We start from the raw sequence: 72089 nt of genomic DNA on the forward strand, positions 1-72089 counted from the left end.
TGAGGCATACATGATAAGGCCAGCTGACCCCATGGCCACGGGCCCACTCCTGCACCTCCTTTGCTGTGAAGTGAGTCTCCTGGTCAGATAGCATGTTGTGTGGACTCCATGCCTGTGGATCAGGCCTTCTCATGAGACCCGACAGTGATGTTGGCTGACTGACTCTACTGGCAGAAAAGAAAAACCGTTACCCTTTGTATTAGATTGCTGGTAAAAATTTTCACAAACTGGGAAGCTTGAACAACAGAAATTTATTCTCGGAGTTCTGGAGCTAAAAATCCACGATCAGGTGTTAGCACGGCCATGTTCTCCAAAGGTTCTGGGCAAGAATCCTTCCTTGACTTTTCCCACAGTCCTTGGTGTTCCTTCGCTTGTAGATACATCACTCATTGTTCCATGGTGTTCTCCCCTCAGATGCTTGTGTCTTCTCCAGTTCTTAAAAGGACACCACTCACACTGGATGAAGGTTCACCCTACTCCAGTATAACCTCACCTTAACTAACCACATCTTCAATGACTGTTTCCAAATACATTCTGAGGTAATGGGAGTTAGGACTTCAACATATCTTGGTAAGCAACACAAGTTAACCCATGACAGATGATAGTAGGGAGGCCGATTTCAGTTTGGAAGAAGTAACTTTCTAGGAATAAGATTTATTCAGAAGTGCAGTAACTTTCTGAGGTTAACTCTCATCAGTGAAAGTGGTCAGGGGTGACTCCTTCAAAGATGTTAAAGAATGACTAATTCAATGGTTAGGTTATTCAACTAGAAAATATTTAATTCCTTTCCAGCTGTTAGTTAATAAGCTCATGAACTAAGTAAAATTACAGCACACTGTTTCATTGGCATTGCCACCTAAAAACTTCAGTTCACATCTCTACTAATTGACTAGATAAGCTACTATACTTGGTGCTATGGGGAATACCAATGTACCTCCTCCCCCAAATTGGTTCCTCCTTTTGTGAAAGTCATCACTCCTCACTCAGTTGTCCAACTAAAAAATACAGCGTCCTGCTAAGTATAAAACTATTGACTTAGAGCATAGATTTTGGAGTAAGTCAGACTCAGACTTAAATTTCAGCTTTTAAGCACGTCCATTTTCTCATTCTCCACTTCAGGTCATCATCATCATCATCTGCTGTTTCTATTGTTGAAAGCCGAATTCTTCTCAATTAGAGCAATTCACGAGTTCTGATATGTATCTGTGAAACCAAAATAATCAAGACGAAGAACATATCCATCAATCATGCCCCTTCCCACCACCCCTATCCTCACACAAACTCTTACTTAATTTTTGTCACTATAAGTTCCCATTTCCTAGAATCTTAATGCAAAGAAAATCATACAGTATGTACTTTTTCACCTGGGTGTTTTCACTCAGAATAATAGAAAGTTATCAATGTTGCATGCTTCAAGTTTGTTCCTTTTTTTGGGGTGGGGTGGGGTTTATTGCTGAGTAGTACTCCATTGTATAGATATACCAGGGTTTGGCAACCCAGTCACCTATTGGTAGACATTTGGGATAAACTTGAGAAAAGGTTTGTGATTCTTTGTGTGGACACATGCTTTTTCTCTTGGGTAATACACAGGGGTGAAATGGTTTATTTGTACAGTAGGTACATGTTTTACTTTTTGAGAAGCTGCCAAACTGTATTCCCAAGTGGTTGTACAATTCTACGTTCCCATCGTAGTGTAGGTAAGTTCCCATTGCTCCACATTCTTGCCAAAACTTGGTCAATGCAGCGGGTGTCTCTCATTATTAATTCATATTCCCCTTATGACTAATGATATTGGGTAGCTTTTCATGTACTTATTTGCCATCCCTGTACTTTCTTAAGTAGCAGTTCAAAATATTAATAAAATTTGCCCATTTTAAACTGGGTTTTCTTCATGTTATTACAGTTTTTTAAATATAGCCTAAATATAAATCCTTTACCCGATATATTTTGCAAATATATTGCCTTGCCTCTTCAGTATGTCTTTTGAAAAGTCTAAGTTTTAAATTTTGATGAGCTCAATTTAGCAATTGTTTTTGTATCACAAAGCATATCCTGGGCTTTGTTTTATGGGCAACCTTCCCTGTTATTGCCCACACAGTGGCTCAGCTTTCTAATTTCCTCCCTATTGATAAATGTCCCGAGGACAACAGGAACTTTGCTAGTGCATCTGTGGAGTGGAAACTGAGAGCCCAAAGTTGGTTTTTACTGAACGTGTGTCACTTTCACACCATTAGGTTGAAAAATTGTAAGTTGGGAACTGTCTGTACCTGTTTAATGTCCATTTTTAACCTTAATGAGTGTGAGGTTTACCTCTATGATCCTCAGGACTCCTCAGATGTACTTAATTTAAAGCAAGTTCCTAACTTACGAATATATTAAAGACAAGCAATTTATCTCAGAGATATAACAAGAATATGAAATACCATTTTTTATTTTTTTAATATATTTTATTGATTTTTTACAGAGAGGAAGGGAGAGAGATAGTTAGGAACATCGATGAGCGAGAAACACTGATCAGCTGCCTCCTGCACACTCCCCACTGGGTATGTGCCCACAACCAAGGTACATGCCCTTGGCTGGAATCGAACCTGGGACCCTTGAGTCCGCAGGCGGACGCTCTATCCACTGAGCCAAACCGGCTAGGGCAAGAAATACCATTTTTAATTTTTTTATTATTATTTTTTTAAAATATATTTTATTGATTTTTTACAGAGAGGAAGGGAGAGAGATAGAGAGTTAGAAACATCGATGAGAGAGAAACATCGATCAGCTGCCTCCTGCACATCTCCTACTGGGGATGTGCCTGCAACCCAGGTACATGCCCTTGACCGGAATCGATCCCGGGACCCTTCAGTCCGCAGGCAGACGCTCTATCCACTGAGCCAAACCGGTTTCGGCAAGAAATACCATTTTTTAAATAAAAAAGCAAACCCAATGAATTTACTTAAGAGTAATAATTTTCTGAAGGGTAATTTTCTAACTCTGGGATGAGAAGGGTAGCATGTTCTGCTCTAACACTTCACAGAGACAGTGATTTAGATGTATGTTTCAAAACTGCTGGTGCTTGCCTAAGTTTCTTTAAAACAGCTATGATAAAAGACCAAGTACAACCAAGTTAATTCAAAAAACATTTATTAAAAGCTTATATGATAGGACTATGTGCTAGGGACACACACACAGTTGGGACATTGTTCCTATAGTTAGAGTTCAGGATAGAAGACTGGTGGGGGTGGAGAGGAAAGGACAGAGGTAACATTTGAACTGGTGCTTTCGGGTAGGAAAGCAGGTGATGGATACTCCAGGGACTGCGGAGACCATCAGCGAAGTACAGGCACGCGTGTTCTGTTACTACTTAAAGAACGAGGTGTGTGGACAGCTGAAGAGCATCTAGGACACCAGGACCAAGTAGTGTAAGGGGACTGAGAAAAGGGGGAAGTTTCAGAGATGTCTTAACAACAGGCTCAACAGGGCTTAATGATGTCAGAGATAACTAGCAAGTAATGTTCAATTCCCCGTTTGGGTAACTAGATTGGACAGAATGCTGACAGGAAAGATGTTTTGGGGTTCGAGGGTAAAAAAAATTTTAATGTCAAGTTGAATACCTTTTCTGCAGGACACAGACATCCATATTAGGTTCTCGCCTGATATGACTCTACCCACATTATGTCCTTGAAGGCAAACACATCTAAAAGGTATTTTCTACTGTAGTTTATTTCAACTTTCCTATTAAAATATTTTCATATTCCACTGGACTGGAAAGGGCACACAAGTATTCCCACTTATATACTCTGCCTTAATATCATACGCAATTTAAAAGATTTGTTGACAGGGATTACAAAAGGACAGAACCACTGTGGCCTTGGGCCATATTCTCCAAGCACACAAAACCCTTAGCTGCGTCACCTGACCCTTCAATTCAGTTCATGTTTGATTTTGCTGGGTGTTATATGAGTGTGACAAGTACTAAATACAGGAAGGGCTTCAATAGAAACACTCATTCACCCTTACACTAGTGGAGAAGTCATACCATCTATGTCAGGTAGAAATTATTCTGAGGATTACAGTAAAGGAAGAGAGTGGCATCAGAGTCCAGAGGAGATGAATCTTGCATTTATCTAAGGAACTGCTCATCGAGCTGCAGAAACTGCCCATTGAGATAAGACATCCTCGGGCCATAGATACCCTGTGGAAAGAACAACACTCAGACCACCGACAGAGCACACAGGGTTTCCTCCTGCTAGGAAGAGCTGAGATGCAGAGACAGCCTTCTTCTGCTTGCTTCCTTCTCTCCTCTCATAGCTTCAGGAGTTCCTCGTTTACTTTAGGTGATGGGTCTGTATACTCAGGAAAATATCCAGAAGTTCTGTAGAGTATGCCCTTATTAATCACTCAACTTGAAGTTCAACAAACAGCACCAGACTTCTGTTTACTCTAAGTGCCCGGGTCTCTATTTCCATCTTTTCTGAAAACACCCAGTCTTTCACCAGGACTTAAAGCACGAAGAAGCACTAAGAGGCGCCAGGCTAAACTGCCAGGTAAAGGTGACCTGTGAGCAATACAAACAAGCCGCTCTAGTGACTGTCTTCTCTGTTGCCCTCATTTGGAAATGGACACGTTACTGTTTCCATAATCTTTTAAAGATCAGTCTTTGTAAAGAAGAACTACTATAGAAATAACTTTTTACATTATCATCTATAAAGAGGTTTAATATCTCTGCAATTTAGTACTCAAGTCTACAGGAAAAAAACAATAACAACTGCTTTATTATTAAAAGTTACTGAATTCCATGAAGCACACAATGTAATTTATATTCAACTAACAAAAGTTTGATACATGTATTTAAAAATATATAATATATAGGCTTTATCTGTCTTTAACATTTATATTCTATTTAAAAAGCAATAGCTTTACATATTTTACAACTTGGATTTATAAAATATACACATTCACCCTCTTCAAATCTTCAAGCGCAAGCTTCCATTCCTATTAATAAAATGTACAATGTGTATTTCTGAATATTGAGAGGAAAATGGTACCAAATAAGAACAAAAAAATCCATTTTGACTTATAAACATGCAGTCAATTCTAGATAATTAATTTAATAATCTATTCAAAGAATTATTTTACCTCAAGCATGACAATCCATTCCATTCATGTGAACAATCTGTGATTAACTATGGAGAGGTTTGTATTTTCATGGTAACTGACACAATCTACCCAATTGCTTAGCAGTCTTGCTTCAGGCCCTATAAGTAGCGAGGCAGGATTATTTACTCTTTCCATACACCAGGAAATGTGACAAGTGATGTCGTGTTGAACAAGCTAAAGCCCATGCTTCTGCCTTTGAGCTTAGAAGGAATGTAGGAACAGTTTCCTCAAAACCTGCCAGTGTATGTGCCAAGAATCAGACCGAGAACTGTCCTTTCCCCACTAACTGCACTGCGCTCACAAAGCTGGAGTTCTTTAGGTGTGTCAGGCCAGCTTCTAGTCTGGCATTCCCTGCACACATTCAAAATGACTGCAGGTGTTACTTTTTTCTTTTTTTTAACCAACCAAGTACCTTTCATAAAAAACATATTCTTGTAAACATTCTGGAGATTCACCCCCAAATATATATTCCAATACTAACATTTTAGAATTAAAATCACAGTCAGTACCATAGAACCAGAACTTCCAACTTCAGGGGACAGATTTAGTTTGAAGGATGTGTTTAAATTCTGTGGGCCTCTAATGGTAATGATAAACGCACAGTTTATGCTGAGAAAGCAAAAGTCTCCTACAAATTATTGTTTAAAAAGAGTCCAAATCTCAAAGTGACTTAGAAACTTAAACAGAAATATACTTTTAGCAAAACAAGTAATTTAACGGAAAGGAAAAGGGAAGTAAAGGAGGAAGGAAGGAGGGAGGGCGAAAAACTTGGAAGTCAGAAACTGCTGAAGAACAAAACACTACACACACATCTGTGAGGACACAGTGAGGAAAAAGAGGAATAAAAAAGAAAACAAAAAACAACCGACTGCAAAGAGGACTAGGGCCAGTTGGTGCAGATGAAAGACACCCTCTTCACAGATCTGACTCATGCCCAACACAGAATACCAGAGCAGCTGATTCTGGTACCAAGGAAACCTTAGAAGAGAAACGTATGGTTAAGACTGAGTTCTTTATAAAAATCAACTCGCACAATTACAAATCTAAAGCATTCAGCTAAAATATGCACAAAAAACTAAATAAAAGTGAGACCGAGAAATACAAGCAGGAATATAAAGCCTTAGAACTAGTGACACTGAATTCTTTATTTAAAAAAAGTTAACACACAGTACCTCCTCTTCTCATCTATTTTTAGGGAGAAGCTTTAACAAGGCTTAAATATCTCAATTCTCAAAAACAATAGGCTTTTTAAAAAATAAGACTTGATTAGCAGAAACAAGTCATATGTGGTTACATACCATTTTCACATCACTACTCATTTCCATTATCTGTCAATTCATCTTTGATGTAATCTGGGGATGATCAAGCAGCCACTAGATACCTGTTTTAGAATCTGAAAAAATTATCCACCACAGGAATCTAATGATACATTATATTGCATATATTTAAAATATCAGAAGGGAAAAAGTAATAAACTATTCTAGTTATTTTATACCAAATATGGGTATACCTAGTCAATAAGGATTAAGATCTTTCTCCAGGTGAACTGTTTAGAAAAGCTGTTTTTAGCATTTGCCCCTGGGGATTAAAAAAAATTTTTATTTCCCTGCTAGCTAAAAGGAAGAATTTACACATTACAAGTAAAGTCCTTTAGAGGTGAATATCAAATTCCTTAAGAGAACATCCACAAAATTTACTTTTAAAAAGTTTATCTTAAAAAAACTGAAAACCATTTCTCTCTTTAAAGTCTACGGCAAATACCTACTTGACATAATAGTATTTTCCTCTTTTTTTGAAAGGGCCAAGTTCCTGATCTAAGCATGCAAAATAAGGAATTGAATGCATCACTGTCTTAACAGAATTTGGCAAACCAGAAGAATGGCCTTAAAATAAATAAATAAATAAACAAACAAACAAGAAGGAAGTGCACACTGTCTGAATGTGAGAGGGTTCTTAGGCCTCCACAGCAGGCAGTGCCCCAGAGCGAAGCAGGGAAGAGGGAAGGAGCAGGTTCCTATGTACATTTTCTTGGCATTGTGGTTGTCTTTCAACAACGTATCACAGAGAAATAGTCATTTAATTATTACAAAGCCATTAACTGCCCTTTCCAGAGCAATGACTCAGGTAAACATCTTATGTCTTCCAATAATGTAACTTACATTTAAAATTAACTCGTTAAATCTAAGTGCAAAGGACTTGTCAATGATTCCTAAGTTCAAGGGAGAAATAAAGTGTTATCTGATTGTAAATTTTGAATGGTCGGTGTTTCTATATTTTAGGATATTTCATCTTCATTTCTTCTCTTTAAACCATAAAATGTACTGAAATTATTTGGTTTTCCTTTACTTTCCTCTGCTTCATTTTAATTGTTATGGTGTCTCCATGTAGAGAGAGAGGTATGTTAAAATACTGTTATTCGTATTTTAAAAACTCAACTGAGGTTATATCTATAATATAGCATTGTTAATCTTTGACCTGGTATATCAATTCTTTCGGAAAATAAATGTCACAGGTCATTTTTTTAAATAAAAGGATTTTAGTAAGAGAACCAGCAGAACGAAGAGAATTTCCCCCACCCTCACCCCCGAAAAAGATCAGGTTAATCAGTTTAGAGCAGTTATGTAAAATATGAAAAATACATAATTTACAGCTGCGATTTTCATATTAAAAAGCCGTTAAAAACTAAGAGTAATTCAAAGCATCTCCAAAAACATTTTCTGTCTTGGTTAAATAGGCCATCTAGTTAAGACAGATAAAGACTACTGTGGGAACTTATTTATGCCTAGTCAAGAGAGAAAAAAATGTTTTTAATTTTAAAAAGTGGTAGTTGCTAACTAGCAGTATAAACAGTGTCCACAATTTGGTGGCTGGCTATAGTTTTAATTTTTTTTTTCAAGTTATTTCTAAAGCAGACGTATTTTTGAAGTCTACCCACCCCTGAGTTCAGCAATTATACTTTAGAGTGTAAAATTATATGCCCATAATTAACAACATGTACAAAGCTACAAAATGTTGTCTATACAGAGATTAAAAACAAATTTTAAAATATTACTTGCCAATTATTGATTGGACAGTTTTGCTGGGGTACATATTTCAAACCTTTCAGCCAATTGGCTTTTATTTTTAAGCCCAAATTGATTCATAAATTCACTGCAGGATATGTCAAAAGAGTGCAACAATATGCATTAGTAAAAATAACATTGTAGTAGAAACAGATTTTGCATATGTGAAAAGGTAATTTATAAAATACATTAATCACTTTTAAAAAAGAGAGCCTAGCTGCAGTATCATTAACTTACACGGTACTGAGAATTGGACCTTTCAACAATTTTTTTCCTATAGAAAAAATGTGACTGTAAAGCAAAGACTGTAAGCAAAGTCTTTTAAATAAGAAAACAAAAAAGAAATCTCTCCAGGAATAACTGTATGGTTGTGTGAGATAAATAAAATAAGTAAACATACCATTCTATAGTGTACTTCTGCCTAAATTTTAAAATAAAAATGTCCACACTCTTTGATAAAACATTAAGCCTCTGTCAAAAATGTATTTCTTATTTTAGGGTACAGGATTGAAGGACAAGATGATAGTTACAAGTAAAGAAAATTTACAAGAAAAAAATTGACAAAAGTTTTTCAATTAAAGTATTGTAACATTCAAACTTGACTTAAAACATAACAAAAGAAACAAAATGGCAAACAAAAAATGTTTTTGGGTTTTCGAAACAAATAAATGAAATAGTGTTTAGGCAGTAGGGCTCATGCTGATGGCTAGCAGGAAGTAACAGAGTGTACTCTACTTGGAAAAATCATTAATGTACAAACAAGCCCAAATTATGGACTGCAGTAATTTAATCATCACTGCCATTTTTCTTCCAAAATAAAGCCTTGATTAAACCATTCATACCCTATTATTACTCATACCTTTACTTCAAAGATTAAAGGAACTATATACAACAAATGAATTTATTTTCACCATAGGGATAACATATTGTACCTCTCTGCCAATGTTACTTGAAAACCTTCCATGTCAAAACAACTTGACAGTAGATATAAACAATTCAATAAATACGCAATGATCTTTCATTACAGTCCTTTGAAGATGCATGTTAATTCATGCTGTTAACCTTAGGATCACAGTGCATAGAATCCAAATAGAAGCAAGTTGGGGTGACTTTCAAAGTAATATTGGATCCCTCACTTTATTTATAATCCCACGAGAACCGTTACGTTAATGTCCCAGGCCCCGTCATGCATTAATCACTGGGTGGCAGGAGTTAATGAAAATTTTTCCTGTTATGACGTCCATTGCCGGCAATGAACGTCCCAAAACCGTCAAGGAAGTCATTGTTATTGCACAATACATGAGGACCTGGAACTTTTCCAAAAGCTTAAAAAAATAAAAATAAAAAATGGAATTATATTTGACATTTCCTGACACCTGCATTAATACTGTATGACTAATAAAAGCATGTCAGCTGCCTGGACTGAACCAGCGATCAACATGCGCCCAGAATGCACACGAGTAAAAATGCAGTAAAAGGAAGTAGTCTTCATTGCCTATAGGTCACTTCCAGTCAAAGGTTAAAGTTCAAAGACTGAATGATCAAAGTGCTCATTTTCTCAGTAGGACTATCTTCTGCTAGGAGGATGATAATAGTGGCATCAACAAGTATCATCTTGAAGAAAAGGAGAAAAAATATAATTAAAAAAGTCAAGCATGTGTCAGTAAAATCTGTAAGTTAGTCTAACAAAAAAATAATTTCAAGTATCAAGAACACTTAGGTTTACATATCTGACTTGCTTCACCCAATCCCTGCAAATAAAAAAGTCCAATTTGTGTTCATTTATATAGTGACAAACAAATCAAGTCCTATTTTTTCAGGGAAATGGTAGTTCATACAAATCTTAAAATGACGTATTAATAGTACATTAGCTCTATTTAAAATAATAAATTAATATATGTTAGCACATATTCAGGATTTACCAGTCTTAAGAGAATTCTTTTATGGGGAACAATTTAAAATGATAACAAGATAAGAAGTACACCCCTGAGGAACAATGACATGCTATTTAACACAGAACAAACAAGTCATGTCTTCAGTCTTTTGAAGGAAGTAACTTCACAAAGGAGGTACAATCTCCACATCAATCAAATAACGTCATTAAAAAAAACCCACGCCCTAACTGGTTTGGCTCAGTGGATAGAGCGTCGGCCTGCAGCCTGCGGCCTGCGGCCAGGTCCCAAGGGCACATGCCCCGGATGTAGGCTTGATCCCCAGAAGGGCGCCTCCAGGAGGCAGCTGATCCATGATTCTCTCTCATCATTGATGTTTCTATCTCTCTCTCTCTCCTTTCCTCTCTGAAATCAATAAAAATATATTTAAAAAAAACAAAACACCACCCAGAATTATTTAGTAACTCCTTCTCGTAGCCTCAACATTATATTTTTCTAATACGTAGCATCATCTTCTGGGTTCATGACTTGTTTTACAAGATTTATTTCACAAAACATATCTGAAGGATTTATTTTGAGGATTGGTTATTCTTCAGAAAGAAGCTAGACTAGTGGCAACTACTAGAGTTGTTAAAGCTTTCTAACAGAAAATTCTGAAAAATTGGCTAAAATATTTTACAAACCTTTCCATGTTTGGATCAATATATTGCTATTAACATTCCCATTCATAAAGACTCAACGAGAACTAAAAACCAGTAAGCTGACTTCTATCCTAGACAAACTAATGGAATATTCTGTGATCCTACACCTTCTTTTAAAACATATTTTTATTGATTTCAGAGAGGAAGGGAGAGGGAGAGAAAGCTAGAAAAATCAATGATGAGAATCATTAATAGGCTGCTTCCTGCACACCCCCTATGGGGACTGAGCCTGCACCTCAGGCATGTACCCTTGACCGGAATTGAACCTGGGACCCTTTAGTCCACAGACCAACACTCTATCCACTGAGCCAAACCAGCTATGGCTGTGTTCCTACAACTTAAGGGTAATCTAAAGGGTGAAATAGACTAGATTTTTAAAATAAATCACATCTAAATTAGAATCCTTTAATAAATAACAAATATTTAAGAAGCTGATGTGGCTCAATGGTTGAGTGTCAACCTAAGAACCAGGTGGTCAAGGTTCAATTCTCAAACAGGGTACATGCCTGGGTTGCGGGACCAATCCACCATGTGGGTTGTGTGGGTTGTGCACGAGGCAGCCAATCAATGATTCTCTCTCATAGTTGATGTTTCTATCTCTCCCACTTCTGTCCTCTCAGAAATCAAAATAACAAGTGGATAGTTTATAGCCTCTAAGTGTCACAACTTGAAACTATCTGTTTCTTAAATCAGTGTGGAAATGGGAAAAAGAGGAAATATTAGTTATGGATGTACAAACTTAAGAATATGAGTAAGTTCCTTAAAATATCACTTCTCCAGTAGTATATTTCATAATACTAGAAATTAATACTAAAACTAATCACACTTAAATTTCTAAGCTAAGAGATAGCACTAAACTCTATCTAATATGTCAAACTACTGAGGATAAACTTTAGCATCATGTCATGTGACAAAGTATGCACTAAGTGACAGATAAAATCAAGTCAACATAAAGTTACCCAGCAATAAGTTTTTTAAAAAATATATTTTATTGATTTTTTACAGAGAGGAAGGGAGAGGGATAGCGTTAGAAACATCAATGAGAGAGAAACATTGATCAGCTGCCTCCTGCAGACTCCCTACTGGGGATGTGCCCACAACCAAGGTACATGCCCTTGACCAAAATCGAACCTGGGACCCTTCAGTCCATAGGCCGACGCTCTACCCACTGAGCCAAACCGGTCAGGGCAACAGTAAGTTTTTATCTCCAAAGACACATCATCTTTGATAGGTGTTACCATAAATGTACCTTTATCAGGTTGTTCATTCTGGAAGTTTTCCAGGACAATAGGCTGATGTAGAATGTGCTACCAACATCCAAAATGACTGAGAGATCCATGCAAAGCTATTCTTCCTATCTTGAGTCCCATGTTGGGTCAGATGTTAAAAGAAATTTAAAACTAATGCAACATTATCTGCCTTGAGTACTGTATCCTTCCTAAATAAGTTCTGAAAATGGAGTTCAATTAAACATGACAACTCCACGATGGCTGTATGGCATCAAGAGTCTGTGAGCAAATATTTAAGTACAGAGACAGGTACAAGCAAAAGCCATGGATACCTTCTCCTTAAAAAAGAAGACGCGCCTCTAAGCAGCAAAAAATTCATTGTTAGAAGGAACACAGCGTCCTGGCTAAATGAAAGGGTTCTTGGATATCAGAAATGGCTTACAAAAGAATAGTTGTTATAGTGAACCCATCTTGGATCAAAACAAATATAAGTCTACAAAAGGTACTGAAAGAACACAACATATTTAACCTCCTGGCTAATATATTTGTGGCAAGATGATGTCTAAAAAAAAAAAAAATCTATTAACCATTTATATTTTTTCTGGAACTGCAGAAGCCCCTCCTAAAATTATATTCTCAAACAAATCACCAGTTCCAAACAGGTGACACCTACCATGGCTAACTTCACTGGGTTCTGGGAAACATGAATGGGAGAGAACTATATTAGAAGAAGGTCATTTAGTTTTCCCCAGAGTACAATTACCATCACATTATACTGGAAACCATCCTCCTGAATATTCCCAGGTACAGAAGATTAGAAGAAAAGGGATACAGGATAAGATCAGTAGATATGAAGTGGGATGCTACCTCCAAGAAAGACAAAAATCAATCTTTATAGTTCGATTAGTCTCTCAACAGTTTAGGGAATTAAAGTTTTCCTTTGATGAACAGATTCAAGAAAGATTTCAGATCAGACAATAAAACTGTTATAAAGGGCAAAAAACTGTTAAAACTAGTATAAAAGTTTGGACTCATCAATTTAGAGTTCAAAAAGGTAGCACAGCCATAACTGGTTTGGCTCAGTGGATAGAGCGTCGGCCTACGGACTGAAGGGTCCCAGGTTCGATTCTAGTCAAGGGCATGTGCCTTGGTTGTGGGCACATACCCAGTGTGGGGTGTGCAGGAGGCAGTTGATCGATGTTTCTCTCTCATCGATGTTTCTAACTCTCTATTCCTCTCCCTTCCTCTCTGTAAAAAATCAATAAAATATATATTTTTTAAAAAAGGTAGCACAAATAAGAAGGTTCACAACTAATGTAGATAAATCTATGAATTTATAAGGCAAGGAGAAAAAGAGTTTGTTAATACTAGTTTGAGATTAATTTTATGTTCTTATTCCCTTATAATCCTGCAGGAAATGTTTCAGCCAAATGGAACCAGAATGTAGTCTATAGTTTTGCAAAAGACATTCTTCTGCTCCTTATCAGTTTACTGAATAAAACATATAAACATTGTGCCAATTTATTTCCTATAAGCCTAGTTTTCTGGAGACAATACTCGAAAGCAGTCTTAAGCTATATTGTTTAGTAATCTATCACCTTAAGAAAAATGCTTCAGTAACCACACATCTGTACTCCTATCTATAGAAAGCAGTAATTTAAGAAACTAAGTTGTAAATGTTTATATTAATTCCAGAAAGCAAATGGATATTAATGGATTCTAGTTGACTGCTAGCTCACTGAAAGTTTTTATAATCTCATAAAAATATTCTTTCTTATCTTTTTCAAGAACAATTGCGTCTGCTTTATAATATAGAAAGTTGAGGCTCAATCATTCATTCATACACTGAACTGGATACAAACTTGTCTTCTAAGAAGATTCTAGCTCTCAATCACAGGCAAATCCCACAGATCCTCAGTATGCTGAGATAAACTGCCCATTCAATACGTATTTAGCAGTGACTAGGCTAAATTTCAAGGTATGCTAACTAATAAAGCAGAAGATGACAAATTTAAGCTGAGGTGCTTTTTTTCAAGAACCCAACACTGGTAATATCTGGCAGCTCAATTTTAGTGTGTCAGCTGAGTCCCCCTCTTCCAAAACCAGGAGATAAACTAAATTTCAGATTTGTTTTTCATTAATAGTGCCTTCATCCTGCATCCAGAAACCCCCTCTGAAGTACACATGAATCACCAGTCTAAACCCAAAACCTCTCCTGTCTCTTTGGCTACACTTGACACATATTCTGACCCACACTGATCCAAGGATGTTAGTTAGCATCACAGAGCAGGGCTGTGGAGCTTCATACCTGAAGCCTACCATTCTGCATGTTTCTAGAAACTGAAATGTTAAGTGTTTCAGGGAGTTCATCCAATTCCAAGCAAATCTTTGTTTAGTCTGATCTTTCTGTTTAGCTTTGCTGGCAAACTTTGTAATCCTTTCAGAATTAGATGCTGCTAAGAAGTAACAAAAGATCATCTGTCTTGGTAACTTGGTTATAAAGAGAACATGATCAATGAAGACCTTTTGGAACTAAAGCAGCTAAGCAGAATACAAACACCTAAGACTTGATGTATTCTACTTTATAAGTGAGTACGATTATCTTATTGATAAGATTTTCCAAAGTCAATTACAATGTCAAGGTAGGCTATTTTTCACATTGCCCAAAACTGTTAATTATTCTTAAGTGTAAAAAGAAGACACTATATGCTACCCAGCTGACATACTTCATCTTTTTAAAGATGAAGAAAATGTTCAAAGAAGATTCTCTGCACGTACTGACCCACACTGGACAGAGCAGTTGCTCTACCATCACAAAATAATATACTAATATTACTCTTCCCTGATTTCACATCAGGCTCACTCATGGAGCAAAATTGTTGATTTAAGGGTAATTGTGGGAAGGGAATGATTTACACTTACAGGGTTCAAGAAAACACACTGAGGTAAGAATGGTCACTATAAGTTAATGAACTGAGGATGTTCGAAATAATTATCTGTGAATGAAAAAGAACATGTGTTCTGGGGTTAGGATACTATCCCAGGACTGAAACTGGACTAGGGTAGTCATGATTTAGTTGAATTAGAATCCAGTGCTTTTAAAAAATGGCTTATTTGTATTTTAGGAGGAGGGATAGGAAGAGGGGATACTTTTAATCTGTTTATGGAGAAAATTAATTCCGATATAAACCCTGGACTATTTTACATTAAGAGGTAAATTTTGTTTAAAAAGTCTCTCTTTTTTTCAAGAACCCAACACTGGTAATATCTGGCAGCTCAATTTTAGTGTGTCAGAGATTAATTTTATGTTCAGTGGTTGAGGGCACATCCCCAGTAGAGGGTGTGCAGGAGGCAACTGATCGATGTTTCTCTCTCATTGATGTTTCTAACTATCTCTCTCCCTTCCTCTCTGCAAAAAATCAATAAAATGTATATTTAAAAAAAAATAATAATAATACTGGTTTCTCGTTAAAATATTTTTTCACAGCTCTTAACAGTTTTGTTATTTTTTTTCTTCTAGGTCTCTATACGTATTTCTCATTAACATTATCCCAAATATTCCTTTTTTCTGTGGCTCTTCTTTCATTGTGCTTCCTAAACTGTACCTGCTGGAATAGTGCTATTGTACTGACTCCAGTCATCTTTTATTTCAACACCTAGAGAACTCCTATTATTTATTATTTTTTAAATCTTTATTGTTTAAAAGCATTACATATGTCCCCTTGAGAACACCTATAATTTAAAAAAATTTTTTAAAGAATGAAAAGGAAACAGTAGTAAGGAAAATTGTTTATGGAGTCAGAGGTCCTGAATTGCAACACGGTTTCATTACTTCTTTTGTTTTTGTTGCTTCTGTTGTTGTTTCTAGATTTATTGAGGTATAATTGACAAATAAAATTGTCAGATTTTTTTTAAGTTTTTAATAGACTCAAATTAATTGAGGTAACAGGTTTCATATTGGATAGAAAGATAAGGGGGAAAGGCTCCATTCCTTTTCAATAGTTTTGTCAGTTCTAATTCTTATTAGATAACATTAAAACAAAAATCAAAACAAAGGAAACGCTCTTATGTATATAACTAGAGGCCCGGTGCACAAAAATTTGTGCACTTGGGGGGGGGGGTCCCTCAGCCCGGCCTGTGCCCTCTCACAGTCTGGGACCCCTTGGGGGATGTCCACCTGCTAGCAGTCAGACATCACTCTGGCAGCCCAGGAGCCCTCGGGGGATGTCCACTTGCCAGCGGGGAGCAGGCCTAAGCTGCAGTTGGACATCCTTAGCGCTGCTGAGGAGGCAGGAGAGGCTCCCGCCACCACTGCTGTGCTGGTAGCCATCAGCCTGGCTTGTGGCTGAGCAGAGCTCCCCCTGTGGGAGCGCACTAACCACCAGAGGGCAGCACCTGCATTGAGCGTCTGTCCCCGGGTGGTCAGTGTGTGTCATAGTGACCAGTCATTCTCAGTCGTTCTGCTGTTAGGGTCAATTTGCATATTACCCTTTTATTATATAGGATAGAGGCCTGGTGCATGGGTAGGGGCCGGCTGGTTTGCTCTAAAGGGTGTCCCGGATCAGGATGGGGGTCCCGCTGGGGTGCCTGGCCAGCCTAGGTGAGGGGCAGATGGCTGTTTGCAGACTGGCCAAGCCCCCCAGCTATCCAAGCTACCAGCCTCTCCTTTTTTCCTTTTTTCTGGGATTTATTTATCTTCTATAATTGAAACTTTGTAGCCTTGAGCGGAGCGGAGGGCTGGCCAGGGCAAGCGGGAAGCTTGGCTTCCTCCATCGCCAGGTGCAAACCAAGCCTCCTGCTCGCTCCAGCTCTGTGGCCTCCGCCATATTAGTTGGGTTAATTTGCATACTCACTCCTGATTGGCTGGTGGGTGTGGCTTGAGCATAGCAGATGGGCAGTTAATTTGCATGTTTCTCTTTTATCATATAGGGTGTCACAGGGGGTGTGTTTTGTTCACTTGCTTCAAAAAGTATATTGAGAATATCAATTTTTTGTCTTTAATTTTAAGCATTTCTGGCAAAGCAGTAAGGTCAGTTTAGAAAAGATGCCAGCAGCTTTCAATTATAAAAGCTACCATCACCCTCCCCACAAGAACAGAAATGTAAAATTATAGAGAGTACTGTATACATAACTTCACATTTTTTGAGGAATAACTATTAGAGGAGGAAGCACTTTCTTTAATTTGATGGGTCAGCTCTAACAATGCGGCTCCCCCTCCCAGAGAACAGCACCAAAACTGAAGGAGTACACAGGCATCAAAACCTCTATTTCAAACATCAGGTTTCCCAACAACTAGCTCTAATTTGATCTAAACATTATTAAGGACTTCTTTTTTTGTAATATAATGGTAGTTTCAAAATGTTAAAGCAATTTTAGATTTTACTTGTATGATGGTTATAATTTTATGTGCCCCATTAAGAAGCTAGTATAACTTGCCCATAAAATATCTTAAAGTATTTTTAAAAATTTTTCTCCATATTACAAAAAATTCAACATTAATTTTATTCCCTTTTTTCAAGCAAAAAGATATATAATTTTTCAAATCAAAATGCTAAAAAGTTATTATTCTAAAATAAAACTGCTTACCATGATACCACCATTTTGTTTTCTTTGGATTCTTGTTACATGTTCGAACATAAAAAGAATTATCTGGTGGTCGTCTCTGAAACAAAAAAGCGTTTAAATAGATAAGAAGTTGTAAAATAGATAAGAAGTTGTAAAAAGCTTTAGCAAAACTATTATAGAATGCATAAAAAAAGAATATAACTACTGATGGCATAAATGAAAGAAACCCTAGGGACTGTAGACATTTGACACTAAAATTGCTTTTAAAAAACTAGAAGTGTGTGGTGTAGTTTGAGTTAGGCTCCTGTGGGATTACTAGAGAATGAATATCAACTAGTAGTGGCATCATTAGGTTGTAAGAAATTCTGGTTTCATTTATCTTGTCTCCCTAGAAATAAGTTAATAATTACTTTTGTGAGGTAATTAAAACAAAAAAGTCTACCCAATTAGGTTTGTCTGAGAAAACTAATGCAACTTATACATCTCAACAAAGGAATTTACTTTTCTGTAAGATCACCAAGGACAGACCATAGGACTCAGTTTCCAAATAATATGAGAAAAAAGGGGAAAAGATATATTAGCATTTCTGCTGTACATATATATGCCTTACTGGAACCATACTACAAACAGATGGCAGCTTTGCAAGGGATATACTAGTACATCAGAAACAGTGATGCCAACACTGAAGATAGATTATAGAAAAGAGCTGTCCTGAAAACTGTTGTATATTGATCAAGTACAAGGAATAGGTGACACTAAAGATTTGGAAACAGGTCAAACCTGTACTAAAGTCATGGAGGGTAGGTTTGTAGCTAATAGGATAGGCTCAAGCACAATTCAATGGAGAACAGGACTACCTAGAGACAGCAGGAAGGAAAACAGGTAGTTCACCTCATCTAAAACTCACATATACGACTCTAATCTTAGCCGAGCCTCATAATGCCCCTATTTGTTAATATTAATTTAACAAAAGGGAAGAGTAGAGCATAAGATATACAACAACTATCCCAAGGTTACCCTGTTAATACTGTCTGAGGAAATTCCTGAAAAATTATGACATTAGATGCCTGACTACTTCAAAGACTAGATGATCTGCTGTTGCTTGTCCTGCAAAGTCATAACCAGTGCTCATATGGAATAAATTGCTACTACTATGGCAAATAATTTCACAAACTACTTTTATGTATATTTACTAAAACCCAATTAAAAAAAAAAAAAAACTTATTCTATTTGCTTAAGTCAAGAATATAACCTAACTGGTAAGTGCCCAAGGAAACTGTGTTCTTAGAAAAAATAAACTATATATAAAGATGGATTACCCAATTGTTTTAGAATAGGGACACAGGCTGGGAAGTTTGGACTATATATATTATAAGGGCACTGAGAATAAAGGGTAGATTACTAAAAAACCCCTGGTCTCAAATCTACTAACACCTACTGACATAACAGATTTACTAGTAAATACCTTCAGTTTAGGAAATCATTCTTGACTATGAAAAGGGAATCTGGAACAAAACAATTGTAACTAAATCTAAATTCTCAAAAGCCTATAGTAAAAATTAAAATTTGCATTAAAAAAGAATCAACTAATAAAGTGAAACTCATACAACCATGTCCACCACAGAATACCATTCACCTGCTTTACTAGAGGAGTTTTCGGTGAATATTTAAAAGACTTTTTAAAGCTTATTTGAAGCGAGAGCACCTCAATGACAAAGCAAGTTTCCAATTTGTAATCTACTACTTAGCACAGTAAAAATAGCATAGAGTAGGTACCTAATAAATGTTTGCTGAATTTCATTATATTTCACAGAGTTAATGCTGCCAGATGCTGACTTCCAGAGTACCATCTTTGCTGAATACATTATAGTTTATACAATATAATATAGCTTATCAATAATTCAAATGGAATGGCTAGTCTTATATACGAAATATCGAAGAAATGGTAGGAAACAACTAAATATGAGGGGAATGGTGAGGCTTAGAAAAAGATAGAGACAGAGAATATAGTAATTTTCTAGTTTTTAATAGTAAATCAATAAATTTAAATGCAAACAAAAGTTAATCATCAGGTATATGCAAGAGCTATGTCAGATATCACTAGTATTCACCTCTTAGCTTTTCTTATTCAATCCTGTTACTGCCTCACCTATCTATAGATATTAAACATTAGCAGGGACATAGAAACCCTAGTCATAGCAAACTGCTCTGTTCTACTAAAAGCTTAAAACTGGTATGTGTCCTGGGGAAGAAAATATGGAAGTAATAAAGGAGTAAGACTTATTTCCAAAGCCCTTGGGGTTTACTAAAGCTCAAATGTAGTGTTAAAATGGAGCTTCGAAAAGAGCAAAGAGGAAACTCAAGTTAAAAAGCGATACTAACATACGTACTCTCTTCTAAGATGTACATTTTTCTTGCACAGTTTAATATTCTTGAATGGAGATACATGTCTTAACTAATGGTGTGTCACAAGTTTAACTGCCCCAGTTAATTTCCTTTCTTATATAGTATATAAAAGTGCATTTTAAGGGCTCTTAATGCTATAATTTGAAAAAAACACAATCTAACCCATTATTTACCATGCCCAGTTGAACAAACCCTTTTTTTTTTCTTTTTAAACCTAACACCAAGAAACTTGTTATGGAACTAACATCCCAAGAAACTTACTTTGCAAACAGTGGCTTAAAGTGCTTGAGTCTAGATAACCCACTGTTTAAAAATACAGTACTCTGCTAGCCAGTTTGGCTCAGTGGATAGAGCGTTGGCCTGTGGACCAAAGGGTCCTGGGTTCGATTCTGGTCAAGGGCATGTACCTCGGTTACAGGCTCCTCCCCTGCTTGGGTCGTGGTCAGGGAGCATGCAGGAGGCAACTAATTGATGTGTTTCTCTCACATCGATATTTCTCTCTGTCTTTCCCTCTCTCTTCCACTCTATCTCTAAAAATCAATGGACAAATATCTTTGGGTGAGGATAAAAAAAATTAAAATAAAGTCCTATCTTAAAAGTTCTCTAAATACCAATTTAATAAAAATGACAGTCAGGCCGAAACCGGTTTGGCTCAGTGGATAGAGCGTCGGCCTGTGGACTGAAAGGTCCCAGGTTCGATTCCGGTCAAGGGCATGTACCTGGGTTGCGGGCACATCCCCAGTGGGGAATGTGCAAGTGGCAGCTGATCGATGTTTCTCTCTCATCGATGTTTCTGACTTTCTATCTCTCTCCCTTCCTCTCTGTAAAAAATCAATAAAATATATTTAAAAAAAAAAAAATAAATGACAGTCAGTTCAATTTGGAAACAGAAAAGTAAATAACCTCTCAGCTCTCTAATCTCAAGGAGAAGTTTGTTTCTTCTGTAAACAGAATACAAAGGAAAGCCCCATGGGGAAGTAAGGCTTTAAAACCATAGCACTCTATGAATATTGTGCCGCACTAATCCTCAAGTGGGAGTGACAAGGGGACCAGAAGTGCAGAGGATTTAGGGTCTTTGAAAAGATATCCTAAATATTAACTCATGTGACTTTTGTTTTTGGTCTTATTCTCCTCTGCATCAGACAAAGAACCTGTGGATTTGTAAAGGAGAGTAAGAGGAAAAGTCCTAAAAATTCTCCTGATAATCTAGTCTGCCGCCTTCAACCTAATCATTATGATAGCAAAGCTCCGGTTCCTGGGAAATGCCCTGAAAGAGGCTATAGGGTGAGAGCCAGCACAGGGAAGAAAGAGGAGTAGGGAACTCCCTTATGATGCTTGTTCTTGGGGCTTTTCACTCTGAAATCTAGAAACAAGAATTTCTTGTACACTTTTGCCTCGTGCATGTTTTTAGAGATAAAATCCAGACTGTTTAGAACATCTGCAGGTATTTTCTGTTTAAGAAATATAAAACAATGTCTAACTTCTATTTGGGATGAAAGATTATCAAAACACGAATTCCCTATAACTTTATAATAAAAAACATTAAGTTCTTCCTTCAAATAAAATGTGTATGAAAATAGTTTCTCTACCTAAACTGAAAGAAGAGACATTACCTGGAATAATTCTGAAAAGTCCTACCTTTTCTTTGCAGCTGGAAAGCATGCTAATAATGCTAAGACAAACTGATTGGACTGAGAGCGCTGGGGACCAGTCTTCTGTTAGAATGGATAAACAGATATGACCATTGCTATAAACATGAGGATGAACGGGAATATTTTCACCAGTAAACATGACCTAAGAAAGAATAAAATTCCATTAACATGCAAATATTCTGTATGACAAAAAAAAAAAATAAATCCCCACATATCTTAGTATTTTTAGAACCAAATTAAAAATAAACAAAAACAGTGCCAGGAACAAGATAAATAACTACTTTTTTATTCTCATGAATTCAGTAAATACTGGTTTTACTGTATGAATGCCCATGTCATCGGGGGAGGGGAACCCCCAAATTATCTATTTTATATTTCAGTTATTTTTCAAATCCCCTATAAATATTTTCAAATTACCATGTAATTTTAGACTAGTAAAAGTCAACTCTCGATTTTTAAGAATGGTTTTTCAAATTCTATTCATTGCTCTCTGCATTTGATTTGTATAGAAATCAAATACAATAAAATTCTGAACAGAAAGTATTCAATTTTGAGACAGTATGAGTTATAGTTTGGAGGAACACCCCTTCCACCTGTAACAATGCTACCACCTCAGGTGCTCTATGCAGAAGGAAATGACTGCAACATATTCCACCTCCTCTAAACTTACACATCCATTATGATGGGCACAAATTACTACTTATTAGTCAGTAAATAACTATGTGCCTAGACCAAAATAAAAAACACAAATCTGGGGGGGGTTGAATGAGACTCCCAATTACTTGCTGTTTTTCTCTGCCTTTTCTTTTACTCAATTCTTATAATAGTTTTTCCTTTCTCCATCTTGCTTCTACACTATTTTGAAAGGTAATAAACCTATTATTTCCTTCCTTTGCCCTAATAATTCAACAAATATCCTAATAGTAGTGTTTCTTATACATATCAACCTAAGCATCTGAAAAGGAAGGAGAGTAGATCCATGTATCCTGAGGAATTTATAAGCATAGCCCAAAGTAGGTCAAAGACAATAAAAGTTATTTTTAAGAATGTTTGTTACTTCATATTAAATTACTTATTTTAACATAGAAGTTAATTCACCAATCTTCAACTGAATTTTATTTTGCAATAAAATGTACCATTTTTATTCTGTTGTTTAGTATTCATTCCTAATTCCCCAACCTGGCCTTTAAAAAAATTACCTGAAGATGTGGCTAAAAATACAAATTCAAGGACCCCACTTTCACAGGTTTTGAATCAGTAGGTATAGTGGGATTATTATAAAGCTCATCAAATATAAACCAGTAGTTTCTAAACAAGACTTACAATATTTTTCTCAGTCCTGCAAACTGCCTCACACTTGAATATAGCAGAATCTTAGTAAAAAGAAACTTTACCTTAACTTATGACAGAAACTGATGAAGCATACATTGTTCTAGGCATACCTTTCCTTCCCTTTAGAAAGAAAAGAGCCAGTGAAATAAATGTGGCCAGTGTAAAGTATGTCATAATTTAATATAGGATACGTTGTGGAAAATTACCATAAGCTAGGCTTTTGCTTTTATTTTTACACAGCTAGCTACAAATCTAATTTTATTACAATCTCACAAATACTTATATTTAACAAAGCATTCTTTCATACAAGTAGGAGTTCTCTAATATTTCAAACACACTACTAACATATGGGACTCATTTCCTTGGCTAAAGCTAATATAAGACAGCAAAAAGATTTTTTTTCTCAAAGGAATGACTTTTTAAACATTCTTTTTTTTTTTTTTCTCTCTTTAAAATCTGGCCATCCACCCTCCATTCACACTAAAGAGAGCTAAAAGCTGAAAAATAAAAGTAGAATTTCAAAATAAGAGACATCAAGTTACTTTCCTTGCCCATGCAGAAAACCCCTGAAAGACTGGCACAGCTGGGTTAGAAGTATACCATTTACCTCAAATATATCTGCCCATGCTAATGCCTTTTTCATGACTTCTTGCTTAAAGAAAGTACTGCTCTGCAAAAGGAAATGACTGCTTACATGGTCTTGCAATTCTTGAATTTATCCTCGTTTCCACAGGCTATTTTCATTTAATTTTTAAATTAAATTTTATTTTTTACCAGAACAAATTATAGTTTATTATTACATGCATTTGATATTCCCACAACCTGTTGTAGATGCCTACAGTGGGTGTTAACGAATCTCACAGAATATGCATCTGCTTTGGGGTATTCCTTTTGCCAGAAAATACCATTGGACCAGTAGGATATATTTATTAAGAATGCAAGCAATGCCCAAGAGCTTATTCTCTGATCACAACAATTATTTTTTTACAGGATATTTTTCAGGAACAACTTTTTTAAGAAATCAAGTAGAACAGTGCTTTGAAATTGCCAAAAAATGAAGAACCACCAAGTTATCTTCTTTGGCAAAAAACCAATGTATCAGCAACCATCAAGGAAAATACACACAGACAAATACAATGGTCAACACTGTATACTCTGACTAGCCAATTCACAGAGCAGAAGGAAAGCAGTATTCTTGGGTAGAAATGATGGCATACTAAATCACTTGGCCTGGGAGCCAAGAAATATGCAGGGACCAAAAGGAAACAAGGAGAAGCGAGAGGAAATGGGGGGGGGGGGGGCAGCAGTGGACACCTGCAGCAGAGGCAGCACAGTCTGTAAGCAGAGAAGAGCCAGAAATCAAGAGATCAGCTCTGAAGTATGAGGGGACTGAACTAAAAATCAGATCTCAGTAACCCTTAAAAAACAAACAAATAAAACGGGGCTTTTTAACATGCTGCATGCAGGGCAAATGTAGACAGTCCAAAACTTTTAGCAACCATAAAAACAGGGGAATAACTTAGTTGTACATAGTACAGGTAACCCCTAAGGCCTAACCTGACAGATACAGAATTTTAGAAGTTTCATGTCTAAACATGGAAAGGCTGAGTTTACGTGCCATAGATGGATTGCTAAAATAAAACACTTTTCAAGAGTTTATCATGTAAAAAGCTGGTAAGTAGTTTCCACAGGCTGTTTTAATGTAAACTTTGCTATTCTGGTCCTCTGCATGGGATTGGGAGAGTAACCAAGGCTGAATTTCTTCAAGATCACTCTCTTAATCATCCTCATTTACTTAACACCAGCAGAAGCCAAAGGAGGAAATGTACATTTCAGTTATTTTAATGCAGCTAAGTAAGTTCTAACCTTAAGAGATAATTAAGCTATTTTCAGAGTTCAAAACTTTTTATTTGTAGTCCCAAGTAGCTGATAAAACTATCTAAAACAAATCTGGCAAGACAACTGAATATAAATGAATTTGAAACAAAGGGAGTAAGTAAGAATGTTGCTTATTTATTTTTAAAATAATTTATTCAGATACAAACTAGTCATAATGCACATGAACCACACCTGAAGTTCTCAGTCTGCATTAGAAGCAGTCCTCCGATGTCTCTAAACTTCCAAACATCTCCCTATCAAAGTGGCTCATTTTCAAGAGCAGGTGCGATCTGAGAACTGTGCTCAGGATCCATATAATTTTATGTGTGCATATTACACATCCACTGAATGTACGGTCATAAAAAACTACTAAAATGTAAACTGAAAGCCACCAATAGTGACAAAATAAAGGCTTGAGCTCAGCTGTTCCTAATATGAAATTAATGGTACTCATATATAAGATTTCCAAGCATCAAGCTCAACCGTACAATACTGAGGTCTTACCACAGGAAGGCATACTACTATGTTCAGACTGGTGCGCTAGAAGTAATTATAAAGTCAGATACCTAATCTGGTGTTAGGTTAGGTCAAAACACAGCATATATAGAAAACAGGCTATAATTATAAAAGCCAATTGATAATATGGATACCAAGATTTCTCCAGGGACAATGGGAGAGAATACTTTTTTCCTGATGAAAACTGAAAGTAGATGAAATAATGTGTAACCATAAAACTGAACACACAAGCAGAGAATTTACTGTAATAAACTAAATTGGTATCTAATTATGAATAATATATGATTATAGGTAGTCTAGTGTAAATGGTGAATCTTTGACAAAAGTGACTGGGGGTTAGATTTTAACATAGTTTTCAACTCAATTCCTCCCCTTGGTCATCTACTATGAATTGGCAGCATCAGTATTAACCGTTTTCCCGGTCTTTCATAATTACCATGACCATACAGCTACACCTGTACTGCAAAGACAAAATTTCTGGTAATAATTAAACTAAGATTGGGTTCCCGTGGACGGTAACCATTCTCTCCGTTATGCCCTGTGATCTTCTAGCCTACCTGTCTTTCCTGTACCTTCCCTCCGCTTTACTTCCAAGGCTTGAATGAACCGGGTTCATTGTCAGATATCCTAGGTGCTAGCTAGACCATTTAAGGCAATAGAAATTGTTATTAAGACTTTGGAAAGCTTACCTGCCATCATATGACAGAGCAAGGAGAATTGGAGCACAGATAACAGGACGAGGACACTATGAAGACAGGTTTGGGATCTCCACATTAGGGAGTTCTCAGAAACTAAATGAAAGGTCTATGTTCAGGGCATGCAAAGGAGGGGAATAAGGGTGAGGGAGAAATGACTACTCTTTTGCCCCAATGTTTCGAAAGCTTTGTAGTCAAGGCAAGTATATTTTCAGCACTGCTCTTAGCATCAATATGGTTTCAAAACTAAAGTGTCCTCTTCCTCCTAAAAAAATATTCCCCTCCTATTTCTAAAATGCCTAACATTTCTCCAACAAAAATTATTTGAAAGCTTAAAAACAACTATCACTGGGACATTTACAACCTAATATAGGTGTGCTTCAGATCTGTTTTATTCAAACAGGATGCTCTGCCCTAGCTGGTTTGGCTCAGTGGATAGAGTGTCAGCCTGCGGACTGAAGGGTCTCGGGTTCGATTCTGATAAAGGGCACATACCCGGGCTGCGAACTTGATCCCCAGTAGGAGGTGTACAGGAGGCAGCCAATCAATGATTCTCTCTCATTTTTGTTTCAATCTCTCTCTCCCTCTCCCTTCCTCTCTGAAACAAACAAACAAACAAACAAACAAACATAAAACAACTAGGATGCTCTGACAGGTGAATGGGGTCTAAGATAGTGAATATTTTCAGGAAGGGAGAGTTGTGAATGTGAAGGAGGAGGTAGAAAGGAAAAGAAGCAAAATAGTAAAGACATAAGCTTGAAGACTTCATAGTTTTTTGTTCTTTTTGTGTGTGTGTGTTTTTAAAAAATATATATTTTATTGATTTTTTACAGAGAGGAAGGGAAGGGGATAGAGAGTTAGAAACATCGATGAGAGAGAAACATCAATCAGCTGCCTCCTGCACACTCCCTACTGGGGATGTGCCCGCAACCAAGGTACATGCCCTTGACCAGAATCGAACCTGGGACCCTTGAGTTCACAGGCTGATGCTCTATCCACTGAGCCAAACCGGTTAGGGCAAGACTTCATAGTTTTGATGGAGACTGACCATACCTCCCAAGTCCTTTGAGATAAACTTCAAACTCCTTCACATTACTGTTTTGACAGATTCCCAAATATCCATTCACTTTAATCTCTCGTTGTAGCCCTCCAGGATCTACACACAAAACCACAACATAAGCTCACAGAACTCAGAAGAGGCCACATTCTCTCATGCCTTGCCCGTTTGACATAAATAAACCCTTCTTGTTCCTTAAGTCCCAGTGCAAACAGGTTTTTCAACAAAAAATAATTGAAAGCTTAAAAACAACTAAAGACATTCTACTCTAAATCAGCCACTGCTTTCTCTTTGCTCCCAAGCATACAATCACACTTCCAGTTGCAGAGCCCAAAACTTGTGGAGTCCTCCTCGACTCCTTCCCTTCATTCACATTCCAAGGTGATCCATCAGCAAATTCTATTAGCTCAACCAACTTTTAAAATAGGTATAGCCCCCTATTGAGTGGTTGAGCATCGACCCGTGAACCAAGAGGTCAGGGTTTGATTCCCGGTCAGAGCACATACCCAGGTTATTGGCTTGATCCCCAGTGGGGGCTGTGCAGTAGGCAGCTGACCAGTGATTTTCCCTAATCACTGATGGGTTCTCTCTCTCTCTCTCTCTCTCTCTCTCTCTCTCTCTCTCTCTCTCTCTCTCTCTCCCCCCTCTCTTTATCTTTATCTCTCTCCCTCCCTCCCTCCCTCTCTGAAATCAATAAAAATATATTTAAAAATAAAATAAATAAGTACAAAATATGGCACCTTCCATGACCTCCACTGCTACCCTTCCTGAATTACTTCAATAGCTTATCTGGCCCTAGCTAGTTTGGTTCAGTGGATAGAACATCAGCCTGCGGACTGAAAGGTCCACGTTCGATTCCAATTTTGGTCAAGGGCATGTACCTGGGTTGCAGGCTCCATCCCCAGTAGTGGGCATGCAGGAGGCAGCCAATCAATGATTCTCTCTCATCACTGATGTCTCTCTCTCTCTCTCTCTCTCTCTCTCTCCCCTCTCTGAAATCAATAAATATATGTATTTAATAAAAGCTTATCTGGTATCCCTGCACCAGTGTTCCCAATAGTCAATTTGCTATGTAACAGCCAGCTTTTACCTTTTAATTTTAAGTAGGATCATGACATTTCTCTACTCAAAATCTTCAAAGGTTTTCCATTTCATTCAGAGTAAAAGTCAAAATTCTTACCATGGGCTTTAAATGTCCTATCAGCCCAAATTACCTTTGCCCTATGCCCTACACTTCCCCCCTTGTTTACATAGCACTCTAGGGACCACTACAGGAGCACTGAAGTCACCTGCTCTTCCCCTCACCTCTGTCACATGGTTCACTCACTCATCTCTTTCAGATCTCTGCTCCGATGCCACCTTTTCAGTGAAATCTTCCCTAATCACTCTTTCAAAACTACAACACCCTCATTCCTCTTTTCTGTCTCCCCCCCCCCCCACTGTTTTCCATACTATATGTATTTTACTTACTGTCTGTCTCTTTCCACAAGAATACAAACTACATGTAAGCAGGGGTTTTTTTTCTCCTATAGTTTTGTTTACCACTGAATCACCAATACCTAGTCCAGGATCTGTCCTATGCTATGTGCTATATAAATACTTACCAAATTAATGAATAAATGGCTACCTGTCCAAATATTAAACAGATTATAAGGCAGGACCAATGCTTTTTAATTTCTGTACTCCCATCTCTGAAGTACACAGAAGAGTATTTGGCACACAATTCATGTTCAATACAAGTTAAATTAGCCATTTACCTGCATGCTAATATAGAAAAGTAGTATATACAAAAATATTGTATTTTCTGTATGGCTGGTCGTAAATGCACATTCGTTGAAACCAGTGATGAAAAGGTGTCTCATCTTGGCTCTCATATTAACTGAAAGTTTTTTGTCATTATTTTCTTTAAAGCAAATGGCCAGGCAAAACACCATTATTTTAGATAGGTAGTCTTTTCACTATAAAGTGAAATAATGTGAGATAAATTATAACTAGTAGGGGAAAAAACACAGCACACTATCATGTTTATGTACGGTTTTAAAGATCTCACTCACAGATACAAAAGTAATAATTTCACAATGAGATTGGTCTATTCTAGTGCTATTTCCCCAAATTCTACTCTTGTAAATAGTGGTCAATTTAGTGTTGTTCATTGCACAGGAGATTGAATGACTAGCCAACCAGAGCCAGTGCTGCCAGGTCTCATCCAATATAATCTTTGCTTTGAATGAAGAAATTTACTACCTCAGAGCAATGGGCTTCTACAAAGTCTGTTATGACAAACATCTTTAAATCTATATGCATATCAAGCGTTTATTGTTTAGACCCATTATAATTACATTATAACCATAAAGATGATGTGATTAAAAATAATATTTAACTATTACTGGACTCAGAGTAGTTCTGTCATGTTCTCAATCCTGGATATTAGGATATGCAACTTCTACGACCTGGGAGAGACTAAAGGATGAATTGATGTTAAAAACAGAATCCTCGTATTATTCCAAAAGTTTGGGAACAAGTACCCTGGAGCTTACAAAGGTATCATTCTACAAATGATCTTTCTCCTCCAGAGGTAACCTTACTGAATGGATAAATAGGCATTTTTTTCCCATGCTGGTACTCACTCCTAATTGGCTGTCAACAGAGAAGTAACTTGGGTTTGAGTCGTGACTATTCTACTAGCTAGCTTTTAAACCATGAACAAGACATTTTACTTGTATTAAGTTTCAATTTCTTCACTTATAAAGTGAGGATGAACCCATCTCCCTCTAACCTCTTCATTAAGAGCTATTACAAAAAAAATGAGGATGGATGTTACATTACAAAGTATAATATAAATATCCTATGTAATAAAAGGCAAGTCAACCAAACGGTAGAACAACCAGTCTCTATGACGCACACTGATCACCAGGGGGCAGTAGCTCAATGCAGGAGCTGCCCCCTCATGGTCAGTGCGCTCTCACGGGGGAAGTGCTGCTCAGACAGAAGCTCTGAGCTGGGCTCATGGCTGGTGAGCACTGCAGTGGTAGCACTCTTGCCTCCATTGCAGCGCTAAGGATGTCTGACTGCCGGCTTAGGCCCGCTCCCCGTGGCGAGCAGTCAAGATATCCCCCAAGGGTTCCCGGACTGCGAGAGGGCACAGGCCAGGCTGAGGGACCCCTGTGAGTGCACAAATTTCGTGCACCGGGCCTCTAGTTCAGTGATGGCGAACCTCTGACACCCGTGTCAGGTGACACGCGAACTCATTTTTTTGGTTGATTTTTCTTTGTTAAATGGCATTTAAATATATAAAATAAATATCAAAAATACAAATCTTTGTTTACTATGGTTGCAAATATCAAAAAAATTTCTATATGTGACACAGCACCAGAGTTAAGTTAGGGTTTTTCAAAATGCTGACACACTGAGCTCAAAAGGTTCGCCATCACTGCTCTAGTTACTGTATAATAGAATGCATGAAGGTAATGTATAGCTAAAATGATTAAATTCAGACTTGACCATGAATGGACCTAAGTTAAAGAGTATTTAGACCTGACAGGAAATAATGAACCATTAGAGGTTTTACTGAGGAAGGTGGTTCCGTGTGTACTAGTACATATAAAAACCAATGAGGTAATTGTGACTTCAAAGAAATCTAATGGCACTGTAAAAGGATGGGTAGGGGTGAAAAGAACTAGGATTAGCACTGATAGTAAGGTAAGAGCAGAGTGACTGCTAAAGGATCTGAAAAACTGCACTTAGAGTGTGGAAAACAGAAGAATTTTAACGCAAGCAGTGAAAAAAATATCTCCTTATTTTGTAATTGGAAAAGATTGAGTTTAGATGTGTTATGTTTGAGATGTCTGGAGTTATTTAAATAGAGATGTTCAAGAAGGGAGTGAAATTAAACATCAGAAGGGAGAGCTTATACTCAGAGCTGTAGACCTGGGACCAGCTGCTTAGGATGGTTGAAGTCAGAGAAGAGTGAGAAGAGTAAGGGAGAGCTGAATAAAGAACTCCAAAATCAGAAGGCTGGGCAGAGTACATTCGGAGAAAAAGAATTTAAAAAATATGAGATAAGATAATAAAGGGAATTTATTACAAATGACCATATGTTAAAAATGAAATTCAAATGATGCTCGTTTGATATTTGATACAGAAATAAATACTAAGGATTAGAGGACACTTTTGACTTAGTTTCACGTTTACAAAAATAGTATTTTCCTGATGAAAAATGTGTGAGCTCCCACAGTAAGCCTCCAGTAGTCAAAAACTTCCAAGTTGGTTAGTTGTATTCTCCTTCCATATACTCAAGACCCCGTTGCCTTCAAGCATTAACAGTCAGCAATGATGCTAATAAACCAAAAGCAACAATAGAAAGTGAATATCATTTTCTGGAGAGAAGGAAGATAATTACTTTTGTTTTTTATTATAGTCTATTTCTATTAGACTATGGTATATTCTTTAAAGTAGCAATGCAATATGACTTTCCTTAAAAATAACATATTTTAGCACCAAACAGGTTGAATTTCAGGTATTTGGGAAATTTAATCATCCAGAACACCTCATTACCTAGCAAAATAAACAGAGTTGGCATTAAGTATTATCATTTTGCCACTACGAGTAGCTCATTTACCCTTACCAAGCCAGAAATCTGAAGTCATCTTAGAGTCTCCTCTAACCTCCACCGATTATTTATTCACCCTGTTAAACAGCTCTCAGAAATGTTCCTCCACCACTATTTTCCCCTGTCCGAGTATGAAGCCATTAACTGACAGCGCCTCAAATTATAATGATCAGATTTGGGGCTCAGGGCTAGATGTTTAACATCTCATGATATACTCTGCTCTTGCAGTGCTAAAATGTTGCAAAGACAGCATGTCAATGCAAAATCAAAGAAGTGCTCCTTTGAACAAAGCACTTGCCTCTTTACAATGTCATTCTATCATCTTATCTAGGAATGCCTAGCTATTCCAGAATGTTAAGTTCTCTCTCCGACAATCCATAGGCCTGGGTCAGATTTACACCCCTTTTTATTAACATCTATGGTTAAGAAAGTTTTAAGTTGTTGGAAGTACAAAAGTAGCAAAGACCTAATCTCAATAATGTAAAATGTTCAAAAGATCCTGGTTTACATTATGGTAAGATAAAGGAAGAAATCTATTTACATAATTAAAATAAATTTACTTTATCAAGTTTTTCTTTGTCAAAAATCACCAATTTAGCATTTTGCTATAAGAAATACAATGAATTTTTAAAAAGCAAGGAGTTACCTGAGGAGAGTCAAAAGGATATCGACTACTAAACTTAAATAGAAGTTGAAATTTTTCCCCTTCATATAAGGTACCTGGTGCACCTTCCATGTCTACAATCCACCTAGAATAGAAAAAAAGAAATTAAAAACTTCAGAGAAAAGGGATTGGGGCAAGAAGGAGAAAAGATAACACGAAGAACTTCCTCTATGCCAGGTTTTGGGATAGGAGTCATTTGTGTATAATAGCATACTTCATCCTCCTAATAATTATAAAAACAGCCATTCACATTCCTGGAATGCCTGCTCAAGGGTTAAATAACTAGATCAAGGTCAGACAACTAGCAAAAGACAGAGACAAATTTTATCCCAGGTCTCAAAAAACAAACATAATAAATAATGAATGAATAAATCAAAAACAAAATAAAAACCTAACTCAGGGTGATAACAGCAAAGCCTGTGCTATTCCTACTCAATTTATCCTATCTTATTTTCTCAAGATTATTTCTATAATGACTAAGAAGATTTTATAAATAACATCAAACTAATTAACTTCCATTCTGATATCAATTATTTTAGAAGCAATGAGGGAAGTATCAGCAATGACAACTGAGAACTACAGTCATCTGACCGACGATCTCATCAGTGTTCTAAAGAAGACGAAACAGGAAAAAGAAAGCTAAGCTGACATTGGTCCATGTACTCTGATGGGCATTCAAAATTCTACATGGCTTTTCCTTAGTTTCTCATTATGTCTCAACTGTTTAATAAAACCCAGAATAGATTTCTCTGGTATCAATGCAAGCTTACTTTGTTTCCACGTATAAAAACCATGAATATAAAATAGAGACATAATTAGGAACTCATTCTTATGGCTTTGGTCCACTTTGCTTCTAAAATACTGCCCCATTATCTTTCTCATCAAAATCTCTATTTCTCTACCTTCCCCTTCTCCATTTGATTTAAAAGAAAAGAACAACAGGTAATGTATAAAATATACTTATATCTCTGCACTTATAGTAATTATTGTACACCTGACCAATTCCTTCAATGTTATGCTTTTCAGGTATAAAAATTCATTATTTTAAATACAGGGAAACAAAAGAAAGAAAGAAATGAGAATATAGTTTTGGGGTTCTATTCATCACACCACTTACTATTGATTAAGAGTATGTGAAATAATAAATGTGCCTATTCTCTCAAAGCAACAGCGAATGTGGACAGGCTTTTAAGAGCACAGCTATTCATTTTCAGAATGCATGCTGAATACATATGTGGTAAAAAAGATATGACCACAGACCCAAGAGGCAATATTTTACAGTGAAATTAGATAGATCTGCCCCTTAGATAGCTGGGTGGCCATGAGTAAGCTATTTAACCTCCCCCATTTTAACTATTTCAATTGTAAAACAGGTATTTTCAAAGTGTTGTTGGATACATAACATTACATATGCAAAAAAACCCTAGCACATTCCTGACAGCAGAGCCAGAACACAATAAATTAAATACAATGCAAAAGCTGCACTAAAAAACAAAATCTAAAACTATTCTCTTTACAAACTAGGTAGGTCCTTCCTAGCCATCAAAATCCCCTTTTAGCCCTAACTGGGTTTGGCTCAGTGGATAGAGCATCGGCCTGTGGACTGAAGAGTCCCGGGTTCGATTCCGGTCAAGGGCATGTACCTTGGTTGCAGGCACATCCCCAGTAAGGGGTGTGCAAGAGGCAGCTGATCAATGTTTCTCTCTCATCGATGTTTCTCACTATCCCTTCTCCTTTCCTCTCTGTAAAAAGTCAATAAAATATATATTAAAAAAAAAAAAATCCCCTTTTTATCCACCCCCCCTAATCTGTACAACCACTGCAAAGCGATATTCTGAGGAAAACTCAGGACTTCCTGGTAGCCTTTCATTCTGTTTTATAAGGTAATTTTTAGGACAATGTACCATAAATTTATGTGATCTACCCAAGCACAGCCTTTTAAAAAAAAGAAATCCTTGCCCAAGGATTTTTTTAATGATTTTTTTTTTTTTTTAAGGAAGAGAGGGAGAGGAAGAGGGAGAGAGAGACAGACAGACAGACAGAAAGACCCCATACCTGGGGATTGAACCCTAACCTAGGGATGTGCCCTGACCAGGAACCAATCGAACCTGCCACCTTTTGGTGTATAGGAAAATGCTCTAACCAACTGAGACACCCAGCCAGGGCTACAGCTTTTAAACAGCTAAGCAAATACCTCAATAATCCCTCCAAAGCTGGGTGACAGGTCAAAAAAGGCATAATTTTCTATTGTACAGTATACTGTACTTTAAAATAACATTTTATTAATTAAAAAGTGAAATATGATCACCATAGAAAATTTAGAAAACGTATCAATGAAACAAAAATCACCCATAGGTAATTACTGTTAAAAGTTTTTTGGGTACATCTCATTCTAGTCATTTTGTGTTGCAGTTTCTTTATCAATGGTATTGAAGACTAGTAGTTGCATTATGTGCACACTTAATTACATAAATTCAAATCATCAGTGTTTATGATTTCAATCACAAGCACCCCTCCGCCCCCCAAAGTAAGGATGAGATGGGAGCAGTCTCAGTTATTAACTTCTTGTGAGTAGCTGAGATTCTAATGTTTAAATATAGGTTTGAACTGCGCAGGTCCACTTATACGCGAGTATTTCTTCAATAAATATGTAGAGTACTGTAAATGTATGTTCCTTCTAGTCAATCTGTTTATATCTCTATTCCTTCAGATAGCACAGGGGTTTATTAGGTTAAAGGATATGATACTCGTGTTTTTAAAGGTCTTAATATATGCTACCATAATGTCTTCTACAAAGCTTAATGTGCTTTCATCATCTTTCTTATCCATATCCACATCCCATATAATCCCACGAAATAAAACTTTTGTGATTCATTTATGTTATTTTAAAAGAAAAATTACTGCCAGACAAAAATCTCTAAATGCATTATTCAAAGATAATGCATGCTGTTTTCAAAAGAAACATCAACAAAATGGCAACCAGTCAAATGGGAGAAGATATTTGCAAACAATACCTCTGACAAGGGGTCAATATCCAAAATATCCAAAATATATAATGAACTCATACAACTCAACAAAAGAACAATCCAATTAAAAAATAGGCAGAGGACCTGAACACTTTTCCCAAGAAGACATACAAATGGCCAACAGATATACGAAAAGATGCTCAACTTCACTAGCTATAAGGAAAAGGCAAATCAAAACCACAATTATATACCACCTCACGTTAGAATGGCTATTATCAATAAGATAAGAAATAATAAGTATTGCAGAGAATATGGAGAAAAAGGAACCATTATACACTGCTGATGGAAATGTAAATTGGAGCAGTCTCAATGGAAAACAGTATGGAGTTTCCTCAAAAAATAAAGAATAGAGCTACCATATGACCCAGCAACTCCTCTTTTGGGTATCTACCCAAAATATTTGTAAAGATATAGGTATTCCTATGTTCACTGCAACATTATTCAGTGGCCAAGACATGGAAACAACTTAAATGATCTTTGACTGATGACTGGATAAAGAAGATGTGGTATGTATATACAAGTGAATACTACACTCAGCCATAAAAAAAAGATGGAATATTGCCATTTGAGACAACATGGGTGGATCTTGAAAGCATCATGCTAAGTGAAATAAGTCACATAGAAAAGGACAAGATCATAAGATTTTATTCATATGTGGAACATAAAACAAAAACAACAAAAGAAAAAACAAAATAAACTCACAGACACAGACAACAGCATGGTAGTTACCAGAGGGGAAAGGGGGAGGTCGAAGAGGGTAAGGGGGGAAGAATACTAGATTTTGGGTGGTAAGTACACAATAAAATATAGAGATGTTATATTATAAAGTTGTACACCTGAAACATATATAATGTTAATAACCAATGTTACCCCAATAAAATTAAATTTTTTAAAAAAAGTAATGCTGGCCCAGCTGGTATGGATCAGTAGTTGATCATCAACCTATGAACCAGGAAGTCATGGCTCAATTCCTGGTCCAATTCCCAGTCGGAGCACATGCCTGGGTTTCGGGCTTGGTCCCCAGTGTGGGGCATGCAGGAGGCAGCCAATCAATGATTCTCCCTCAGCATTTATGTTTCTCTCTCTCTCTCCCTCTCCCTTCCTCTCTGAAATCAATAAAAAAATATTTTTTTTAAAAAAGAGACTGTTATAGAACTAGAGATGTGCATTGCATTTTCAAACATCAATATATCCATCTAAATATCAACATATTAATTGCCCATATTCCTGTTCTTCATGTTTGACTCCTGCCTTAATAACTCAAATGTCAAAGTGAAAGGTAACGAAGTTTTTTCTTCTAGAAGGACGAGTATGACCCCCAACCCTCCATTGTGTGAATTTTGGTTACTTTTGCTCTCTCAACCTAAAATATCCTATATAATAAAAGCCTAATATGCTAAGTGTCTGGTCAACCTGTTGGCCATTCAATCAAAGCATAATATGCTAATGATATGCTAAGGCCACTCAACCACTCGCTATAACGTGCACCAGTGGGGTCCCTCGGCCTGACCTGCGCCTTCTCGCAATCTGGGACCCCTCAGGCGATGTTGGAGATACGGTTTCGGCTCATCTCACAGGCCAGACCGAGGGACCGTTTAGTCACAATTCAATATTTGAATTGTCCTTATTTGTCCTACAAGATGGTCTATGGTAAACTTGTAGGCTTCTATCCTTTTTATGTTTTTCTGGAGATTTTTTTTAAAGGAAAGGAGCAATTATTTTATATTTTCCCCCTATTTCAGAACATTCGCCCTTAGTTAACAGAATTATTAAATCACAGGAACAGTAAGAATAGACCATACTAGGTTGTGAGATCTTAGAATGATACTCGTGAAAATATTTTAAACTAAGTCAAATTCATTTTTAAGAGAGGGGACGCATCTCTCTCTACTCTTCTTGGTATCATATCTGGGAAGATACTTCTGCTCCACTCCCAAGGTGCTGAGTTAGAGAGAATACTTGTGTTCCCTTCCACCCTTCACTTTTTCATGCACAGAGTAAGGTCTGTTAACTGTATTTACCGCTTGCTGGAAGAGAAGTGATGAAATATGAAAACAATTATATATTTAATAAAATAAGTATACATTTATACATTACACTGATAATAAAATAAACTAAGTACTTTAAAAATTAAGTACTTACTGTGTAATTGAATTTTGAACACTCTTTTCATTTAAAGTCATCCCAGGAGGTGGGTCATTTTGCAAAGCCAACAGTTCTTTCTGCAGTCGTTTCTGGAAAAAAATACCAATAATAATTTGTACCTTTTTGTTATATGTCTAAATATATTTATAAAAATTGATGTTGTAAAGGGTTATGAAGAGCAGCCAGCTATCTACAAAACTTCATAGCTATTTCATGGAGGTTTGTAAGGTCTCAGCCTAGGTTATAAGTGTTGAGTGTTAGTAGTGCTTCTTTTACTGTTTTTCAACTATAAATATAATCCAAAAGAACATGTCATTTCAGACATGAATAAGTTTTAAATAGTTATTTATAATTTACAACCCATATTTCTGTTTTCTTAAATATCATCACCTGCACATTTTTAACCTTTCAACACCAGAATATAACATATCAGGGCCCAAGATATGTAAATTTATTTTCCGATATAACAGATGCCCCCAAATGGCTATGTATTTTGCCTTCTTATTTGTACAGCTTTTATTGTCCAACTCTTCAGTTATTATCACTAGTGTACATTAATTTATAGTACACAACAACAAAAAACTCACAGAAGCTCACAATTTATGGGTTTAAAATCCAAATAATTAGAATTGTATGCAACATTATAAAGATTATGAATAAACATCTTTTCTTGGATTAGACAAACATAAATATCTGTTCAGAACTCAAGAACTTGCTGCTTAAAAGCTAGTATCAAAAAAAAGAGCTAGTATCTACTTTTGTCTGGACAAATATTACTATCAATATAGCAATGTTTCTAGATCTTTTCAATATATGACATCTTTAAATAAGCTTAACATAACCCAACACAAATACAGTTTAGAAAACAACTCCCCTTCTTTGTTGAGAATCACTGTAACAGAACTTATAAATGGCTCTTTAGTTGCCAAGAATGAAAAGTTTTCCTCAGACCTTGCAATATCATAATTGAAAGTAATGATGAAAATAAGATATCAACTACATACAATTCCCCCCAATCCCATTCTGACCACACCCCACATTATCCAGCAAAAGGGTTTGTTTTGGCAATTATATCATGTTATTTTGGTGTAACAAACTCCAACTCATCTCCAGTGCTGGCATTACATTGACTAACATTTACTGCTTCATGTGCTCTTTTAAAAATCTATTTATTATTGACTAGAGGACCGGTGCACGAACTTTGTGCACTCGGGAGGGGTGGCGTCCCTCCGCCTGGCTTGCACCCTCTCACAGTCCAGGAGCCCTTGTGGGATGTCCAACTGACAGCTTAGGCCCGGACCAGTCAGACATCCTTAGCACTGCCATGGAGGCAGGTGAGGCTCCCGCCACCACTGATGCACTTGCCAGCCGTGAGCACAGCTTCTGGTGCACTGACCACCGGGGACAACTCCTATATTGAGCATCTGTCCCCTGGTGGTCAGTCTGCATCATAGCGACCAGTTGTTCTACCATTCGGTCATTTTGCATATTAGCTTTTTATTATATAGGATTGACTGATTGATTTTAGCGAGAGAGGAAGAGAGAGGGAGAAATATCAATTTCCTATTCCATTTATTGATGCATTCATTGATTGATTCTTATATGTGCCCTGTATGGGGATCAAACCTGCAACCTTGGCATGTCGGGATTACGCTCTAACCAACCGGGGGACTTTCTCAATGTCATCAGCAATGTGCAAAAGTGTTTGTTTTCTTTGCAATCTTGCCAGAACTAAAGGTAATCATCCTCATCAATTTCTGTAAAGTTGGCAAAAAAAAATATTCTACCTTGCTTGCTGTTTTAATTTATACTGCTAATGGCTACTTGAATAAATTTTTGTTGTCTACTAACTTAAAATCTGTAAGACTTTCCCAGTTTGTCATTTGCCCTTTATTTTTATTTTTTTAAAATATATTTTATTGATTTTTTACAGAGAGGAAGGGAGAGAGATTGAGAGCCAGAAACATCAACGAGAGAGAAACATCAACCAGCCGCCTCCTGCACACCCCCCACTGGGGATGTGCCCGCAACCCAGGCACATGCCCTTGACCAGAATCGAACCCGGGACCCTTCAGTCCGCAGGCCGACGCTCTATCCACTGAGCCAAACCGGTCTCGGCTCATTTGCCCTTTAACTTTGACGTTTGCCATGCACACACTTAAAAGTTATATTATTAAATATATTTTTTTAAAAAATCAAATAAATGACGATTTCATTAAAAAAAAGAACCTGAAATTTAAATTTGGTTAAGTTATTTATTTCATGTGTCCATTTTATTTCCCTTTTTAAGGTCTGGATGAGACTTCTTGGGAAGCCTCTAAGAACTTTACTGTGGGCTACATGGGGCATTAGAAGCCAGAGCACTCATCCTCCGGACTCCTTCCCAGTGTCTGGAGGTGCTATCGAACCACAGACCCTGCCAGGAGCTTCCCTAAGGCAGTAGAGTCGGGCCAGGGGGCCACTAGGCAGGCCCTAATTTTTTCTTTAAAAAAAATTTATTTTAGAATCATGTCTTTCTGTATATTAACTTGGGGAATATCAGTTAATATTTAGGAAATAAGATTTGAGGTCAGCCATCTTCCAAAAAAAAATTTTTTTTGCTCATTTAAAAAAGTACAAGTTAACTATACACCTTTTATCCATGAGTTTAGGAATTGTAGTGATATGACTTAGAAAGCATAATGGCCTAAGTATTTTCAAAATATAAGTTCATGTGGAAAAGAATTTTGTTTATGTGTGTGGAGGAAACCTATAGGTTTAAAATAATACGTCAGCCAACGATTTAAAAGACCTTTAATTGTTTTGTTTTTGAAGCCACCCTTGTCTTCCTATGAGGAAGAATTGAGAGGGGATGATTCTCTGTGTAAAACTCCAAATTGGTGGTGTTGACTTTTGAGCTTGAACATTTTCAGACTTGATTAAAACTTGGTTTATTCTAATTTCTGTCTCAAGAGTTTTTTTTATGTGGTAACTAGTCTTATAACATGTATGTATCATATGTTTGTTCATCTAAAGCTTTTTAATCCAAATAAAAATGGAGTTTGCAAAGTGAAAAAAAAAATTAAATTTCACTGTGCTGGAAATGAAAATCTGTTTAGTCTTTGAAACACATTATTTGGCTTTCAGTAGACCACAGTCCTGATTTTTCTCCTTTGTGACCACTCACTCCTTTTGGGCACTACTGTACCCCGAAAGCACGAGGAAGTGATTTATACATTTGCCTCTCTTTAGGCTATGGGCTTTTAAAAAACAGTCTTGTAGCTTTTTGCATTCCAATCTGATTTTTGAAGATGTCAATTTAAAATAAGAATGAGTAGCTTCATTTATTGACGGCTTTCCATTTCCTAAGGGGGGGAAAGTTTCAATAAGTTATTAGGAGTTAAGGTCTCTAGAAGTGTATTTAGAATTCAGTAGGAAAGAAAACATTTTCTTAATATGCCTGAATCAGTATTTTAAAATAAAATTTTATTGCTTAGCATCTCACCCAGAAATAAATGGCAATTGTTATAATTATTTTTTAAATATATTTTTATTGATTTCAGAGAGGAAGGGAGAGGGGGAGAGTTAGGAACATCAGTGATGAGAGAGAATCATTGATTGGCTGCCTCCTACATGCCCCCTACTGAGGATTGAGCCCACAACCCAGGCATGTGCCCTTGACCAGAACTGAACCCGAGACCCTTCAGTTTGCAGGCTGATGCTCTATCCACTGAGCCAAACCAACTTAGGGCTGTTATAATTATTACTATATTGCCGGGGAGGGGGAATAGTGGTTGTTATTGTCATGATATTAATGAGCACCAACAAATTTTTTTCCAATCTTGCTCCTCTATTATCCTTTCATCTTTAGTTTGTTGTTAGATGAAATTGGAAAGAAAACTTACTGGCCATTGTATGTACTGCTGTATTAGCAAGCTTTGTCATATATATATATATATATGGCTACATTTTTAGTATTTTCCCTCATTTGTTTCTTCCTATGTTAAACAAGGATTTCTATCTTTTAGAATAGTTTCTTAAATCTGTCACTTTGAGATAAAACTTCACAAGATGTGAGGCCTAACTCCCCATCCCCTTAAACTTGCTCCATTTCTCATCACATTTTAATATACCATATACTTACTTGTTTTGTTATTACTGACCATCTTCCCCCTCTCCCCCATCATTTAAGCTTTACAGGCCCAGGAATCTTGTCAGTTTGTCCCTTTATGCATTGCCATTGTTAGTATCTAAGAGGAATATATTCTGTTCTTTTTTTTGTTTGTTTAAAATATATTTTTATTGATTTCAGAGAGGAGAGAAACAGCAATGCTGAGAGAGAATCAATGATCAGCTGCCTCCCACATGCCCCACACTGGGGACCAAGCCCACAACCCGGGAATGTGCCCTTGACCAAAATCAAACCCAGGACCCTTCAGTCCGCAGGCCGATGCTCTATCCACTGAGCCAAACTGGCTACGGCTTGTTCTGGTTTTGATTTATAATGACAGAACTATCATTTAAATGTTTTGTGCCTTGGTTTCAACATACATTAGTGTGGGATAATACTTATATAAATGCATTAGTTTAGAAGCTGAACTACTTTATATATTAACTAGGGGCCCGGTGCACGAAATTCGTGCACTGGGTGTGTGTGTAGGGGGAGTGTCCCTCAGCCCAGCCTGCCCCCTCTCACATACTGGGAGCCCTCAGGCGTTGACCCCCATCACCCTCCAATTGCAGGATCGGCCCCTTGCCCAGGCCTGATGCCTCTGGCCCAGGCGTCAGGCCTGGGCAGGGGAACCCCAGACCCCTCCGACTGCTGGCTCTGCCCCTTGCCCAGGCCTGATGCCTCGGCCAGAGGCGTAGACCCCCATCACCCTCCGATCGCCTGATCGGCCCCTTGCCCAGGCCTGACGCCTCCGCCAGAGGTGTCAGGCTTGGACAGGGGACCCGCATCTCCCCCAAATCACTGGCTCTGGCCGCCGCCAAGGCCTGAGGCCTCTGGCCCAGGAATCATGCCTGGGCAGGGGACCCCCATCTCCCTCTGATCGCTTTCTCCACCCCCCGCCCAAGCCTGACGCCTCTGACCCAGGCTTCAGGCCTGGGCAAGGGGACCATCATATCCCCCCAATCCCCGGCTCCGCCCCCACCCAGGCCTGATGCCTTGGCCAGAGGAGTTGACCCTCATCACCCTCCGATCACCAATCACCGGATCGGCCCCTTGACCAGGCCTGAGGCCTCTGGCAGAGGTGTCAGGCCTGGGCAGGGGACCCCCAGCTCCCCGCAGTTGCAGGCTCCGGCCCTGCCCAGGCCTAACGCCTCTGGCCTAGGCGTCCGGCCCAGGCAGTGGGGACCCACAGCTGCAGTGGCCCCGCGATCGTGGGCTTTGCTTTAGGCCCAGGCAAGGGACCCCTAGCTCCCGGGACTGCCAGCTTCGACCGTGCCCAGCTCCCATCGCTGGCTCCACCCCTACTTCCTGCTATCACTGGCCAGGGCGGCAAAGGCACCTGATTCTCCGATCATGGCTGGGGGGCAGGGCAAAGGCGGCCCTGGGGCCGCCTTTGCCCTGCCCCCCAGCTCTTAGCTCCCCCCTGGGTTTCCGATCACTGTCAGTGGCAGGGGGCTTCTTCCTGCTTTCCCTTTCGCCTCCCTGCATTGTGCCTACATATGCAAATTAGCCGCCATCTTGTTGGCAGTTAACTGCCAATCTTAGTTGGCAGTTAATTTGCATATAGCCCTGATTAGCCAATGAAAAGGGTAGCGCCGTACGCCAATTACCATTTTTCTCTTTTATTAGTGTAGATGGCCTTTTTAGGATGCTATTTAAAAATATTTTAAAAATTCATTTTAGAGACAAGGGAAATATTAATTGGTTGTCTCCAACTGGGGACCAAACCTGTATGTAACCTTTCAGTATATGGGATGACATTCCAGCCAAGTGAGCAATACTGGCCAGGGCACTTTTTTTTTTTTTACTAGGAGCATATCGTTTGATGTGGTATTCTTTAACTTAAACAGTAATGTACACTATAAAACAAACATCTTAGTACATATTTATACTGTCATACCCATCATCTTCAGCTGTCTGAAAAAGGAAATGATCAGGAGCTGAAGCGGCAAAAATCACACTGGGATGAAATGCCATAATATAGCACTGTGCGACACAATGTGGCCCTGTTGCTGGGTCATGCTTTTATTTTATGAGGACTTGGAAAAATCATTCTTAATTTCTCTAGTTAGTTTCCATGAGGTGGTGTGTAATACAGTTTAAGCGCACATGAAGCAGGCCCTGGCCAAGTAGCTCTATAGAAAACAAAAACAAAGTGAATTCGGGGACACTGAAATTTTGCCTTGGGGGTTTCTACCAAGCCAAAGGTGGGGGTGGGAGGAACCAAAAAGTGAGGAATCTAAAAGACCCACATAAAACTGTGACCCCATCAGTGAAAGGATGAACAAGGTAGAGGGTGCAGGAGACAGCAGTGAAATCTGCCTGTTTTGAACTCAGCAATGAGTACAGGGAAAAATTCTTCCACGAAATGTCATAACCTCAAGTGGACATCTACAGGGGTATACAATCTGAACTACTACCTGAGAACCTTAAGCAAGAATTTAATTAAAAGTGTTCCATGAAGTAATGCCCCAGGCCACTGACAGAGCAAATAAAAATCCTGGAAAAATACAAGTTCTATCTTTTGAAGCAACAATTTCACTTCTCAGAATCTAGAAAGATACATTCAAAAATTCATAAAGACCAAATGAGAAATTATTCAGAAAACAATAGCATGCAATACCTGATATAATAAAAATCTATCTTCCCCAGCTGGAAAAGCACTAGTTCCCCAATTAATTTACCTTATGTTCTTGTAGCACTTATATAACTGAGCAACTCCAAGGCAGAAATTATGGTCTATTCATCTTTGTATTCCTAGCATTCAAAACTGTGCTAGGAATATGTATTTTTGCCTCACTGTTTGTAGGAGAAAAATCCATAAACAATATATGTATCAACAGGTTATACAAATTATGACATATGAAAACAAGACTATTAAAAGCATAGAGAATTATGTGGATCTAGGTGTATTAACAACAAAAGAACTGCAAAATATTGAAATAAAGAAAAAGCAAGCAGGAAAAACACATAAAATCCTTTTTCAAAATTTTTTAAGTATATTTTATTGATTTTCTACAGAGAGGAAGGGAGAGGGATAGAGAGTTAGAAACATCGATGAGAGAGAAACATCAATTCAGCTGCCTCCTGCACACTCCCTACTGGGTATGCGCCCGCAACCAAGGTACATGCCCTTGACCGGAATCGAACCCGGGACCCCTCAGTCCACAGGCCGACGCTCTATCCACTGAGCCAAACCAGTCAGGGCCACGTAAAATCCTTTTATGTGAAAACAAAAGCAAGAGATTTATTTACCCAAATGTCATATAACACATACAAGAGATAAGAAAGAAGCACATCCAACTACTTTACAGTAGTTCCCTACTAGCAGTAGAAATGCAGAGAGAGGACATCCCTATTTGCACTATATACTTTTATATTATGACTATTTACAACAAGTAGAAGGGTATTTCTTGTATAATTAGAAAATAAATTTAAGGGCCCAATGGATAAAAAAACACGTCCACATAAAAACATGTCCACGAATGTTCATAGCAACATTATTTATAATAGCCACAATGTGGAAGCAACCCAAATATCCATTAACTGATGAATGGGGTAAATAAAATATGCTGTATATATAAAGTGGAATATTATTTGGCTATAAAAAGAATGAAGTACTAATACATGCTGCAACATGGATGAACCCCAAAAACATTATGCTAAGTAATGACAAAAAAGTCAGTGACAAAAAACCACATATATACCATTTACATGAAATGTCCAAAACAGGCAAATTTATACACACAGAAAGTAGACAGGAATTTGCCAAGGGATGGGGAGACTATCAAGTGGGATATAGGAGAATACATGCTTACAGGCACAAGGTTTCTTTTGGGAATTATGAAAATATTCTTACATTAAATTATGGAGATGGTTGCACACCTGATTGTACACTTTATATGGGTGAATTTTATGACAGATAAATTACATCTAAATAAAACTCAATGATAGATTAAACAGCAGATTAAACACAGGTGAAGAGGGAATTAGTACCTAAGTGGAAGATCGGAAGAGTTTTTCCAGGATGTAACACAAAGGGAACACAAAAGAGAATGGAAGGCAACATTTAAAGAGATAATGCCTGAAAATTTCCCAGAATTGTTGAATACATCAGTCCTCAAATTCAAAAGCCCAATGAATTCCAAAAAACATAAAAAGAATTCCAAACTTAAACACATCACTGTGAAAGTATAGAACACCATCTAAAATAGAGTTAATTCTAAAACCATAGAGAAAATATAGATTACCTACAAAACTACAAAATTCAGAGTGATGGTTATCATTAAAATATTCATTTTTTAATCTCAATTCCAGTTGACATGCAGTATATTAGTTTCAGGTGTACAACATAGTAGACATTTATATAACAAAGTAATTACCTCGGTAAGTATAGTCCCCATCTGACACCATACATAATTATTACAATATTATTGACCATATTTTCTATGCTGTACTGTCCATTCCCATGACTATTTTCTTATCTGGTAATTTGTACAACTTAACCCCCTCCCATCCGGCAACCGTCAATTTGTTCTCCACATCTATGAGTTTGTCTGTTCATTTATTTTGATTTTTAAGTTCCATATGTAAGTGAAACCATATGGTATTTGTCCGATTTATTTCACTTCGCATAATACCCTCTAGATCAGTGGTTCTCAACCTTCCTAATGCCGCGACCCTTTAATACAGTTCCTCATGTTGTGGTTACCCCCAACCATAAAATTATTTTCGTTGCTACTTCATGACTGTAATTTTGCTACTGTTATGAATCATAATGTAAATATCTGATATGCAGGATGTACTTCCATTGTTACAAATTGAACATAATTAAAGCATAGTGATTAATCACAAAAGCAATATGTAATTATATATGTGTTTTCTGATGGTCTCAGGCGACCCCTGTGAAAGGGTCGTTCGACCCCCAAAGGGGTCGCAACCCAAAGGTTGAGAACCGCTGCTCTAGATCCATCTATGTTGTAGCAAATGGCAAGATTTCTTTTTTCTTTTTTTTACAGAGAGGGAGAGGGATAGTTAGAAACATCGATGAGAGAGAAACATCGATCAGCTGCCTCCTGCACACCTCCTACTGAGGATGCGCCCTTTAAGATAAATTGTCAAGGTACAATGCCCTTGACCGGAATCGAACCTGGGACCTTTCAGTCTGCAGGCCGACACTCTATCCACTGAGCCAAACTAGTTAGGGCACAAGATTTCAATCTTTTTTTCTAATGGCAGAGTAATAATCTGTTGAACACATATACATACCTTCTTTATCTAAAAGCTGTAACTATGTTTAAGGGTAAAAAGGCTATCAGAAGCCAGTCTGTATTTCATAGACATCAGTAAATATTCTGTCCTCCGCAAGATCTGAGAGAACCAATCACAAAATCCCTAGAACAAAACCTCACCCCACACAACCTCATACCCTCTCTTCCCACGAACACACACAGACAGATATACACCCAGACACGGCCTAAAGAATAAAACATTCGGAAAAGGGATACAACATCAAGAATGAGAAGTAACCTGAAACACAACATTTCTGTTTTTAGGGAGAAAACGATCACATAATTTCAGTATCAATGAAGCAAGATCTGAGATGATTTGCTGTCAACATTTTAAGGTTTGTGAACTGGAAGCTTAAGAGAAAAACACTGCCCTAACCAGTTTGGCTCAGTGGATAGAGCATCAGCCCGAAGACTGATTCTTCTTTTCTTTCTTCTTGCCAAGGGCATGTACCTCAGTTGCCGGCTCAATCACCGGTCCTGGTTGGAGCACATGCGGGAGGCAACTAGTCGATGTGTCTCTCTCACATTGATGTTTCTCCATGTCCCTCCCCCTCTATTCCACTCTCTCTAAAAATCAATGGAAAAATATCCTCGTGTGAGGATTAATTTTTTAAAAAAAGAGAGAAAAACACCTACCATCAGAAAAAAAAACAGAATTTCATTGAGGCATTATCTACAAAGTGAAATAATCATCAACCAAATATTAATCTAGTTGAAAGAGATGCATGTAATTAACAGAAAATTTACACTAATTTTAAAATACTATATACGGAGAACCAAGATGGCGGCAAAAGGTATAGACCTGTGCGTGCTGCCTCCCACAACAACACTGAAACTACCAACTGTAAGACAAAACAGCTATCATTCAGAACCATGGGAAAGCTGGCCCAGTGAAAGTTCTACAACTGGAAGGAAAGAAGGAAGCACATTGAGACTAAGTAGGAGGTGCAGAGGCGCCAAGAGCAGAGGTACGGAGTCGCGTGCCAGGAGGGCTGCAGCTGGATGCGCAGTTTTTTTTCTATCAGAAGGGGATACAAGCTCTCGAATCCACTGAGCTTGTTTGGGGGGGGGATTCTGAGGTCCCAGACCCTTACGGGGAGAGGCGGGACTGCCTTGCAGCGGGTTGGAGAGCGAGGGTGGCTTTCTCGCGGAGCTGCTTGCCGGCACTGGAGTTGCGGAGATGCCATTGCTGTTTGCTCTGCCCTGGTGATTCTCTGAGACCCCGCCCTACTCAATTTACATCCCCACCCAAGCTGTGCCAGTGGCACAAAAGGAATCACCTGTGCTTTTGCAGCCTAACCCAACAAACTGCAGATTTCAACTCCTCGCATCCATAAGGGACACACTCAAGAAGCAGAATCAGGTTCGGAGGAAGCCGGAGCCGGACCCGGCTGGGTGGGAGACATGGAATCGCTGTACCAGCAAACGCACAAGCAGGTCCACCAGATCCAGTCTCACATGGGACGCCGGGAGACGGCAGACAAGCAGTCTGTGCACTTAGTAGAAAACGAAATCCAAGCAAGCATACCAGATATTCAGCCAGCTAGAACACCTGGAGATTTTGCCCAGCAAGGAGCCTCCAACAAAAGAAAGAATGCCAAACTTCGTGTTGACCAGTTAAAGTATGATGTCCAGCACCTGTAGGCTGCTCTCAGAAACTTACAGCATCAGCGATACGCAAGGGAGCAGCAGGAGAGACAGAGAGGAGCTTCTGTTTCGCACCTTCACCCCCAATGTGGGATGCGGCACCCCCTGTGAGGCTTCGTGAGGCTGCGATGGCCCCTGCGAGGCTGCGTGAGGCTGCGATGGCCCCTGGGAGGCTGTGTGAGGCTGCGACGGCCTCTGCCAGGCGGCAACGCCCCCTGTGAGGCTGCATGAGGCTGCGACAGCCCCTGCGAGGCAGCAACGCCCCGTGAGGCTTGGTGAGGTTGCGACGGCCCCTGCGAGGCTGTGAGAGGCTGCGATGGCCCCTGCGAGGCTGCGTGAGGCTGCGACGGCCACTGCGAGGCTGCGTGAGGCTGCGATGGCCCCTGTAAGGCTACGTGAGGCTGCGAGGGCCCCTGCGAGGCTGCGTGAGGCTGCGAGGGCCCCTGCGAGGCTGCGTGAGGCTGCGACGGCCCCTGCAAGGCTGCGTGAGGCTGTGACGGCCCCTGCGAGACTGCAACGCCCCCTGTGAGGCTGCATGAGGCGGTGATGGTCCCTGTGAGGCTGCGACGGCCCCTGCGAGGCTGCGTGAGGCTGCGACGGCCCCTGCTAGGCTGCAACGGCCCCTGCGAGGCTTCGTGAGGCTGCGACCGCCCCTGTGAGGCTGTGACAGGCCCTCTGAGGCTGCAACGGCCCCTGTGAGACTGCGTGAGGCTGCGACGGCCCCTGTGTGGCTACGATGGCCCCTGAGAGGCTGCGACGGCTCCTGTGAGGCAGTGACGGCCCCTGTGAGGCTGCGTCGGCCCCTGCGAGGCTGTGACAGCCCCTGGGAAGCCGGCGGAACCCCGCAAGCCACCCAGACGGCTTCGTCGACAGCTCACAAACCAGCTCGCAGCCCCACACACAATTATCACCCGAAGGGCGAGAGGGGCGAGAGCAGCTGTGGTGTTGCTTTCTCCTCACTTTTGGTAGCGAAATCCTCATTTTAAACATAAGAGGACACATTATTTTAAAAAGCCGTTACGTGGTTCTGTACCCTTTCTGAGTAGAGCGTGAACAAGTCGTGAGAGACCTTTCCGAACACAGGGACACGTTGCGGATGGAAATAGCTACATTTTCCATGTGTATGACCTTTGACCGGGCAACAAAAAGCGTACACCTATGGATGAGGACAGTGGGGGGGTAAGGGCAGAGGGTGGGGTGGGAACTGAGTGGAGGGGAGCTATGGGGGGGGGGGGGAACAACTATAATAATCTGATCAATAAAGATTTATTTTAAAAAATTTTAAAAAAAAAACTATATACTTTATCCAATTTATTTATTTATTTTTATCCTATTTAATTCTTTAGTTTGTTTAATTGGGCCAGGGAAGAAGCTGAAGCAAAAGGAATCAAAGACAGGGCAAGAAGCAATGTTTGCATATTGTTTACGACCTATTTGAGACGGGGGGGGGGGGGGGGGGAGTATTTACTTAGAAAACATATGCGTGCTTACAAACAATAGATTTGTCCTTAGTGAGTTGAAAATCTACTAAAGACAAAGTACCTCTATATTAAGTATGAGGCAGAAATGAAAAATCCCATGAAAGAGGCAAAATGTGCTGAGAGCACATAAGGTGAAAAAATGTGTACACTGTGAAAACAGGCTAAGTTTGGTGGGTTCATGACGTCAGGTATAAAGCTGTGAAGAACTAAAGTAGATTTGAGTAAAATATGAATTCAGAAAAATAGTACAAAGAGTGGAAGGACTAACTAATAACCTGCTAGAGAGGAAAAAAATATCCCAGAAACAATGACAAGACAAGGGGAGCTATTGAACTAGCCAGAATTCAAAATGGAATTTCAATATAAAAAGTGACTAAAAAACGTTGCTAAGTTTTCCTAGCAAGTAAAGGAGAACAACAGAATGTACACATCCGTAGTAATGTCCACTTCAACCTAAGGGCAAGGGAAAATAGACCCAGGACAGAGAATCAACAACTACCTAACTCCCAGGGATATGAATGGGCTGAAAGAAAGTTCAGCATTGGTTTGCAAAGGGAGATGCCTGGCTCAGCAGTTGAGCGACTCAGGAGGTCACAGTATGATTCCTGGTCAGGGCACATGGCCAGGTTGGGGGCTCAATACCCAGTGTGGGGCGTGCAGGAGGCAGCAATCAATGATTCACATCATTGATATCTCTCTCTCTCTCTCTCTCTCTCCCCCCTCTCCCTTCCTCTCTGAAATCAATATATATTTTTTTAAAAAAAAGGAAGATGCAAGGGCTAGCAGCAATGGCCCTAAAGAAAGGCTATTCACATTTTAATACAAAGCTCCTAAGATTATTTAAAACAACAATAAAAATTTGAGTGTGAGCCATGGTTTGGGTTTGGCTTGAGGGACAGAGCGTTGGCCTGTGAAGTGAAAGGTCCCGGGTTCGATTCTGGTCAAGGGCACGTACCTCAGTTACAGTTCCCTCCCCTAGTCAGAGGCATGTGGGAGGCAACCAATTGATGTGTCTCTCTCACATTGGTGTTTCTCCTCTCCTCCTTTCCACTCTCTCTAAAAATCAATGTAAAAAATATCCTTGGACAAGGATTAAAAAAAAATTTTTTTTTAAACAAAAAAAAAACACTTGAGGTTGTAATTATCCAACTCCATAGATTCATGAAATAAAATTTGTAGGTTTACCTAGGTACACAACTGGTATATAGGAGAATCACTTAGCTCATAACCGAGTCCGGAGGACCACCCAGCAGCCATATCTTAATGCACTTGGTACACTAATCCTCCTCCACAAGGAACTCTCAGGGCAGTTACTTTGTTTCTTTGAATAAAATAGCTACCACAGTGGTCGGCAAACTCATTCGTCAACAGAGCCAAATATCAACAGTACAACGATTGAAATTTCTTTTGAGAGCCAAACTTTTTAAACTTAAACTATATAGGTAGGTACATTGTTATTAACTTAATTAGGGTCCTCCTAAGCTGGCCTTTGCTAAAAACGTCCTCAATCTGATTGAGGTACACTCGCTGAGGTCGACCCCTTCCAACTCTCCCATCCACCCTCGTCTTGTGTACTTGTTTCGTCTGTCTCCTTTCGTTCATCCTCTCTATATGTCCAAACCATCTCAACATACCTTTCTCAATCTTCGACACTACATCTTCTTTCACTCCACAACGTTCCCTAAAATTAACTTAATAAACTTTACTTAAAGTTTTAAGTCAACTTTGCACTGTATGTGCGCGCCTGCACGTGGTATTTTGTAGAAGAGCCACACTCAAGAGGCCAAAGAGCCGCATGTGACTCGTGAGCTGCGGTTTGCCAACCACTGAGCTACCAAATGAGATTTCACTAAAATTATAAGGCAGTTAATATTGGCTCTGATATTTAGTTCAGGAAATGAATGCTCTTTAATAGAAATGTGATTATGTGGACAGCAAGGAACATGTATAAACATTTTCACAGTCTCACGATTAATTCTTTTAAAAAAAACACATATTTTTATTGATTTCAGAGAGGGAGAGGGAGATAGAAACATCAATGATCAGAGAAAATCATTGATTGGTTGCCTCCTGCACGCTCACTTACAGGGGATTGAACCCAAAACCCAGGCATGTGCCCTTGACCAAAACCAAACCCGGAACCCTTCAGTCTGCAGGCCGATACTCTATCCACTGAGCCAAACCAGCTAGGGCTCACATTTGACTCTTAAAGCTCTCCCCAGATGTATCAACTTTCATATGCCTACCATCTCCTGAACTCTGAATCTGGTCTAAGATGTATTACATCATCCAATTTACAAAATCTGCACACCTAAAATCCCCCATTGTAGTGAAGATCAACTCTAAACTTAGGGTGTACATTAGCTGAGAAAAAATCCAATGCCCAAGATTGCTCTCTGGGGATAGTTTTGTTTTGTTTTGTTTAAAGCTTCCCAGGTGACTTAAAATATAATGCCAAAACTGAAAACCAGTAACTCAAATTGTGTTGGCAACTCTAGGAAAAAAACTGGGGGGAGGTATTGATCTACAGTAGAAAATGGAAAAAGGCAAAAAAGGGAATCTGAATGTAGCAACATTACAATTGTTTAATTGATTTTAAAGAGAGGATGGGAGAGGGAGAGAAACATCCATATGCACAAAGAGAGAGAGAGAAACATGGATCGGCTGCCTTCTGTGCACATGACCAGGAATGGGACCCACAACCTGGGTATAAGAAGCTCTGATCCCGAGAATAAAAACCCTCAACCTTTTGGTGTGCGGGACATCACTCCAACTGAGCCACACCGGCCAGGGCACAATGTTACTTTTTACCAGCTTTAACCAGGCTTCAATACATTCCAAATTAAAGGTGAACTGGTAATTTAAATAAAAATAGTCAATTCTCATTAAATTCACAGAAGTTATGCTCTATAAAGTCACAGCAAATATTGAACCACGGTTCCTAGGGGAAATACAGGGTTAGGTTCCTGTGATCCTCTGGTCACATTCAACCAAAAATAATAATGGTTCCTGTGTGTTTCTGTTTAAAGACACCTTAGTATAGACTGTTGGTTCTTTAACACCGAACCCGAGGCCAACAGCACATGCCTGAACAAAGGTTACCTAACATACAGTCTTCTTGCAATTAGGAACACTAGGCAGCACTTCAGTCCTCCCCTTGGGAGCCATTTTAAAGACAGAAATGTGTGTGTGTGTGTGTGTGGGGGGGGGGTTGGCATTAAATAGACTGAAAAAAGGACATCTGTTTACAGTACAATAGCTGAAACAAGGCAGAGCATCACCTTGTTTGACTCAGCTGGAAACATGAGCTTCCAGAAACTGAAATTTTTTGGTCTTTTTGCCAATCGGTTGTGTAAATCACCACGAAAGCACCATAAATATCCATTATTAGTATTACAAATAATTTTACTGAGTAGACAGATTCAAAAATACAGAATCCGTGAATAAGGATGGACTGTAGCAGTATCAAATCAAGGTAGTTCAAACTAACTGTCATAAAGACATGAATTCTATGAGGTTCCTACTAAGCACATCAAGAGCAAAGATGGCACCAACATATGCACTATGTAATTTTTTCCATTGGAATCCTTAAACTGGATTTCTTAAGAATGCAACAATTTTTCTCACAGCAAAATCTTCATACTAAAAAAATCTATATACCCCATTTGCTCAATATATCTTCCTTTCATGTAGTAAAAAAGCAAAATTATATTTTAATTAGTATTTCAATTACCTCTAATTACAAAATGCAGCAATGATTTTAAAGAAAGGATATGGCCCTAGCCAGTTTGGCTCAGTGGATAGAGCGTTGGTCCTCACACTGAAGGGTCCCAGATTCAATTCTGGTCAAGGGCATGTACCTCGATTGCAGGCTTGACCCTGGCCCCCATCGATGTATCTCTTTCACATGGATGTTTCTGTGTCTCTCCCCCTCCCTTCCACTCTCTAAAAATCAATGGAAAAATATCCTCGGGTAAGGATTAACAAAAAGAAAAAAAGGTATGTTGATTGGACTACACCCATGTTTCTCTCATTGATGTTTCTCTCTCCCCCTCTCCCTTCCTCTCTCTAAAATCAATATAAAAATATGTGGGGTTTTTTTAAAGACACAAACACACTTTGGGACAAAAATAGAAGGCATCTCATTAATTGCAAAACAGAGTAGCACAATGACTGCGAAGATGATTATCCTAGCTAATGCTTTTGTTCACTTAGACTTGACTCTACTATCCACTGATGTTTATCATTCAAAGGGAACACCTTTAATTCTACTGTTCCCCCTTTCTCTGGGCACTTGGTCCAACAGCTCCTGAACAACCCTATTCCCTGCCAGAACACCCAGCCAAACTTCTTAAATACCATAATTCTAGCTATATTCCCCAAGTCCCCAGTGCTCAGTAAGCCTCTGTATCCAAGATGACAGTCAATTTTCTAACTTTTGATTATCCTGTACCCTTCATAATGAGATCAACAAATAGTCGTGTGGAATTTAATTCTAAAGGCAGCATATCTACAATAGTAATGTTGGTAAGAGCCCATATTCCACCTCTCTCAATCACTACATCCAATTACTTGAGTAATGAGCAATGAAATTATGAATAATCCAAAATAATTTATTTCTAAGTCACCTGAAAATTAGCACACATTCATAGTCCATCTTTTGTTATTAAATCGAAAACTCCTTCCATCTAGCCAAATCAAGTCAATAGTCTAAGATCCAAAAATAAAAATAAAAAAATAGTCTAAGATCCAATTAGGTAAGAAAGGAAGAAAATGCAGAAAATCCACAAGAGTAATTCAACTGACCATGTCTCTCAATTATACCATTGTTTTTAGATTTGACAAACATCAACTATTATGCACTGGCCTTCTAAGACCTTAGACCAGCCATGGGCAAACTACAGCCCGCGGAATCCGGCCTGCTTGAAATGAATAAAACTAAAAAAAAAAAAAAAGACCGTACCCTTTTATGTAATGATGTTTACTTTGAATTTATATTAGTTCACACAAACACTCCATCCATGCTTTTGTTCCGGCCCTCCGGTCTAGTTTAAGAACCCACTGTGGCCCTCGAGTCAAAAAGTTTGCCCACCCCTGCCTTAGACATAACGTAAGGGAGTCCACACCTGAAGTTAATAAATAAATCTGGATGGTCAAATTAGAAAAGTATACCACGTATATTTAAAACTTCCAACGTAAGAGAAGTCTGAATGAAACAGTTGTATTCTAAGATCAGAAAATATATTCAGTAGGCTAAGTTAGTTAAATACTTTATAATACATATTTGTGAATGAAATGAGCCAATAGGGAAAGAAAAAAAAAAGATTAAACACAAAATGAAAATAAAACAACACACAAAATACAATTTTATGGTTTAGCGCAGTGGTTCTCAACCTTCCTAATGCCGCGACCCTCTAATACAGTTCCTCATGTTGTGGTGACCCCAATTTCATTGTTACAAATTGAACATAATTAAAGCATAGTGATTAATCACAAAAACAACATGTAATTATATATGTGTTTTCCGATGGTCTTAGGCAACCCCTGTGAAAGGGTCGTTCGACACCCAAAGGGGTCGAGACCCACAGATTGAGAATCGCTGGTTTAGCTGAATACAGAATACCCCAATACTGCTATACTCTTATGAATGTTTAGAATCACATAAAAATTCTCTTTAATAGTGCTTTTGTAGTTTGGAGACAGAAAGTTTGTAGCAAAAAATCAAGATCCCTAAAATGTTATATCTAAAAATTTGCTACAAAGAACTTTCATTTAGTATTTTAAGATTTCTAGAATTATCAAAATCAAATGTAAATCTCTCTCTTTAATCTAACTCATACCAATTTTAAGTACCATCACGAGCCCACCATTCTCTAAGAATAGTTTCTTAAACATAAACTGGCCCTTTCCCAATAGCTCAGTTCATTAGAGTGTCGTCCCGATATTCAAAGTTGTGGGTTCAATCTGCAGACAGGGCACATATTAAGAATCAACCAATGAATGCATAAATACTAGTAAGTGGAACAACAAATGGATGTTTCTCTCCCCCCCACCCCCACCCCACATCTTAAAAGGAAAGAAAAACAAACAAAACATAATTCTTAGTGACTTGTGACTGTTCTAAAAACTGGGAAACCATGTCTCAAAGGGCTCACATGAGTTTGAAAACCACAATCTTGAAGGGTAAAGAACTCTAGCAACATGACAGAGAGGGCTTCCCCAGCATTACAGGTGTGCCAGGGTACTGATCCTCATCCTCAGTGTTTCACACACCCAGCTGCAACCTCCAACTACCTCACCCATCCTAATGTGCTGCTCAAAAATTATTTTCTGCACGTGCCACAACCTGAAAAAACGTTGGGAGGCACGACTAAGATGATACTAAGTTACAACTTCAACTTTAAAATACATACTCTCCAAGGAGAAATGCAAAGCCTACCCACAGTTATGGATCCTAAAGAATACCTCATTTTTATCAATCGGAGCAATCAAATTCTATGCTACATTTGTATAATATGCAAAATACAGTTCCTCTTACTGCTTAAGCAGCCTCTTCCGCAGCAGCATTACCCTGCTGCGGCTAAAATAAAGAAACCTGGCCCGGCAGGCGTGGCTCGGGGCTTGAGCATCGACCTATGAACCAGGAGGTCACAGTTTGATTCCTGGTCAGAGCACATGCCCGGATAACGGGCTTGATCCCTAGTGGGGGGCGTGCAGGAGGCAGCAGATCAATGATTCTCTCTCATCATTGATGTTTCTGTCTCTCCCTCTCCCCTCCTCTATGAAATCTATAAAAATGTATTTTTTAAAAAATTTGAAAACTTTTTAGCTAAGGACTTGGTCAGAGCACAGCATTTGTGCACTCTGTACTTCCTAAGCATTCTAACTGAAATTCCCCAAATATCCACTTCTTAACCCCCTTCCATGCTTTTTCTCCACAACACGATCACCTTCTAATATAATATGCAATTAACTTAAATATTTTGTTCCTGTCTCTCCCAATTAGACTTTTTATATCCAAAAAGACAGAAATCTTGTCTACTTCTGTTCACTGCTATATCCCCAGCACCTTAGATGAGTACCTGACACATAATAGGCCCTCAAAAAATTATTGATGAGTGAACAAATTTGATTGCAGTTTTATGTGTAATTTAATTGTTCTGAAAAAGTTAAGCTTTGCTCATAAGATGGTCAAGGAAAAAATTTGTTCACCAAAGACAGAACCACAGAAAGTTGTGTTGTGTTTGAAAAATCTTGATTTATGTATATTAAAGTATATGTCAAGATACTACCAGAAATTTGAGATGTTTTAAAAATACAAATACAAAGAAAGACTTAGTTTTATTTTAGTTAAATTGGGGAACATCAGTTTTCCATTTCTCTCATCAGAAAGCACAAAGGAATAAAGGGTGATAGGACAGTTAAAGGTAGGACTTGGGACACAAAAAAATGCAGTATTACACTGGCAAGTTTTTTCCCCACTGCTTAAGTCGCCATGTAAAATTCGTAATTATCAATATTAAGTTCTTTACTGACTCATTTTTCTCTTAAAAACAAAACTGCTGGCCCTAACCGGTTTGGCTCAGTGGATAGAGCATCAGCCTGCGGACTGAAGTGTCCCAGGTTCCATTCCGGTCAAGGGCATGTACCTTGGTTACAGGGACATCCCCAGAAGGGGGTGTGCAGGAGGCAGCTGATCGATGTTTCTCTCTCATCGATGTTTCTAACTCTATCCCTCTCCCTTCCTCTCTATAAAAAAATCAATAAAATATATTTAAAAAAAAACACCCTGCTCTTTCCAGACACTTGAAGCCTAAATCTAACCACAAATTAGTTATCCCCACACTTCTCATGTGCAATACCATCACAAATATCGTGGATGTTAATCTTAATTCTCAGTCTTAAAACAAATATTTTTAGTCTTAATACAAATCATCTTAAATTGGTCACATAGCCCAGCTACCGTTCAACTGGTGTTCCAGTTCCTTTTGGGGCCTCAAATGACGGAACTTCTCTCACATCTCCGGGGAGATTAGTGTAAAGGATAATGTTTCCTGAAATTGTTCTTGTTTTTCCCCTGCACCATTTCATGACATCTCTTCAACTAGGAATGTTCTATACTTAATTTTTTTTCTTCCTATTCTGCAGCAAAGTCCAGGGGGCGAAGCAAAGGTAAAAAACAAAACAAAACAAAACTGTATGAAGAACAGGTTGAAAGGGGTGAACACAAAAGCACAGAAGTAAATGTGAACCCAAGTATGTGCACAAAAGAGGAAGATGATGAAAAAAAGGAGAAGAGATAAAAGAAAACCGCTGTTCTGGCCTACAAAGGAGTAAAACCCAGAGCGGGGAGACCTGCTTATTATTCAAGCGACAAAAGCACGAAATCCTTCTAAGAAAAAACGTGGTCTCTTTCTCTACTCGAGGCGCCGTCGTTAAAATCCCAAGCGCGCCGGCTGGACACTCACACGCGCGTCCCACCTCCTCTTCCCACGCGCTCGGACCCGGGGAGCCCTCGCCGGGAAACGAGGCTCAGGCTGCGGATACCGTGGAGCCCATCTCTGCCAAACTCCAACTCTGGTTGCCATCTTTGCCAGAAAAACACATACACAATTCCTCGGATTCGGGAAATCGGGGCTCCGTGAAGTTGGAAAGCCGGGAAACCACGCACTGCCAAGCCAGGTCGCGGTGACACGGGCCGGCCAACAGCTCCGACCCGACGGAGGCTGCACCGAGGACCGGGGGGGAGAGAAAGGGCAAAGGGCCGGGGCCCGGCCGCTACCGCCAGGGCGGGGCGGGGCGCCGCGGGGGAGGGAGACCTGCAGCCGAGCGACCCCGGGGGGTCCACCGGGTCGCGACTCGGCTCCCGGGGACGTCGCGTAGCAGGCGGCGAGGGGTGTCCAGGGGCCGAGGGCAGCTTCGGGGACCGGGAGGACGCGGGCTGCTGGGCGCGGAGAGCGGCGGCTCGGAGGGAAAGGTCCCCGAGAGGCGAGAAACGAAGGGGCCAAGGGAGAGCCGAGGGGCCGGGCAGCCGGGGAGGCCGGCGTGGGAGGCCTGGGCAGCGGCCGCCGGGCGCCCTCCCCGGGAACGCCTTTGCAGCTCCCCCACCCTCAGCCCCTCTCGGGGCCGCTCCTGCCCCGGCGCCGGCGGCCAGAGCAGCTGTTTCCGCCGGGCCGGGGACCGCGGAGGGGAAGGCATCCCTGCGGCGGGCGGGCGGGCCGGCAGCGGGCAACTGTGCGAGCGGGAGGCGACTCCGAGGCGACAGCCGCCGAGCCAACGCCAAACTTCGCCCGTTCCTCCCCTTCGCCTTCTTTAGCCCCCAACTTCCCGGCCGGCTGGTGTCCGCTTCGACCGACCGAGCCCGCCGCCGCCGCCCCCCCCCCCCGCCCTTCTTTTCGCCGCCTCTCACTCCTCCCCAACGCCCGAAGCCTGGGGGGGGACTGGCGGCCAGGGCCGCTCCCGAGCTCGCCCGGTGCCCCTGAGCCCCAGACGCCGCCCCCGACGAAACGCTCGCATCCTCTCGGAGGCTCCCTCGCCCGCCCAGATGCTGCAAACTCCTCTCACCTGCATTGACGCCATGATGGAACCATCCCTCCCCCCCGAGGCCGGCGAGGCCAGAGACGCAGGGGGCGGAGCCGCCGTGCTCGCGTCACGCCGGGGGCCCAGCATCCCGGGCGCGGGGGCGGGGCCTCCGAGGGAAGGGAATAGCGCGACGGGATTGGCTGGCGCGCCGGGCGCCCGCGGGCGGGACGGGCGGGTGGGGGGTGCGGGGGGAGGTAGACGGCGCTGTCAGTATCCTCGGTCCCCTCCTGCGGTCGGGCGTCCGCGGCGAGCCCCCCGGCGGCCCCGATCGCGCGAGGCGTGCGTCTCCGGTTCTGAGCGGGCCGCGGTTGCTTTCTTTTCCGCCTGTTCCCCGAGGTCCTGATGATGTCCGGACTCGTGGGGTGTTTTGTTTTGTTTTTTTCTGGTTTGTTTTGTTTTCCCAACCATAGGTAGATGGTGTACAGATGTTCCCCTTCGCAGGTCTTTCCGCACCTTTGGGCCCCCGTGCGCACCCTTGGGGCTGGAGAAAACTTTCGCGGGGCTGCTTTCTGGTCTTTCCGCACATGGCAGGCTTCTCAGAGCCCTCATTTGGGAAGAGAGACACGGGTTTCCTTGTGCAACGGTCTGAGAATGGAAAGCAGAACAACACTTTGCTGTAAAGGCTAGCGTAGGTTTTGTAGAGCTGAAACTTGCCCGGAAGGGAAGGGAAATTTTTGAAATTGTTTTTTCCTCTCTGTGTGTGATTTCAGCCCCTTCATCCCAGCCCCTGAGTTTAAAACTTTACGTGTATCAGTAATAGTTAACGGTTGTTACAGCATTGACATTTGATTAGACATTTGACCCTAGACAGGAATTTCTTTGTTTAATGTATGTATCAGCGTCGCGCTATAACATACACATATCTTCTATCACATCCATACTTCAGCCTGTTTCGTGGTGGACAGTTATGTGGTCATTCGACATGGGGATGTATTGAATAGGGAACGCTGAGCAGACAAAATTTATTCTGGGAATGCACCAGTTCTGCCAAAATTCATCAGAAGTCACGTTTAAAACAGCGATTCCGGAACTGAATATGCCATTGGTTTGTAAGAGGAAAATGGAAGCCAAAGGCTTGCACCTTGTGTTCTATCTCTAAAAAATGAAGGGGTGTGATAATATATTGAGTTGAAGGCTTTTACTTTACCAGAATGAAAGCTTAAAACCTCTCATTTCATTCACTTGGAGACCTTTTAGAAGTTTCTATAAGATTTAAATACAAGAGCAATGTAGGATATTATCATTTCCACACTTAAATTATGTTCTCTGGGAAATTCCCTAATGTAGAATGTCTTCAAAATGAAAAAGATCTTTAAAATACACCAATTATTCTATGGTATAGAGAGGAAGTTACTATATTGGTATACTTTTTTTTGCTATCAGACTTCCACCCTAATTGCCAGAAATGGGCTGGTTTTCCCTTTGTTGTGCAAAATGACCTTGTCCTTAAGGAATGTTTGGAGGCTCTTGGCGACTAAGAATAATCCAGAAGCACATCAGGTGTTAGCCCAGTGTGTTGTCAACATTTCAACTGTGAGTAAAACTCACATGTACCAATGAAAGAGGAAAGCTGTTCCAGATTCATTTTCTTTTGGAGATTTTTTTATCCCATCATCTCAGAAAATTGCTCCAGAAGATCACATTTTATCATCTAAGGTTCACCTTGTTTAAAAGCTGATTCTCCCTAAGGTGTGAGTGACATCAGATGATCCCACAAAGCATTATGACATCATCAGAGCCAACAACCAGCTGTGACAAATATGAGAAAAGGGGTTTTGGTAATCTTGACATGCCTCACAGTAAAAATCAGCATCTGGTCCCTTGTGTTTTATTTTTTATTTTTTTAAATATATTTTTTATTGATTTTTTACAGAGAGGAAGGGAGAGAGAGTTAGAAATATCGATGAGAGAGAAACATCGATCAGCTGCCTCCTGCACATCTCCCACTGGGGATGTGCCCGCAACCCAGGTACATGCCCTTGACCGGAATCGAACCTGGGACCTTTCAATCCGCAGGCCGACTCTCTATCCACTGAGCCAAACCGGTTTCGGCTGGTCCCTTGTGTTTTAGATGTGTTAAAAAGGATCTTCATAGGAGGGAAAAGTCGGTACCATGCATGCTTATGAAATTTTGTATTTCAGGGAGTTACCTGACCCTCACAAGTCCATCCATCGGCAGAGGTGTGTAAACCTCAAGATAAGAACACCTTTAGTAAGGAGGTGGCACCTTTAGTATGGAGATCAGCTCACTCTCGTGCCCTTCGAAACCTACCTTTTACAGAGATATAGTTGCATAGCACTTCCTTTCATTTGCTTATGTTCCAGTCTTCCTGAAAAGCAGGGTGCTGTGTGGAAAGCTCTGAGTTGAGAACCAGAAGAGCTGAGCGCTTGCCTTGGTCCTCCCCAGGGGTGATGCTAAACATATTTAACAACAGATGTGGCGCAGATGTGGCACAGGGACCAACCATGCAGAACAGAAGCTGCTCATGCTGGGGCAGGGATCTGGATGCTCCCTGCCTGGTGGGCTGGATCAGGGGGAGCTCTGTCGGTATTCAGAAGCCACTGAAGGGAGATCCTTTGGGGGGCAGGGGTTGAGGGCACTGGCTCTTTACTAACCTCTATAGAAGTATTTTAGTGTTTTCTTCTGGGGGTGACAGAAATGTTCTAAAAGTAGATTGTGGTGATGATTGCCCAACTGTATAAATTTACTCAGAATGATTTATTATCATGGGTGAAGTGTATGGTATATAAATTATACCATAACTAGAGGCCCGGTGCACGAAATTCATGCCCTCGGGGTGGGGGGTTTCCTGAGCCCGGCCTGTGCCCTCTCGCAGTCTGGGAGCCCTCAGGAGCGGGCCTAAGCCGTCAGTAGGACATCCTTACTGCCACTGTGCTCACCAGCCGGGAGCCTGCCTCAGGGCTTCTGGCTGAGCAGCGCTCTCCCTGTGGGAGCGCACTGACCACCAGGGGGTAGCTCCTGTGTCGATCATCTGTCCCCTGGTGGTCAGTGTGCATCATAGTGACTGGTCATTCTGCAGTCCAGTCTATTTGCATATTAGCCTTTTATTATATAGGATAAAGCTGTTCAAAGAAAGAGAAAGTCATTTCAGTGTGTTAACACAGCCAACACCAGTAAGGCCTAGACGGCCTTCAGACTGGCTCTCCCCTTAATGGTATGAGAAAGTGGTATGGTCAGTTATCTCCCTGGGTCAGCATTTCTTCAAAGCTTTCCAGATAAGTTATGTCCATTGTGAAAAATTCCATAATGGTGTCATCACAATTCCTATTGCTCTCTCTCACCTGCTCATAAGGCTTTCGTTGCCTAATCACATAGTTATCTTTGCTATATTGCTTAGGAGGACAGCAGCCCTAGTGTTTTTGTCCCTGCCAGAGAGTTCTTTCTCAGCCTATGACCTTATGTCCTGCCTAACTTTCCCATCCACTTTTTGTGAGCATTTTTGCCTGATCTTCCTTAACCTGTATTAGGAAAGGCACTAGATTTGAAATCAAAAGGTCTAGATTTGAATTCTAACTCAGCTTTTTCTTAGTTCTGTGACATGAAGTCGGTCACTTAAATGTCTCTGGACTTGGTTTTGTCCTCTGTAAAATGGGAGTAAAAGTGCCCACGTGCAGTTTGTGGTGGAGTCTCGATGAGATGATGTAGAGGAGCTCCATGAGCTGCACAGCAGCACATGGATGAGAGGCCACACCTGGCTCTTCCCCTGCAGTACTCTGTTCTCTCTCTAGTCGGCAGATGAGATGCTGGCTAGAGATAAGAAGTGAGGTACACACCATGACTGAGAAATACCCATGCCAAGATCCCCAGATTTCATATCACTGTGAACACAGGCAAGTCTGGGCAGCCACTCTCTCTGACCTGAACTCTTCATAGACAAACTTTCGAGGTTGGGATGTTGCCTCTCCCTACCACACCCAATGTCCTTGCCTGAACATGGCACCCTCCCAAGCCTGGCCTTATTAATGACAGTAATGATAACATCTACCTTGGGTTGATGAATATTTCCATGTGCCACACAGGCACTGTGAGAGACACTTGCATTTCCTGTATTATTTAAAGTTTAAAACAGCATTTTGAGAACGTAAGCCAGTTCCCATTTCCAGGTTAGGAAGAGGCGTAGAGAGGCAGCTGATGAACAGCAGAGTCAGGCTTCTACTTTGGGAACGCTAACCCCATGGCTCTGCAACTGAATTATTTGACTAGTATGCATGCAGCGTTGTCCTTCCAATGCCAAGTAACTAATCAAATTGAGTCATTTTAAACTTGAACTTAATAGATAAGGTGGATTTTACATTTCACCCAGAATATCTGATGCCCCCAAATACATCTAATACATCTAATTGGTGGGTTTTCACACAGTTTGACAAAGTCAAAAAATTAAAATTAAAAAGTGGCAATTTTGACCAAAAAGCACATACTGAGTGCCAGGCACTGCAGATATAAAGGTGAGTAAGACACAGTTCCCATAGTCACATTGCTTACCATCAGGAAAACAGATGAAAGAAAGGTTTTGATAGACTATAGTAAAGCTACTTGCTGCCTATGATGGGATGCTAAGTGAGGCTCAAGTAGTCTTGCCTAGGAGCCGAAGACGACTTCCTGGAAGAGCCAGGGCCTGAGCACAGGTGAAAAGGGGTAGAAGAGAGGCGTTCCTGAGAGGGAGCAGGCCTGTAATTGGTGTCTACAGGGGCTGTCAGTTTGGTATTGCCCAATGGAAAGTGATGGGAGGAGCTGGGAGACAAGAAGCAGGCGATACATGGTCATGGAAGGCTTTGTTGGCTGAGGAGGAGGTTGGACTTGATCTTAGAAACCATTTGGCAAATTTGAGGTGTTATCAAATGGGAAGTGATGGGGCCAGATTTGTGTTTTGGAATGACTGCTCTGGTGGCCGAACAGATTTATCACAGAAGATCAAACAAAAACCAGAGAAGGAGGCTATTGTAAGGGTCAAACAAAAATCAGAGACAGAGGATGAGGGCTTGGTCAAAGGCATATTGAGGAAGGAAATGAAATGAAGGACTCTAGAGATATTTAGGGAGGGAACATACGGGACTGGGATTGTTAGTATGTAGGGACAAGGAAAGAGTTGAGCACCAGGTTTCTGATTTGAAAATACAGGAGTTGTCAGAATGGCTACCATCATCAAATCAACAAACGACAAGTGCTAGCGAGGATGTGGAGAAAAAGGAACCCTCCTGCACTGCTGGTGGGAGTGCAGACTGGTGCAGCCACTGTAGAAAACAGTATGGAGTTTCCTCAAAAAATTAAATATGGAACTCCCAATGGACCCAGTAATCCCACTTCTAGGAATATATCCCAAGAAATCAGAAGCATCAATCAGAATATATGCTCCCCTATGTTTATAGCAGCGCAATTTACAATAGCTAAGATTTGGAAACAGCCTAAGTGCCCATCAGCAGATGAGTGGATTAAAAAACTTTGGTACATCTACACAATGGAATACTACGCCGCTGTAAAGAAAGAACGTTCACCATTTGCAACAGCATGGATGGACCTGGAGAACATTATTCTAAGTGAAATCAGCCAGTAGGAGAAAGATAAGTATCACATGATCTCACTCATTTGTGGAATATAATAAACAACATAAACCGATGAACAAAAATAGATCCAGTCATAGAAGCATCGAACAGACTGACAAACCTCAGAGGGAAGGCAGGGGAGGGTGAGAGGGGAGAGGTAGGAGATCAACCAAAGACTTGCATGCATGCATGTAAGCATAACCAATGGACACAGACAGTAGAGGGGTGAGGGCATGTGCTGGGGGTGGGTGGGTGGGAGCAGACAGGGAGAGGTCAATAGGGGAAAAAGGAGACATGTAATAATTTCAACAATAAAGAATTTTTTAAAAAGAAGCCCTAGCCAGTTTGGCTCAGTGAATAAAGCACCAGCCTGCATACTGAAGGGTCCCAGTTTCAATTCCAGTCAAAGACACATGCCCGGGTTGCAGGCTCCATCCCCTGTGGGGGAGTGTGCAGGAGGCAGTGGATCAATAATTCTGATCATTGATGTTTCTATCTCTCCCTCTCCCTCCCTCTCTGAAATCAATAAAAATAAGTAAAAAGAAAGAAAATACAGGAGTTGATAGAAATAAAAGGAATTATGATAAAGGGGGAAAATATAATTCCATTTTGGACATGTTTGAGGATTTTAAGCTTCATGTAGGACATCTGTCCTACCCTTTTCAAGTGGAAGTTGTAAAATCTATCTAAATGAATTTTCTAGGAAATCCTGGGGACAGAGGTTCAACTGATATGAGGACTCCTTTCTGTCCGTCTCTGAGGTGACCTAGGTGCCCTCTAGTCCCCAGACTCTCATCCATCCAACTCATATCCAGCTCAGTAACCCCAGGATAGTTCCAGCTACAAAGATCTGGGAGGGGCTCTAATTGGCTTAGTTTTAATCAGCTCCATCTCTCAACTAATCAGTGATGAAAAAGTGAGATACTTTGATAGGTAGGGCCTGGGCTGACTCTTGCAGCATGGGTGGGCCAGGGGTCCGCCCCCCTGGAATCACATGTAAAAAGAGCTCTCCGAAGAAAGAAGGTGCTTATTCTACAATGAGGGAAGACAAGAGGAGAAATGCCAGAGAGACATAAAGCATAGAGTCCACTACTACATCTGAAGGGAATATATTCAGCAGGTAATTCTGCATCACAGGCCTGAAGCTGGAGAGGGTGGAGAGAAGCTTTCATTTGGGTGTAGTTTGGGATTGATTTTAACAGATGGCCTGAAATTTTCTTCTTTTTTTAGAGAAAGGGAGGGAGGGAGAGAGAGAGAGAAACATGGATGTGAGAATGAAACATTGATCAGTTGCCTCCCACACACACCCCGACTGGTATTGCACCTGAAACCTGGTTAAGTACCCTGACTGGGAATTGAACCTTCTTCCACCTTCTGGTATATGGAGGATGCTCCCACCAACTGAGCCAGCTCCAGAAGGAGCCCAGTTCATTTAGTAAAATGATTACATTTGAAAGCATGAGAATAAAGAGGTCATTTCAACCGAGAGTTTAGGAGAAAGAAGAATATGATCCTGAGGTCAGAAGCTAGGGGAATACCAACATTTAGGAGGAGAGTAACCTAGCAGCCAAAAGAGAGTGGAGGAGGGAGTAAGTTGTCAGTAATGTAAATTCATCTAAGAGTATTTGTTTTTTAAAAAACAACTGGCAACTGGAGTATATCAGTGATCTGCATCAGTTTACTTTTTGAATTGCAGTGTGAACTGCCAAGTGAAGCTATAGAGACATCAAGAGGCTTAGCTGAGAAGAGGGAGATCAGACTATACTAGAGATAAATGCCAGAGAGAGGGTGGGGGGAATTTTGGTTTTTTTTTTTTGTTTTCAGAAAGATATTTGACTATTTTCATATGCAAAAAGGAGTCAACAGAAAGGGAGATAGAAGTTTGAAGAGAGAGGGATCATATATATTTAGTTTGATGTTAAGGAAGTCTCCTAATAGCTTCTGAAATCATAATATCATAGAACTGGGGGAAATAGAATCCTAGGATATGGCTGGGTAGATGAAACCACAGGATAAACACCACCGTACATGGTCCTAGAGCATGAATTTTATTGTTTAGTAGCTTATTTAAAATAGAACATTCTTCAGACTCTTTGATATTCAAGGGCACACTTAGGGTTACTTAAGTGGAAACTTGGAGAATCACTGAGGTAAATATTAAATTTAAACCTGTTGCTGGCTTCTTTTGCTTATTGGCTTTGTCAACTGCAATGAAAAGCAGCAAAGAGTTTACAATTATTAGACAGGCCAACTTTGAAGGGACTCTTCTGGCCAAAGGTAAGATGGTTTGAGCAACAAAACAAGGACTGCAATAAGCTGAAGCACATCCACATGGAAATACATGTATATATATGCACATCTATGTACACACATACACAATCATATTATGCCATAAATTCATAATGATATAAGAAAAACCCCGCATTGGTCAACTTTTGAGTTTGCTAGGTCACCAACTCATTTGGGGAAAAGAGGAAACATTAACTTTTTTCTACCTCTCCTATATGCACTGTATTTCAAGGTAACCAAATGGTTGATAAAGGGGAGTCCTTTCTTGTAGGAAAAATTCAGCTATTACACATAGAAGCTATGAAGCAATAAGAAGAATAATTTTGCAAACTTTAGTGAATGGAGCCCAACATCGATCATTAATGGGTACTAAAGCGATCAGATGAAAAGGGAGGGGGAACTTTATCATGAATGGATCATGATGACACACCTGAACCAAGCTGGAAATGGTACAATAGGAAGTAACATGAAATGCTCTTGCCAAAAAGCCTAATCATGACTATATCTCATGATCAGTTTGTAGGAAATAAGGGTGAGAGAGGTGCAAAACAGAGAACTTTTAAAACCACACCATGAGGCTAAAGTCATATAGGAAATTCTGTAGGACAAATGCAGTTTCTTCAATAAATGGCTACCTAAGGAAAAAAAAGAATGAAGACACAAATTACTAATGCCAGAAATGAAAGGGGGAAATCTCATGGACATTAAAGGAATAAAGGGATATTATGAACAACTCTATGCTCACAAATTTGATAACCAAGATTAAATGGACCAATTTCTTGAAAAATACACCTACCAATACTTACAGAAGTAATAGATATGTAAATAGGCCTACATCTATCAAAGAAATTGAATCAATAATTAATAACCTTCCAAAACAGAAAGTACCAGGCCCAGATACATTCACTGATGAATTATACCAAGCATTTAAGGAAGAAATTATTCTACTTCCCTATAATCTTTTTAAGAAGATAGAAATAGCCCTAACTGGTTTGGCTCAGTGGATGGAGCGTCGGACTGGGGACTGAAGGGTCTTGGGTTCGATTCTGGTCAAGGGCACATGCCTGGGTTGCGGGCTTGATCCCCAGTGGGGGACGTTCAGGAGGCAGCCAATCAATGATTCTCTCTCATCATTGATGTTTCTATCTCTCTTTCCCTCTCCCTTCCTCTCTGAATCAATAAAGATATATTAAAAAAAAAAAAAAAAGAAGATAGAAATAGCCCTGGCCAGTTTGGTTCAGTGGATAGAGCATCGGCCTGAGGACTGAAGGGTCCCAGGTTCAATTCCTGTCCAGGGTACATGCCCAGGTTTCGAGCTCGATCCCCAGTGGGGGGCATGCAGGAGGCAGCCGATTGATGATTCTCATCATTGATATCTCTATCTCTCTTCCTCTCCCTTCCTCTCTGAAATCAATAAAAATAAATTTAAAAATATATATATGTTTTAAAAAAAGTAGATAGAAGTAGAGGTAATATTTCCTGACTCCTTTTATGAGGCCAGTATTACCCTAATATGAAAACCAAAGACAATACAAGAAACCCTCAGATCAATTTAGCTCATGAATGTAGGTGCAAAAATCCTCAACAAAATATTAGCTTATCTAATCTCACAATATATAAAAAGAGTAATACTGATCAAGTGGGAAATTTCCCAGGTATGTAAGGCTTTTCAGCATTAAAAATTAATTAATGTAATCTATCATATTGATAGACTAAAAAAGAAAATTACAAGATCAAATCAATAGATACAGAAAACGCATTTGACAAGATCTAACACCCATCAATGATCTAAGTTCTCAGTAAACTAGGAATAAAGGGGAACTTTCTCAACCTGATAAAAATGATCCTTAAAAAAACCCTACAGCTAACATCATAATTAATGGTGAGAAACTGGACGCTTCCCCACTAAGGTCAGGAACAAAGCATGGATGTCCCCACCATTGCTTTCCTGGGAGGGGACCTCCAGGTATGTGCGTCTCTGCTTCTTTGCATCTAGAAGATGGTGACAGATTGATTTAGCTGTTGAGGATGGTCATGAAGGGGTTCAGTGTGATGCCTGTTTAATTTGGGGGGTTCTCACTCTTAATCAACATTCAAAATTTTCCATGGCAGATGTGTAACCACAAGCTGCCAAATCAACTGACATTTTAATTCAGCAACTTTCTGAATCGGGTTTCAAGTTTGGTTTTATAGTTGTCAGAAAGCTGTTTGTGGCTGAAGAGTAAAATATTAGAAATGCCCTAGAATTCTAACGGTGCCTTGAAAAGAAACAGGATTTGAAGTTGTCCTCTTTCATTAACCTGTCAAGTACCATCAAAAGCAACCACTTCCCTGGATATAAATTCACACTGTTAATTCTCCAGGCATTGTAAGCATCCAAAGCTCTGCCCTCAATGGGCAAGAAAAAACGTGAGTAGCTATTTACCTCTCCTGAACTCTTGGCTTTCAGATCCCCATTTGTGAGTACTATGGAACTGCCATAGCTGGCCAAGGTAATCAGTCAGATTCCCCCATTTTCCCAAGGGTTTGTTGCCTGCAACCCACCCTCAATATCGATTCCTATAAGAGTCATGGTTCTTAACTGAAAGCAACTGAAATCAACTACAACTCCCTGGGCGGAGAAGAAAAGGCAATCACTGGAAGAATGCGGTGGGCTCCTTGGCTATGTGCCTAGGCCAGTGATGGCGAACCTTTTGAGCTCGGCGTGTCAGCATTTTGAAAAACCCTAACTTAACTCTGGTGCCGTGTCACATATAGAAATTTTTTGATCTTTGCAACCATAGTAAAACAAAGACATATTTTTGATATTTATTTTATATATTTAAATGCCATTTAACAAAGAAAAATCAACCAAAAAAATGAGTTCGTGTGTCACCTCTGACACGCGTGTCATAGGTTCGCCGTCACTGGCCTAGGCGCTGGTAGTCAGGAGGCAGGGAAGAAGACTCTCTTTAGCTCCTGTAGTAGGATGTTAGGGTCCCACCTTCATGTGGATGTCTTAATGATCACTTGCCCTTTTTCCTCCTTCTCCATGAAAGAGAGGGAAATGCCTTAGTTGTCTTGACCCAACAACATGAAAGCCAACATAGGTCCATACAATACTAGTCAACAATTAGATCCGGTGGCCAAAGGTTTCCCTCCCTCTCTGTGAAGAGACAACAATGGGCTCGCCACTGACTCTTCGTGTGCCTCATTCAGTGTGAGCTTTTTTTACTCTCATCAGACTCAGGGCTATCTGGTAGAAGACAAACCTCCTATGAAGTTTTGTTTTTTTTTGTTTTTAATATATTTTATTGACTTTTTACAGAGAGGAAGGGAAAGGGATAGAGAGTTAGAAACATCGATGAGAGAGAAACATCGATCAGCTGCCTCCTGCACACCTCCTACTGGGGATGTGCCCGCAACCAAGGTACATGCCCTTGACCGGAATCGAACCTGGGACATTTCAGTCCGCAGGCTGACGCTCTATCCACTGAGCCAAACCGGTCAGGGCTCCTATGAAGTTTTTATTATCTCCATCTAATGTCTAGTGCCTGCTGTAATATTCTGAACCTTGCAACTCTCCTTCTCCTTCCCTCCCATGAAACCCCTCACAACTGCCTGACATTAACAGACCAATTAGTTGCATGGCTTCTTTGTCTCAGTGGATACAGTGTTGGCCTGGGTTCGATTCTGGTCAAGGACACGTACTTCAGTTGCAGGCTTGATCCCCAGCCTTGGTCAGGGTCCGAGTGGGAAGCAACCAATCCATATGTCTCTCTCACATAGATGTTTCTCTCTCTCTGTCTCTCCTCCGCCCTTCCACTCTGTCTAAAAATCAGCGGAAAAGTCCTAGCCGGCTTGGCTCAGGGGATAGAGCATCGGCCTGCAGACTGAAGAGTTGTGGGTTCAATTCTGGTCAAGGGCACATGCCTGGGTGTGCAGGAGGCAACCGATCAATGGATCTCTCTCATCATTGATGTTTCTATCTCTCTAGCTCTCTCCTTTCCTCTCTGAAATCAATAAAACTCTATTTAACAAAATAAAATAAAAATCAGTGGAAAAAACATCCTCTGGTGAGGATTAACAAAAAACAAAAACAGACCAACTAGCAAGTCCTTAAGCTGACTTAAAGAAAACACCTCTTGAAATTGCTGAATTAGCTTGATTTACTGGTAGTTCTTACCTAAAAGATGAAACAGGCCAATATCAAATGGGCTATGTTATTATCTCTATAAATAAAACCACTGAGGGGGACAAAAGGGGGGAAATGGGGGACATCTGTAATATTTTAAAAAAATGAAACCACTGAGGCCAGTCGAACCTTCTGCCCGACAAGCAGAGCTCTATGCATTAACCAGATCTTGCAATTTGGCCACAGATCAAATGGCTAACATTCATACTGACCGCAGGTATGCCTTTGGTTTACCCATGACTTTGGTATGCTTTGGAAACAGAGAAGATAGCTTCCCATGTATGCCAAATCTGCCCAAAGCACTACTCTGAAAAGCCCAGTCAGACTTCCAGGTGG

General features: G+C 39.8%; 1 protein-coding gene across 4 annotated transcripts; it reads right to left on the bottom strand.

Moving 5' to 3' along the window:
* Positions 1-236: 236 nt before the first annotated feature.
* On the bottom strand, positions 237-59794 carry UBE2W (ubiquitin conjugating enzyme E2 W). Of its 4 annotated transcripts, none has more exons than XM_036338549.1 (6): positions 59711-59794; positions 37575-37666; positions 32389-32491; positions 21642-21797; positions 17619-17694; positions 237-1203 (listed from the first exon to the last, which is right to left on the bottom strand). In XM_036338549.1, exons 1-6 carry the CDS (start codon positions 59723-59725, stop codon positions 1184-1186), a joined length of 462 nt encoding a protein of 153 aa, XP_036194442.1. In that variant the 5' UTR covers positions 59726-59794; the 3' UTR covers positions 237-1183. The 4 variants fall into 4 exon arrangements, with proteins under 4 accessions (XP_036194442.1, XP_036194440.1, XP_036194443.1 ...); XM_036338547.1 differs by lacking the exon at positions 237-1203 and adding an exon at positions 3116-4183; XM_036338550.1 differs by lacking the exon at positions 237-1203 and adding an exon at positions 4746-9824.
* Positions 59795-72089: the final 12295 nt, after the last annotated feature.

Source organism: Myotis myotis, unplaced genomic scaffold (genome assembly GCF_014108235.1).
Source record: "Myotis myotis isolate mMyoMyo1 unplaced genomic scaffold, mMyoMyo1.p scaffold_m19_p_16, whole genome shotgun sequence".
Taxonomy (NCBI): domain Eukaryota; kingdom Metazoa; phylum Chordata; class Mammalia; order Chiroptera; family Vespertilionidae; genus Myotis; species Myotis myotis.

Coding starts and splice junctions, on each gene's coding strand:
- UBE2W (XM_036338547.1), bottom strand. Junction 21,798..32,388: donor ATCCTTTTGACTCTCCTCAG/GTAACTCCTTGC, acceptor ATTCTTTCTTAG/GTCATGTTTACTGGTGAAAA. Junction 4,184..17,618: donor AACAAAATGGTGGTATCATG/GTAAGCAGTTTT, acceptor TTCTTTCCACAG/GGTATCTATGGCCCGAGGAT.